The 72,089-nt window shown below is 39.8% G+C and overlaps 1 protein-coding gene across 3 annotated transcripts; it reads left to right on the forward strand.

Moving 5' to 3' along the window:
* Window positions 1-294: 294 nt before the first annotated feature.
* fndc1 (fibronectin type III domain containing 1) lies at window positions 295-53,879 on the forward strand. 3 transcript variants are annotated; one of them, XM_072684128.1, is made up of 24 exons: window positions 296-767; window positions 16,518-16,712; window positions 16,888-16,974; window positions 18,384-18,446; window positions 23,293-23,478; window positions 24,117-24,212; window positions 24,448-24,568; window positions 24,762-24,949; window positions 27,192-27,299; window positions 27,686-27,874; window positions 28,606-30,237; window positions 30,334-30,435; window positions 30,560-30,675; window positions 30,848-30,959; window positions 31,070-31,438; window positions 33,217-33,294; window positions 36,304-36,480; window positions 42,786-43,022; window positions 45,817-45,925; window positions 50,326-50,405; window positions 50,502-50,531; window positions 52,268-52,429; window positions 52,555-52,677; window positions 53,143-53,879. In XM_072684128.1, the coding sequence occupies exons 1-24, from the start codon at window positions 695-697 to the stop codon at window positions 53,256-53,258; spliced, it is 4,749 nt and encodes a 1,582-aa protein (XP_072540229.1). In that variant the 5' UTR covers window positions 296-694; the 3' UTR covers window positions 53,259-53,879. The 3 variants fall into 3 exon arrangements, with proteins under 3 accessions (XP_072540220.1, XP_072540229.1, XP_072540239.1); XM_072684119.1 differs by having other exon boundaries at window positions 295-767; window positions 28,606-30,435; XM_072684138.1 differs by lacking the exon at window positions 33,217-33,294 and having other exon boundaries at window positions 297-767.
* Window positions 53,880-72,089: the final 18,210 nt, after the last annotated feature.

Below are 72,089 nucleotides of genomic sequence, written 5' to 3' on the forward strand. Positions count from 1 at the left end.
TAGATATGAAGTTATGAGGTATAATATAGGTTACTATAAGGACCAGACCCCGAGACCACTGCTTTTCCTGTATCAGTGTCTGCAGAAGGGGAGCTTACACTAGGCACAGGACAAAGATGAAAGCATGAAGCCAACTAGGCTAAAAGCTAATGCCATCCTTTTACCATACCTTCTCTCCATAGTCCAGTCCAAACTGACTACCACACTGGTAGTAATACACATCAGAAGAAAAAGTACAAAAATAGAGGATTTTAAATATGAAATGCAGGCTGTGGCACTTTTCAAGTTCAAAGCAGTGGGTGTTCACGTCTTCAACTCCACCACATCATCATCATCATCATCATCAGAAGATATAGAGCACAGACTGGGGAGGGAACAGACTCCATCAGCAGCGCTGAGGAGTCCAGAGGAGCCTCCGGGGACTGCACACGTTAGGAAACGTGTGGAAAGACACTGTCTGCGGGATCTTATGACTCGTATGACTCGTATGACTCTTGACTCTATGAATCTTTCACTCTTCTCATTCTACTTTGGACTTCTGCTTAACTCTGGACTACCCCCAGCAAAAGATAGCAAGAGAGCCCGTTAGAGGGAGCCATAGCGCCGGAGCCCACGCGGCACCGAGTTCACCGCCTCCTCCTCCTGCTCTCCACCGCGTGTGTAACGGCCGCGCGCCGCTGCTCCCTCATTAGCCATGGGTCCCGCCGCAGCACGCGCTCTCCTTTCGCTCCTGCTCACGCTCTGCGCCCTCAGCCCGCCGCTCACAGGTAGGAGCCGCATGCACACACACCTGCACACACACACGCGCGCTCGCCACTCAGCTTTAAAGGCACTTAAGCAACGAAGGAAATGATGATGATGATGATAATGATAATAATAATAATAATAATAATAATAATAATAATAATAATAATTGTGTTATTATCTGTAAATTATTTGTGAGCTGCAAAGCTGGCACTGGTACTGAGGTTTATTCAGTACAATTTTAAAAATGAAGATGCTGGTAATGGTTCAATAAGTGATGCCATTGAAGAACCACTTTTGGTTCCATAAAGAACCATGTGGGTCATAGAGATGTGTGAGTCTGAAGAACCTGCTCTTGATGTAGGTTCTTTAAATTGGTTCTTTAAGGAACCAAAATTGGTTCTTCTATGGCATCGCTCTAACAACCTTTTGTAGCACCTGTATTTATTAGAGTGTAGGCTGACTGAAGAGCTGTCACAAAGTACTGTATCAAACTAGACAGCTGTTTTTGTTTACCAGTACAAGCTAAATATTTTTTTCTTACCAGGAATCAAAAACCTCTCTCCAAGGAAATCAGAATCAGATCACATCAGATTGTTGACATGCAATGAATTCTGTCTGTTGGTGTCTCTTTAGTATATACTGACAATGTACGTAGGCTCATGATTTACTTACAATACACTAAATACAATATACACAGTATATGGGCGATAAGCAGACTATATAAGGACAATAATATACAGACAGTGTACATTATTTACATACACATAGAGGGGACAAGCAATATACACAAAGATTGTGGTGAACAGTGTTGTGGGTGTGAAGGAGGTTGATTTTATTTAAGTCATATGTGTCAGCTGCAGATGAATAAAATGTGTTTGTACTTTTGTGTATCATATGTATATATGTATATGTTTATGCATAACTTTTATGTCGATGTCCAATGAAAAAGTTGTATCTCTAAAATGACTTTACAGGAGAAGGAAAAAACCTTTCTATCTTTGAATGGAAGTCAATGTAAAAAATAATGTTATTAATGTATTTTTATGAGTTGTTTTGGAGCATTTCTATTGGTTCATTCATCCAGAATTATTTACACAGGGTACAGAGCAGCACCAGGGTCCAAACATCGGAGAAATCTAAAAATGAGATGTTTTTCATTAGACAGCAGTGTGTGCTTTTAGGTATGTACACTTTTATCCACTTTGCCAAAGTAGGTAAACCAAAAGACAGCCATTGATAATACATCTACTGATGAGCAGCCGAAACGTTTCAGTGAATCGAAGGCACCATAATCATGATGTGAAATCCAGCAGCAACTTGTGCTTTTTACTATTAAATGTGTCATTGCTTTTCGGATATTATGGAATATGGCCTGAGGTCATGAGTGCAATCCAAGCCGCTTCACTCTGCACAAGGATAAAAATTAGCTCATAAATCGTATGGTTAAAATAATCCGCACACATGCCAGGGGTGTGATCTAATGCGTTTAAGGTAACACATCCTCAGCGCGGCCCGAGAGTGCTGAGAAAAGGAGGAACAGGAGGAAAGTAGTGTCTGAGGAGTTTGTTTTTTATAGTGCCACATGCTGGACTTCTTCGGTGTTAAATTAGGCCTAACTCAGTGTTCATTCGTGCCGGGTTCGACTCAAATAAAGCCTATAGGTGTTAATTCATCACTGTGTGTGTTCATTCAGTGGCCTCTTAGCTAGTTCCACTAAGAAGCAGTGTTCTGGTTTGTCTGGTCTACAGTTGCAATGCACATGTTGCAGGCATGCACTTTCAATTATGCAGCAGAGGCTGGCTGTGTTGTACACAGTACAACACCCACAGCAACACGCGAATATGATGCCGTCCATGTGTTCACTTGTAGTGGCATTGATCAGATTTAAGAGCTGCCAGAGTCTGGGCCCAGTTTCCCAGAAACGCCTTGGTGTTAGGATCTTCCTAACTGGTAGAGAGAGAGTGTTCAGTGTGGTTCTCGCTCAACCCTTTAAGAATTATCTGTTTTTATCTATCTGTTTTTGGGAAACCCTGATGTTCTCAATGTTTCTAAACTGAGCTACAGTTTATTTATATCAGAAAGAACACAAGTTGCTGAGAGCTGAATCAGGTTCTACCTGATTCAGTGTCAGGAACATAAATTCCACCCTCATATTGTTGCTGTCAAAAAGCTCAAATCTGTAATTTTACAGGACTGGGAAAAAAACGTTTCTATGGAAGTCTGTTTAAAAAAAACAGACATTTTGAACCATTTTTATTGGTCTGTTCATCCTACAACGTGAACACAGTGTGAATGGAGTTTTCAAATCATGCAAAAAGTAAAAAAAAAGAAAGAAGTCTTAGCCCATTCATGTCCAACTACACTAAATTTGGCTAATAAGGAAAATGCTACAGGCCTTGTTCTGATTGGTCAACAGTACTGTGATCAAAGTTAAGCCCATTTCCATTTTGCATTGTGACCAAAAGCTTGTATTTGATATGATAAATATACATTTAAGTGATTAAAACTCTCTTTTTTAGTCATATGTTTTGATCGATTTAAAGACATTCTTCAGATTTTTTAGCTCAGGCTTGGAAGCAAAGTGACTTTCACATTTTAGATATGGACATTAATGGGTTAATGCTGAAGCAAAATGCTTCACCAAAACTCCAGGCATGGTTTAAGCCTAGTCTTGGGCTAAATTGCAGTGCCAGTGGTGAATCCCCATTGGACATTCTTTTTAAGTCTAGGCCTAGGCTAAATCTCAGCCTGGAAACCTGCCCACAGAGTTTTCGTTTCCATGCTCAGCTAAAGGAACCATGGTAAAGGAGCAGTCTGCTCTACATCACTAATGGAAAATGCTCTCAGACTGAGAGGTTTGCGCCAAAAAAGCAGAAAAATAACCAGTGACCTCACTGCATACTCAGCTAGCGGACTGAGGCTCTCGGTGAGCAGCACGGAGAGAGCCTTCACAAGCTGTGCAGCAGGATCTCAGTACCACAAGCATGATGGTTGTGGAGAGCAGGTCTTCAGGTTGGAATGGCCACATAAATGGTGTGTACAATGAACATGACGGGTTGTTAGCAGTTAGTGCTGCAATCAGCACGTGTCTCAACACATTACAGCAGTCCTGAACAAACCAGAGTCTCCAGCTTTTATGGGCCATCCGGGAGCTTACAAGCAGATGTTTTGGACATTGCTTCACCCTTAGGTCGTGAAATCAATTTTGTCCAGACTCCCCCCCCCTCGCTTTTGCTTACTCTGTCTCTCTTTCTCTCTTGCGTTCTCTCTCTCTCTCTCGCTCTCTCTCTCTTTTTCTCCTACTCTTTTCACTCTCCTGTTTTCATCTGTCCATCCTTTCCTCTCTCTTTGCACTCCGCTCCTATTCTCTCATCCTTGCAGAGGAATTTTGGAAGTGGCCAGATCCCACCGAGCACAGTTAGCTGCCACGTTACAATAGAGCTCTCTCTCTCTCTCTCTCTCTCTCTCTCTCTCTCTCAAGCTGCTGCCTTTTCCTCTCTTTTTCTCATTCGTCTTCACTCTGTTTTGGAAATAGCTCTTTATATGAGGTCACTCAGTGCAGCCTGGGACTGCCGTCAGCAGCTGTGTGTTATAGTCCTTTGCTTTCAGCCTCTTCTGTATCCTCCGCAGTGCCTTGCTCATTTCTCCTCCTTCTCTCTGCTCTGTGCTGCTGTGAACTACACTCCTAAAACTGTACTTTAAGGTTATCTGACTTTTATTAGAACCACAAAAGAAACATTTGAAGGCCTAAATTATTCTTTGCCTGTTAAATGGTTGTCCATTTACAGGGAAAACCTCTTAAAGATTGTTCTATAGTAAACCTTTAGTAAATTGCTCTATATAGCACCAAAAAAGGGCTCCACCCTTGTTAGTTAAAGCTGAAGAACCCTTTTTCATACGATATAGAATGCTTATTGCTTTCTCCTGGTGTTCTCCTGGTGTTCTGTAGCACTATATGAGCTGGACTGGTTTGACCCGAGGAGGTTCTGTAATGTAATTTGTCAGATTAAAAGGCCATGGCCCGGATGAATACGTCAGCATTATGCCACAGGCACAACCAAGCAGCCTTGTCACCCACCTTAAACTATAACAAAAGACCATTCACTCCACAGCCATTACATAACATTGCAATTTCAGACTGGATTAAAATCATAGATGCCATCAGCACCATTACAATTAAATTATCATACTTTCCTCTCCATATAAATCAAATGCAGCTGGAATAAAACTTCACTTCCTGCACACACAAAAGTACTACACTTCTCCTCACCTTCCCCTGCCTTCTTTCCTCACTCTATAAAAAAGATCAATCTACAATGTTCATTCTACGGACAAAAAATGAAGGCTATAGTGGAGAGCACTGGTGCAACTTCAGGTGGGATGAGATGAAGAGGGAAATGACCTTCCGACTGACTTTATGTTTATGCAGATTATTATCACATTCTTCATTATTGACCTATTTTACTAAAATATTTCAATTACCATTCAGATTAGACAAGACATTCAGTGACTGATAAAGGACAAAAGTAATTAGGCAATAAAATGATCTCTACACTGAATATGTATCAGAAAATGCATGATATTATTACTTCTAATAATAACAGATAATACTAATACTACTTATAATAGATATATTACTATAAACAGATAATGCATTAGATATCAACAGAAAATGGTCATTCTTACTTACGTAGTTTTACCCATTAACTGTTGTATGTAGACCTTTGCCTAGTGATGTTGGCCATCCCCTTGCTCACCCTCAAATAAATCTACCCTGGCTAACTAGTGAGGACAACTATGAAGTCTTATAGGCCTTGAATTTGGCATGCCACATTCATAAAATAAGAGCAGAAATGAAGTTGTTGCCTGATATGGCCTGATATTAGTTTTGTTGAACCAGATGTACAGTAAGATGTACAATAAAATCCCATTTTAAGCTCTCATTTGAGTGTCATTTGCTAGAACGTACATTTAGTAATATGTTTTACTATGGAGTTGTCAACTTTGTCCTCATAGAAATTTCAGTACGGCATGCTTTTTGCATTACAGGGCTCTGAGCGTTTAGGTGCTCAACATACTTCGCGCTCAAGGATGAGTTCAAATCCCAGGGCACTCTGCAGTGTGGCTGAAAAGCTTTTCACCACCATGTAACTCTCATTCCAAAACTCTCAGCAGTGCCCAATTACACCTCCCCAGTCTTCCTGACAGATAAAAGGTGTATTGGAAAGAATGAGGCTCAAGGGCTTTTTTTCCATAACGTCGTACCTTAACACACGTCAGCTGCTGGGTATTTTGGCGGGAACTGTGCAGTATGTCAGGTACGAGGGTTGCCAGAATACAGAGACTCAGTACATGTAAACAAAAAAAGAGAGAGAGAGAGACTGACAGCGAGAGAGATACAGAGAGGTATGAGGAGAAACAAGAAGAAAGCACCAGCTGAGGGACAGATGTAGTCTATGACTTTAACTGACGAAACTTCATCAGTACCACAATGTAACAGGAGATTTTAGGGCTGTGACTGAATTGGCTCCCTATTTATGTTTTAGGGCACTAATAAGTATGTCGGGCCGAGTGTCCGAATCATAAAGTGGAATTTGAGGGCAATACAATTTCCCACAATGCACTCGTAATTTGTAGTAAACATTGTAGCTCACTACATGAGGGGTATGTGGACCAAAATGCATAGTGAGTGGCATTGACCTTTGCTCATATAAGCAAGTGATAGTTACAAGCAATCACTCATCATGAATTTTTTATAAATATTTTGCAATGTAGTTTGTTAATGGGAAGCTTATGTGTCTAAGCAGCGTAATGGTCAAAGATTGTTCCAGGAACAGCACAAGGCTTTTACTGATTCAGAATTCTGTGTGTGTGTGGGCATGTAAACACAGCTAAGCCACTCACGTGTTTGTTTATGTGACCGGTGCTGATGCGTGTTGACAATGAGGAAGTGTCCGAATTCACTTACTTCCACTACTTAGTAAACTAAATACTCCCTCTCCATATAGTGCAGTACTAGTGAGGGAGTAGGGATGCATTTTAGGCACAGCCATTATGTGTTTAATACAATTCTGTCTGTTTTTTTTTTTCAGTGTGCAATAGCAGTTATTATTTATAACTGTTTATTACTGTTATTTGCTGCTCCACAGCTCAATTCAGGGGGAGGGGGGGTTAAGTGTAGGCAGAAGAACATGCCTGAAGCTCCTCCTGCTCCCAACTTAATGTCCTATAAATTCCCATATCTTCCTTCTGTGTCCCATAACAAAGATTCTGCGCCAGCTGTGAGACATCAGTTTTGCCCGCTTTGTATGCAGCTGAGCTCTCCTGCTTCCTTGCTTTGTCTGCCTCCTCTTCTCCTCTCCACATGGGCTCTCCTGAACTCTCCTGACCATCTGCCTGCCTGATCAGTGAAACTATTCCACCTGACATCCAACTCAAGGTTCTTTCTCTTCAGGACTCTGAATTCTTCCACCTGTGATCTCTGACCAGTTTAAAGACCAAGATAAGCAATAATTGCACCAGCATTGGTTACTGCATGATAAAGTGCTGGGACAGTACAGTACACCGCCTTCCCTCTTATGGACACTGCCACTGTAGGGGCTTGGCTGATCTCTGACTTTCTGTGAGCTGTCAAGCTTGCTCTTTCATCCCTTTACTTACATGGACCTTGGGAATTGTGTCTCAGTATGTCTTGGTCAATAATACTTGAAAAGAGATTCTTTTCACCAGGAAAGCTGAGCAGCTATTCATAGTAAACAAGGCCAAGCACCTCTTGCTGCATGATGAGCCTTCTTCAGCTTTCTTCTGCCCATCATAACAATCACCAATTCCCACAAGAAGTATGTGTGGCATCCCATTCTATTCTATTTAGTGCTTTTTCTATGGAGATTATGCAAGCAGTGTGTGCACTGCCTTTTTCAGCAACTACTGCACCTTAAAGCAGCTGAATAAACTAATTAGAAGGGGCGACTGGACAGTTTTGGACATATGATGTAGCTCATGAAGGCTTTGGTCATCAGTCTGTTAGGGAACATACATAATGCACTTAGCAAATAGGTGCCCACTGTGTGTAGGCTGTATGTAGGCTTTGTGTCTGTGTGTGTGTGTGGGTTAAGGGTTGTGTGTAAATGTTTCACATGCTTTAGTGACACTTTGTACTGTGGAGACAGCAGGTGCTTGCCCTGCAGCTCTTTCCATGAGTTCTTATTAAATGAATGCATGAATATGGCTGACACTGGGATAGCAGACACAAGCTAAAATCCACACAGCCTTCCACTGGTCAAGTCTACAGACTATGATCTCACACAAAATAGTTTGATAGACTAAGTGTGTGCAAACAGACTTCATTTCATAAATTCAGATCTTTTCATACTGTCGCATATTTTTAAATACCTGAATTGTGTTCTACCTTTATTATGAATGACTCAGTTAAAATGGCCCAAAATGTCTTCCATTACAAGTAAGGAATGATTTTCTCATTCTGTAAAATTACTATTTTGATTATGTAAAAATAAAAAGTACTTAAAGTACTTAATCTTATGAGGTCTAGTAAAGTCGAACATGACCTCTTTGTCTCCACTCTCAGAAACATGGATCACCCAGGTAGAGAAGAAGGTATGAGGGTGTGGAGTGTTTAACTGGACCAGACTTGCCCAGCAAGATGGTCCATTTGAGTAAGGCAAGGCTTATGCAGACAGCATATCATGTCATCATCTGTCCAACATACATCACCACTCTTTTTTCAAAACCTTTTATTGTCACACACAATCCTTATATCTTCTTTTTTGAATGGAAGGACCAATAGAAATGATCCCACATGACCTGATATAAAAATCTGTGACTTACCTTTAATGTAGTATAGATTAAATGTTTTAAATATATACATAAAACATAAATTCTTTTCTCTGGAACACATGAACACATGTCTTAATTCATGATGTTTTGTGTTGGGTTGAAAATACTTTAAAATGTGCATGGCAAGGGGGTCCACGAGATCAGAGTTAGGGCCTTTGATTATAATAGAGAACAAGGGGCTGTGTAAATGACAGTGTTCAACATTTAGACTGATAGTATTTGTTCCTGTTAGGGCTGCACAATATATTGCGTCAGCATTGTCATTGCACTGACAGAAAATTCCAACATCACAAAATGTGTAAAATCTGCTACATTTTACACATTTTGCTCCAATCCTGGATACACAGAGTGCATTATTAAAGACATTGGTTGTTGGATCACTGGCTTCTGATGAGTTCTGGTGAAATCTGGTGAAAATTCTTGTAGTTTGTATTATTACAGAATTTATTGCAGAAAAGAAAAATACATTGTGATGTCAGTTTTTATTTCCAATATAGTACAGTCCTAGTTCAGTTGTTTTTACTTGCCATGTCATTTCCCCTTATTTTGTGCAGTATATAATCTCATTAATACTTTAACATGTGAGGATGAGGCATAGTACAGGTCAAAAAGTCTGTAGCCCCGTTCTCATCCAGCATTCCTTCTGAATTAATGAAAAGTATTAGTGCTGCTTTTGTACTGCTTTCTCTGCAGTATCATCAGCTTCAACTCTTCCTAAAAGCTTATCACTAGATGTTGGAACATTGTTGTGAGGATTTGGATGGAGATTATAGAAGCTGTGTTTGTCTCTGTATCAGCAATGGAAGCAGTTTTACAGCATCTAAGTTGACTAATTACAACACACAATACTGATTTTGCTACTGTGTGTTCAGAAATGAAAATGCGTGTTTGTCTATATCTGAGATATTTGAGTCATTAGCTCTTAAGGGCTTTATCTAACATACTCGAGTTAGGCCAACACAGTATAGAACGGTCCTGAAGCTGCATAAACAGAAAGGACAGGGGACATTACACAAAGTGGACTGAAGTGACATACTAGGTGCACATTGTGTTTGTTCTACACTGTAATACACTAAAACTGTTGCATACATAATGGAAATGCAATTAACTGCACTTTCAAGCCTCTTTCTAAATGTGTTCCAGAATTTTGGAAATTATGCAGCTAGAGGCTGTGCTGATCTCCATAAACTGTTTATTTTAGATGGAAAGACTGAACTCTTGTTTGGTTTTAGATGAGCTTGATCTAATCAAAATATGGACCCACCCATGGGTCATAAATCTAAAGACAGGGCAGATCATAGACTGTTTGGAATGCACATGCAAATGTGTGTGTTATTAGAAACAGGACTGACATGTGTGACAAGTTCTCTGACAGTGTTCAAAACATCTGAGGGAGCTGTATTATGAAGCAGTGATCAGAAATGACCATGTGTTTGTTTGTGGTACATGCAGAGTTAGTTCACAAGACGAACACAGTAGCTGTTCAGTTGTACTGCCATTCAAAGGTTTGGAATCACTTATGGTATTAATATGGTTTCATATAGGGATATTATATAAACTGGTTACTACATTTAGGGCTGAGCAATTAACTGAAACTTAATCTAAACTGACATTCAGAGCCCGTCATTAATCTAAGCTGACATTCAGGGCCCGTCAAATCTTTTTTTTTTTTTGCCCATTATGATTATTAAAAGTAAAAGATCCTTTCAGGAATATTTGCAGGTTCTTCAATTTGAAACCTCTTAAGGTGCTTTGAAGAACCTTCAAGGAACCTTTTTCTTAAAGGTTCCTTAAAGCATCTTCAGATATTTCTCCTCAATTTTAAATGGAACCAGCAAAAGTTCCTCAAGGATCTTATACTTTTAACAGTGAACTTTACTGATTGTGTGTGTTCATGTAATGTCCCCCTAAAAACATACTATCGCATGTGTAGTGACGTGACTCCGCCCTGCCCAGTCTACAACATAGGGGAGAACTCAAACACTGAGCCAACTAAGCAATTCGAGCAGCTTATATAATCATTCATTGATTGCAATGGAGGCAAAATGTTCAACAAATTGTGATACTCATTTGAGGCCATATCACCCAGCACTTAGTGATGGTATTTCTTTATAAATATTTACATTTACTGATCACCCCTAACATTAAAACCTCTAAAACTGTGTAGGTTTCCATCTGCTGCCAAAATAGCTCTGATCCATCCATTAAGAAATGTCTCCACAAGATGAAGGTGTCCTGTAATATCTGGCATCAAGATGTTAGCAGCAGGTCCCTGTCCAAATGTACTGTCTGCATCATTGACCATGTCACCAGTTCACTGGTTGTCCTTCCTTGGACCACTTTTAGTAGGTACTATACACTGCATACTGGGAACACCCCACAAGACCTGTTGTTTTGGAGATGCTTTGTCAGCTGACCTTCACAATCTAGCTCTTGTCAAAGTTGCTCAGAATCACTGGGCAGAAATACCCCTGTCTTTTTTGCTATACAAATCTAGATATTTCAAATACTTTTGAATGGCAATTTCAAACGGTGTATATATGGTGCAAATACAATGGTAGTGTATACTAAAAAATAACTGAAAACTGTGTGTGTGTGTGGGTGTGGATGTGTGCGAATCCATATTTGTGTGTGAGAGAGAAAGATGCTGGTGGCCAAGCTCATGTTGTTGTACAGTGAGCAGATGCAGTGATGAAAGGAATTTTCAGTCCACCCTCAAAATCAAACGCAGTTTTGACAAACAAAAATCAGCACGTAACACTTTCAGACATGAGTGCCTCACTGACTTCATGAAGAAGACACATCTTCACAGACCAAAGCTAACTGGATTTATGCATCTGCATTACTTCAGTGCTTGGCTCCCATCAGATTATTCCTTGGCGAGTTGTCCTGACTTTTCTGTGCTGAAATTATGAAAAACTGAACTGTAAAATGCAAAGTTTAGTTACTTGAATTATTTAGGTAACACTGTACAGTTGCTATAGCAGCACAATTTAGAGACTTACAAAACAGAAGTACTTTAAAATGTATTAAAAGGTGATGATAAACATAACTAATCTTCCAAGTGGTACAACACTGGACAGTCATAGGACTCAAAGGAGCTTTTATTACTAATTCAAACCAGTGAAATATATGTAGAAGATAATATTTTTTTAAATGCTATATATATATATATATATATATATATATATATATATATATATATATATATATATATATATATATATACATATATGTCTGTGATATATGTTATGTATCTGTATAAGACACTGTATAAGAACCTCAAAACAGTCTATTAGTCTACCCCATCTCCTTAATGCCCCATTACTCCACCACCATCTCATCAATGCCCATTACTCCTCCCCTATCTCCTCATAGCCCCATTACTCCACTCAATCTCCTCAGCACCCTGTTACTCCACCCACATCTCCATCTGTTTGGCTAGAACAGCAAAGCAGAAGTCAGGGAGCACCCCATATTGCTGTGTACAAAAACATGCTGGTAATGAAAGATGGATCTAAAAGGGAAAAAAATAATAATTCCAGAGCTGTTGTGTCCACTGCTCTTTTTAAGGTTAGCGTCCAATGTCAAGTTTTCTCAGATTTCCAAATAAGGCCTGTGTTGAGGATCGAGATGATCAATTGCATTTGAATGTACAATGTAATTAGAGCTCTGTGATGAAGAGATTCATTTAGTTATGTAAATAGTAATAATTCTAAGTCATGAGACGAAATTAAAAAAAAGTGAGTCAAATCACATAGTTATAAAAGATACTTAAGTAAATTCAACTGAACATACATTACTTAATTAACTCTCACTGGCACATTTTAGAAATAAGGTTTGAACTATACATATACATATACTAGACAGCTCATTGTTGTACTTGTAAATTAAAGTGTTTTTTATTAAGCACCTCTATATTATAGGTGACATAAAGTATATATATATATATATATATATATATATAACAAAAAATATAAAAGTTAATAAAGTGACTATACAATGTTGGGCAAATGAAAAATGGCTAGGTCCCTGCCCTGTGGTCCATGAGTTTTTACCTACGCAATTTAACTCAAGTTTAATTAAAGTGTTAAATTAATCAACATAAATCTGTGCATAGATGTTGGAGCGTTGTTGTGGCGATTTGATTGCATTCCACAACAAGAGCCTTAGTAAGGTCAGGATGTTGGATGATTACCACCCCACCTCATCCCCAACTCCCCAACTCAGTATACCCACTCAATACCCAAAAGTATTAGATTGGGCACCATCATTCCAAAGAATACAGTTCCACAAGCTTCATACCCCTCAGCCCATGTCTGGCATTAGTTCACGGTGCCAATAGGTTTATGTTCATCTGCTTCAGAGACTCCTATTCTATTGGCAGTACATCTTTACAAGGACTAGACAAGCTGTGTGTGCACAGTTATGTCAGCAATGAGTGGGACTTGAAGTACCTGAATGCATTCATTGGAAAGGGTGTCCACAAATATTTGGACATATAGTGTAAAAAAAAATGTTCAGTTAGTTACACCAAGACTATCAAAATGCTACAGCACAATGGCAGTATGACAAAACTGACTAAATTTTATCTCTTTACTTCATCTCTCATTAAGGCTAAAACGGAATAGCGGCGCAGTGGTATGCTGTGGTCACTCCGAGTCTAACAAAATGGTGCTTTTTGTTGTTGCAGCTTTACCCTAACTTAAAATCAACATTACAACAACCTGTAGTCATGTCTGCCACTGATAGACACTGCAGTCCATAACTCAACTCTCAGATGGATTACAGAAAAAGCTATGTGTACATGCTACCTGGAGGAGAATCCCCTTAATGTCAAATGACAAGGCAGCCATAAGAACAAGGGAACAAGGATAAACCTGTCCTAGGTCATCGAAGAGGCAAAGCATGCCTTTGCACAAAAAATCCATGGCCACTTCCAGGACACTGCTGACACAGGGCACATGTAGCAGGGCATTCAGCCCATCACCAATTACAAAACACCTGCCTGACAGTGATGCCTCCTTTCTAGTCGCACTGAATGACTTTTACACCTATCTTAACCCCTTAACGCAGAAAGGCTTTTTATGCACTAAGACATATTATTCAGTAAATACAGAGACCTCTGGTGGTATTAGAAGTTTCTGCCTGCGGGTGGTCCATAGGCTTTTTAAGGCTTTAAAGCACATTGAGAAAGATTATCCCTTCTCCCAGTGACTAGGTGCTCTGCATGATTACAACTGACATGAGTGAGTCCTCAGGGGATGTGCAAACCAGTTGGCGTATGTTCTCACTGACATCTTCAACGTCTCACTGAGCAGCAACGACCATCCCAGCACGCTTCAAGCTCACCACAATCTTCCCTATGCCAAATAAGTCTCCAATGTTCTGCATTAGTTACTGTCTTCCTGTTGCACTCACACCCATTACTCCTAGATGAACATCAACAGCTCTGCTCTGGTGATTGTTAAGAAAAGTTCCTTTGTGTTTACATTTCATAGTCAACTTAATGTGGTCCCTCAACACCAGCTCTGTAGCCAAGTAAGCCCAACAGTGTCTCTACTTCCTGTGGATACTGACAAAAGCTCATTTCCCGCATCTCATCCTGACCATGTTATACAGAGAGAACATCTTGAGCAGCTGCCTTACTGCCTGGTTTGGAAATTGCTATGTCTCTAACCGCTAGACCCTACGGAAGATCATGAAGACAGCTGAGATCATCAGGCTCTGTCTCCCTTCCATCATGCACATTTACACCACACATTACATCCGCAAAGCCACCAGCATTGTAAATGATCCCACACATCCCATTTTTTTCCTTGCAAATAGTACCGGAGCATCCAGGCCATCACTACCAGATTCTGCAACAGATTATTTTCCTAGGCTCCACAACTGTAAGAGACTGAACTCTACCTCCCTGTAAGCTTTCTTAGGTAGTGTTTGCTGTTAAAAGCTGTACTTACCTTTTTTTTACCTCATGTCTTCTACAAGCTGACTGCTAAATATATGCTACTATATGTGTCATAGTACGTTAAATATCTCAGGAACTAAAGTGGAACAAAGGATATTACTGTAAATTTTCTTTATCTCCTTACTGCCCGTCTAATTACACCCGTCCACCCGGCCTGATACAACTGATGCACACACAGATATTCCCCACATGGTTCTGCTGTGACTTCTTTCTAAAGGCAGCATCTATTGCATCCAGCAATAGTGTTGTCATGAGCTCTGTGATCACATCCATGATCACCTTTATTTTCATATTTTAAGATCCCCTCAACTAGACTAAGGAATAGGTAGCAAGGTGAGAGGTCATTACTTATAAGATTTTTGTACAGTGAATACAAACATTGTTCCACACTAGTACTCGTCCCATTACTTGGTCAGGTGTTCCTGTCCAGCATCTTGACTTTCTCAATGAAAACCGCAATTCCTAAAAGCTAAATTTAACATTTCTATAAATCTTCCAGGTGTGATTCGTTTGTCTAAAACTTAAGCAAAATCTGATCTATGTTATTATTATGTACATATACAGTTGCAGTGAAAATGATTTAACCTCCATTGCAAATTAGGTTTATTAGCAACATTTAATGGCATATACATGTACATACAGCAACTTTTAGCCGTTTGCACTAAACCAATCAAAGACCAATTTAAATATCTCAACATCGCTAATGTAACAAGTGCTTTCTCCAAAATCAACACTAAATACTAAATACTTTTAATGACTACTGCTGTCTCAATATTATTCAACCTTTTCATTACAGGCATCTTTTGTACTTAGCACTCTTCTGCTGTTATGACCTGCAGTAAGTGTGTTTCATAGCCAGACACCAGCTTCTGGCAGGTTTCCTGATGAATCTTAGCCCATTCCTCGTGGGCATTGGCCTCCAGTTCACTAATATTACTGTAACATCAAGGTTGACAGGTCCAATAATGCCCAAGCTTCAGCTTCCTCACAGAAGGCATGACATTTTCTCTTAGGATTTCCTGATACTTGAATCCATCTTGCCCTCCACACACTGCAGGTTTCTAGTGCCAGAGGTAGCAAAGCATTACAGAGCCACCGCCATTCTTCACTGTAGGCAAAGTGTTCTTTTCAGCATATGCTTCATTCTGCCTCTTCCAGACATACCGCTGATCCATAGGTCCAATAAGTGCTAGCTTTGTTTCATCGCTCCACAGAACAGAATCCCAAAAAATCTGTGGAACGATGAAACAAAACTGGGAACTTCTTGGCAGAAAACAGAACTTCTTGGGCCTATGGATCAGCGTTATGTCTGAAGGAGGTAGAATGAAGCATATGCTGAAAAGAACACCCTGCCTACAGTGAAGAATGGCGGTGGCTCTGTTTTGTGATGTGATTGTTGAGCAATGGTTATTGTGGTATTGTGTTAAAATTGGAGAAAGCACTTGTTCTATTAGCTGTGTTGAGCTGTTTAAACTGTTCTTTTTTGTAGCTGAAAGTTTGTATTCTGTATCAAGGCAATGAGAAACACACGCTTTGAGTGAAAGTGATGTGGATGTGGAGTTTTTCACACATTGTTACAGTTAACCCTTATGCTGTCTTAAGGTTTAAAAAAGAACGTCGACTATGTTTACCAATACAGAAGAAATCCTAATTGATCTTTTTTTAGCTTGAAATTTAGTGACTTTTCCAATAGTGATCCCAACATTAGATAAAGTAAAACATATCGTTGGTTCTTACTTGACATGACAACTGTACACCACCAGGGTACATAGATTGCTTGGGGTAATTTTTGACCCGTCGGACAAGAGGAGTATACAAAATGTTCATTTGTTCAAGGGTTCATTTGAGGTTTATACCAAATACCAAACCAATAATTCTTGTCCAGTCTGGCAGAACTTGTGTTAGTGAACAAACTTTGCAGCTGATGTATTCTGCTCTCTCTCAGCCTTTAAACCACTGCGTCCACGCAATGTGAAGCTAATGTCGGTGGACAAGGGCTTAAAGTTGACATGGGAGCCACCTAATGAGCTGGATGGTCGGCCAGTGGACCGCTACAATATCGGCTATGGCAAGTCTATGAAATCTCTCCGCTTCATCACGGTGGACAAGGACCGCCGCTCCGTGGTACTAGAGGACGTAGGTAAGCATATCTCTTAGCATATCTCTCACCACCAATTCTGCAGACCAGTGGACATTCAATACAAAACAATTACAGACTCTAATTGCTTGATTACTTCAAGCTGAGAGTGAACAGAGGAGCATGCAGTAGTGTCTAATGTGCACGGTGTGTGTTTGTGCGCGCGCGTGTGTGCTAGAGCCTGGAGTCCTGCACTTTCTCAAGATAAGTGCTGAGAATGAGGAGGGACTGAGTAAACCAGTCTACAGGGCAGAAACTCCAGGAGGTATGCACTAGCTATTGTGTGTGTATGTACATGAGTGTGTGTATGTGTGTCTTTGTGCATGTATGTACATGCACGAGTGAGTATGAGATTTTTTTTATTATTACTTATTTGTTATAACTGCTGTGTTTGGTCCTGGTTTTATCTTTATCTTTTTTTCACATACTAAATTGGCTGTGTTAAGAATTTAGCCTCAAAACTGGCCTTTTTGCAAGCGTATGGTCAATGTATAGCAAATCAGCAACGGCTCTCCACACTCAAGTGTCTTAGCAACAGGAATAATGTTTCAGTACCACAGTGTACCTCAACCACTTCAACAGATGGGTCCTAACAAAGCTGGAAGTTATTTCTGATGTTTTACAAGGAATATATTTATAACTTTATGGCCTGACTGCCTATTCCTAATCTCAGCATGTAAAACCACACTAGATAGCTAACAATGTGACATGCGCTCAAGCACTGCACATTGTTTAACCAGTTCCATCTGCTTTTATAATTTCTCCATTCTCATCCGTTGTTGGCAACCCCTGGAAATGCACACCACCATAAAGAGCCTGTAGCCAAGCCTTGCTTTCATATCCACCCAAAGCCCCCTCCACAAACCAAGAGTTTGTGTTGTGGCAGCCTGACACTCGTTCAACGCACGCCACATAAATCTCCAGAATATTTCCTCTTCTGCCTTTGACAAACATCCGCGTACATCGTTGCATTTGCAGTGTGCTCGTATAACAGCAGTTATAGTAAGTAAATACTGTTATATAATGAAATATCATGAAATAATGTTGTGTGTTTAAAAAATATGATGTAAATCATTTTAAGTACTATATATGAATATATTATGGTTTGAAATGAAAATGTCCCGTTCTGTTAGCTCCACTAACCATATAGTAGTTCTTTGTAGTTCTATAATTACAGACTGTAGTCCATCTGTTTCTCTGTATATTGCGCTATCCTGCTTTCACCCTGTTCTTCAATGCTCAGGACCTCACAGGCCTACCACAGAGCAGCTAGTGTTTGAGTGGTGGGTCATTCTCAGCACTTCAGCGACATTGACAGTCATGGTGGTGGCATTTTAGTGTGTGTTGCACTGCAATTACACACTCCTACCTAGCTGGTCCACCTTGTAGATGTAAAGTCAGAGACAGAAGCTCATCCGTTGCTGCACAGCTTGCGTTGGTCATTGAGCATTGAAGAACAGGGTGAAAGGAGAATAACAACGTATTCAAGCTACAAAAGCCTCCTATATGGTAAGTGGAGCTGATAGAATGGGCCAGGTTCGTTCCAACCCAGCTAGATAGACAGAAGGACAGACAGATAGATCATTGGTTCAAAGTCACTCACCATTCTCCCCAACGGGAACCGCCTGAAATGGGATGATGCTTAAAAAAAATTGGTCCTGTTCTTTTCGATAGGAGGGGAGTGGGTAAAACTAGATGGCTTTGCTGTTGAATCTTCCGTCAATAGCTCCTCACCAGGTAAGCTCTACATTTATTTTACGCAATTGACAAGTATTTTAGGTCTGTTTGATTAGATACATCAGTATGAATGGGTATTGGGTATCTTTTGATGTCTTTTAACATTTCTTTGTAAGCAAGCAACCAAATATGAACACTAAAAGCGAAGGGGAAAAACATATGAAGCATGTGAAAGGTAATGTTTGGGTAAGGGTGTCTTCCTTGGTAAGATAATGCCTTCCTTGATTACCATTACAGATTTAGCACAGATGGAGATGGTAAAAGTGTGTCTATTCACTGTTTGTTTAGTCTGCTACTAACATAACGTCACACTGTGCTGTACTGCCTCCCTTGTTTATGGTGGCATTGCGTCGCATTTATTCTTGAGAATGTGCACAACTTACGATCCATACAATGCTGGATGCACAGGGCATATGTAACTATATCACAGCCCCAAAGTTGCATCAAGGCACGGGAGAGGCTAGTGAAGAACTCACAAAGCAGCAGGGTTAATCTTCCACACTGATCAGCTTGGTTTACCTGTTTGAGCTCTTAGGGTGGAGCAAGAAATATTTAGTGGAAAGGATTTCCCTCTTACGACTGGGAGTTGTATTTGGATGCAGTAGCTCCAATCGCCGGATTTCCAGGGAAGACAGTGGCAGTCTTAACAGTTGCAAATTTGTTAAATCATTTTATTAATCCAGCAAGCATGCATGCAGCCAAACTATGTGCATGTTACCTCTCCAAGGGGATTGAGAAGGAATCTGTTGATGTCAACCAAATGAGAAGTGCTCCCAGGAGTAAATGAGGCAAAAGAGAAACAAAATGAATAGCTGTAGCAGTCCTACTGGCTGTCCCTCAGATTTAGTCACTGCTTTCATCAGTCTTCACATACCTTTATAATTACTTTGGAGGGTTGTAGATACCATTGTTTACATTTGCACACATCATATTACTACTCCCATTATTGGGATATTAAGTGCACTCCCAGTACACCCCGCATTATCCCCTTATAACAGAATTCATATTTCTGATACAGTTAGACTGCAGTCTTTACCTGGCATAGGGCTGGCAGTGCATTCACTTTTCCATTATATTGACTCATAATTGCTGACTTTGCTGTAGTAATTTCCACAACATTGCTCTAATATGATGTATTAATACATTTTTCTGCTTTGTTATATCAGCTGTTGGTGTAAAGAAACCACGGTCTCCAGGGTATTGTTGAATGTATTTTATTGTCTTGTTTTTGCTTCTTTTTTGCACACCAACTGTATCACCAAAGGTTTTTCAGGAAAGCATCAATATGGTTATTATAGGTAGATGTCATTACCTAAGATATTTTCATGTATATGTGACAACATTTGTTGTGAAAAAAAATATATATTTTTTTTTTTTTAATTAAACTGAGCAGATTTCTAGATTTTAAATGCAATACCAGGAATAGAATATAGCTATTTCAGCGCAGCAGTCCAAATCTAAACATGCTGATATTTATTTACCTTCTTCCACAGTACCCTGGAATGGCCATTAAGCCTGCAGATCAATTATCAACTGTTTGAATACATTTGAGTATATAGTTACAGTGCATGCGAGTTACAGTGCATGCATTGAACCATGTGTTCATCCTGCATAGTAAAATACACTATGTGGACAAAAGTATTGGGACACCTACACATTACATCTACAGAAGCTTTTATAATGTCCCATTCTAAACCCATTGCCATTAATATGAAGAATGAAACTCTGCAGTTATTGAGTCAGGTGATACTTTGGTGTCTTCTATGCACTATGCTCCTTAGCACTATGTGACTTCACTCTGTAATTTTACGTGGTCTGCTACTTTGTGGCTGAGTTGCTGTGGTTCCTAAACACTTTTTAGCAAATACCACTAACAGCTAATGGTGGGATATCTAAAAAGGAAGACATTTTATCAACAGATTTGTTGCAATGGTGGCATCCTATTACATACAGAAGCACACTGGAATACAGTGAGCTCTTCAGAACGACCCATTCTTCCATTAATGTGTGTAAAGGCAGACTGCATGGCTAGGTGCTTGATTTTATACACCTGTGGCAATGGGACTGAATTAAACACCTGAATTCAATGCTTAGGATGTGTGTCCCAATACTTTGTCCATATAGTGTATGTAAGAGTGTAGAGGTAGATGCACTATAGTGTAGAGTGTAGAGAGATTTCTTACTGATGTTGAAGGCTTTCTGTCTTGTTGGATGCACTGTGTTTTTCCCTCAGTGAGTGTATGAGCTCATTCAGAGTGCAGATACTTTTTAAAGGTGTGTGCAATCATATACTGTATGGACTAGGGAGTGATAAATGGTGCCATGTTTACATAGTATGTCAGATGATTCTGAAACATCATGGAAACGTGTGGCTTCTTGGGAACATTTTTTTTTAGCTTTTTTGAAACTTAATCTGTGCGTCAAGTTTCATCATGCGTAAGTGCTTGTGTAACAGCATTCAAATGTGACACACAGGATTAAACAATGGGCTTTTGCTGTAAGACCAGGTGTGAACGCATGCAGAGAGCCAGGCCACGTAGAAACCCAGCTGAGTACGCACATAGCTGGACTAAATCAGCTGTGCTGGCCGCTGGAGCTGGCCATTCCACCCTGAACCTGCCAAAAGGGAAGACGGAGTGCAGGGAGACACATACCACAAAGACCCAGAGAGAGAGAGAGGGAGAGAAAGAAGGAGACAGGGGGAAATAATGAAGCAGATGGAGAGAGAGAAAGAGCGAGTGAGAGAGAGAGATGCACTGCCTGTTGCTCAAAGGCCAGTGATATGTGAGCCTGATTCAGCTGTGTTGGCTAGACTCTTTGAAAGGGAAGTAGGGGTACAGTACGTGTCTGTTTGTGTGCATAAGGGGAAAGGAGTAGCTGTTACTGTCATTTAAGTGTGTTTCATGACCAGACTGCTCTCATTCACTGCTTTACCATTCATTTCTTTGGTGGCTTTGCTGTACCCAGAGCAGTCGAGCCAGAGTGAGCACGTTGAAGCACTGCCTCTTAGAATGTGCGAGAGTGGAAAAAGCAGCTTGAGTTACACCAACGCTCTCTGGCCAGGGTGAAGAGATGATTCCTGCTCGCTTTCTCACCCTCTTTCACTCTCTCTTTTTCCTTCTTCCTTCGCTCACTTCTTTTCTTCTTTTCCAAGAACTCATTCACCCCTGTAGAAACCAACAGCAATACATACATGTCTCTTCAGCTTAAGCATATACACTATATGGACAAAAGTATTAAGACACATTCACTGTTACTTCTGCAATAAAGGGTATATAAAAGGAGTTAATCCTGCTTTTGTTGGAGTAACTGTCTCCACTGTCCAGGGAATAAGGCTTTCTACTAGATTTTGGAAGAACATTGCTGTGAGGAGTTGATTGCATTCAGCACCAAAAACTTAGTGAGGTCAGGTTGTTGGATAAACACCACCCCACCTCACCCCCACCTCCCCAGCTTATCCCAAAAGTATTGGATGGCGCACCACCATCATTCCAGAGAACATGGTTCCACTGCTCCACAGCTCAGTGCTGGGGGGCTTTATACCTCGCTAGCCCATGCCTGGCAATAGACATGGTGCCAATAGGTTCATGTTTATCTGCTCCATGTTTGAGTCCTGTTCCATTGGCAGTACTTCTCTAAAGGTACTGGAGAATCTGTGTGTGTGTGTGTGTGTGTGTGCATTTGCACACCTGAGTCAGCAGTAGGTGCAACTTAAATCAGCTTAGACTGGAGATGGAAGGATCGCACTGCTGGGTATCGGTATCGGCTGCAGCTCCTTATTCAACTGCTAGATAGCAATATGCACCTCATGCACAGCTGCAGAAACCCATTAAATACAGTGTTGAATCCGCCACAACCCTACACACACTGATTTGAATGAACTGAATTGGGGGTATTAGAAAAGATATCACAAGCTCTTGGCACTCAGGACTGGATATGTGCACCATTGCTATACACCACACAGATACAAAATCCTTCTTTGGCAATCCAAGTGATTAGCCTGGTGTTGCTGTAAGAAACTCTGATTAGTCTTCGTTTGAATTCCGTGATGGTGGCAGTTGACCTGCCATACTCAGCCCTGAAGACAAAGTGACATTATGTCCAACGAGGAAGTCAAACTAGAGTCAGTCATCTGAGAATGATTACAGAGGGAGAAAGGAGGATGGGGCCTTGCGGGGGAATGTTTCTCATTACACTCTCAGTAATATTAACTAGCATGGCAATAAGAAGAGGAAGAAGAGATGGAGGGGGAGACAGAGGAATGGGGATAAAAATGAGCGTGAGACAGTTTTAAAAGAGAGAGAAAGAGGAAGACTGTCTGGCTGTGTGATATGCTGGCCAAGTCCAGTCAGATGGGGAATTGCATTTGAAAAACAGGGATAAAGAAGTGAGAGAGCAGATGACTGGAAGACTGTGTGGTCCTCGATGGCTTTAAACTCAGATAAACAAATCTCCACAGGGTTACTAAATCTCTAACACATGCTACATGTCTTCTTTCTCTCTCAATCACTCTCCATCCTGAGAAAGTCATGCCTTAGGTCTAACATCACAATGAGGTGGTTTTGGCTTTGCTAGAATGGCTAATCAACATTTTTTCAGGACTATTCAGGCTTCGTAAAGCTATGTGAAAAATCATTTCCAGAAGAGTCGTAGAAAGTCTCATTATGGTCTTAAAATGTAATAATGAATAGCATGATGTCAACCAGTTGCCTTTAACCAGTTTCCTGAGTGAGATATGACAGAGCATGAAAAAAACTATTTTCTGCTAACCCATCCCTGAAGTGGATTTTAAATAAACCATAATAATGACCTCCAACACCAGTAACAGCTGTGTTTCTTTCATCAGGGAGAAGGATGTCAGAGATATCCACTCAAACGAACCAGAGGCCAGCAGTGCAGCAGAGAGCACCACAGTCCTCTTCAGGCCATGAGGCTCCAAACAGAGGTGGATATCTCCCCATCCGTCCACAATCCAAACACAGACTGGACCTCAGTCAGCCCCAGGCTGACCAACGCAACAAGCCCAAACTCGGTGAGAACATGAGCATGTGCCTTCTAAAAACAGCAAATATGACGTCTGATTCTGTAGATCACCTGAAACCTTTCCACCTGAAAAGTTTAATACACTGTAAATAAAGATTTCTTTAACTTGAAACTTATGACATTTGAAACATATATGGTGTGGATAACAGTACAGAATGCTCATGATTTCAGGAGTTTTACAATATAAATAATAAATAAATAAATATACAGTACACAAGCATTCACCTCATAATCAAGAAATTGATTTGGTTTGATTTGATATGATTCATCAAGGGATGCTATACTGATATTTTTAATCATAATAAAGTGTAGAGTTAGTAGCTAAATGTCGATTGGGTTATGTTTTGAAGCAAGCCAAATTATTTGCAAGATAAATGGAGTTACTTAAAATAAAAAATTGAACATTGAACAAGTGAATAAAAATATATAATTAAAAGATATGTGCAAGAAATAATTCTAAAATTAATTCTAAAATCTAAAATTACACCTTTAAGATGCTGACTGTTTACAGTTTACAGGAATTCAGTAGCTTACATGCTTTTAAGAGTGATTTGGTACATTTGTATTGTTAGTGTATTAAAATGATAATGATACGTGGCCATATCTGGTATCCCCTTCTGCTCGTAGCATCTGAGTCCGTCTATGTGGTATCACTGCAGGCACAGAACGGCCTACGGAGGATTCCACAAGGCAACAAGGCCGCCATAACCAAAATCCATCCAGGTTTGGAACAATTCATACTATCACCACGCAAAACTGTTCATTCACCTCATTCAGCGCTCATAAACATCACGTTAAGAGTCACTTTATGATCATTCTATAATCACAAGATTATCTCTTCACTTTGAAGGTTTTAGAGAAGAGCTGAAAAGGCCCTTAAATTCAGGGCTAAATTCAAGGAAATCCATAATTTCAATCATTCCCCTAACCATAAATCCAAACCAATCCCATTTATCAGAACCTGAGGAGGTGGAAGACGCAAAGGATGTGACCGTAAGAGTTCTGTCTCCACAATCTGTTGTCATCACATGGGTGGACCCACTTGTGGAGAAGCGGAAGAGCATTCCTGAAGGCTCCAGGTGAGATATGGTTGACCAGAATCATTTACAATAGGTCATTTGTGTTAGTTTTGCAGTTTTTATCGGTTTGTTCGTCAGTCTTAATGCAAACGTTTGCTGAATGAATGAATGTAAATGGTTTGACATGTATTTGTATGATGGAGGAATACAGGGAGCTACAGTTTTAGCACTAAATGTATTTGTTTTTGTGCAGGCATTACACAGTGAGATACAGAGAGAAAGGAGAATCTGCTCGGTGGGAATATAAGGAGACCACCCAGAGGCGAATGATCATTGAATCGCTTTCTGCAGATGGAATGTATGAGTTCGCTATTCGAATCTCCCAGGGAGAGCAGCAAGGAAAGTGGACTGCATCTGTATTTCAGAGGACTCCTGAAGCAGGTAGATTTGAATCAGGGATCATGGTGGTCCCTTATTCAGGGTCAAATATTTCAAATAAAAAGTAATGAGTTGAAAGTAGTTTGGAAAATATACTACACACTGTGATAATGGCAAATGAACATGATGAATAAAGTAATTTGTAATTCCATATAAACTTGTTCTGATCATTTTTGATGGGCATTCTTTAAAAAGCAATGCCTAATAAAAAAAAGTGCTGTGATAGAATCTGTCAATGTGCACTTTGAAACCAATGCATTTTTTATGTCAAAATTGCTAAATAACGTGACAAAATCATTGAAGTCAAGTATAGCACACATATACACACTTTTATACACATACAGTGGGGAAAAAAGTATTTAGTCAGTCACCAATTGTGCAAGTTCTCCCACTTAAAAAGATGAAAGAGGCCTGTAATTGACATCATAGGTAGACCACAACTATGAGAGACAAAATGAGAAACAAAAATTCAGAAAAATCACATTGTCTGATTTTTAAAGAATTTATTTGCAAATAATGGTGGAAAATAAGTATTTGGTCAATAACAAAAGTTCATCTCAATACTTTGTTATATATCCTTTGTTGGCAATGACAGAGGTCAAACATTTTCTGTAAGCCTTCACAACGTTGGCACACACCGTTGCTGGTATGTTGGCCCAGTCCCCCATGCAGATCTCCTCTAGAGCAGTGATGTTTTGGGGCTGTCGGTGGGCAACACGGATTTTCAACTCCCTCCAAAGGTATTCTATGGGGTTAAGATCTGGAGACTGGCTAGGCCACTCCAGGACCTTGAAATGCTTCTTACGAAGCCACTCCTTTGTTGCCCTGGCAGTGTGCTTGGGATCATTGTCATGCTGAAAGACCCAGCCACGTTTCATCTTCAGTGCCCTTGCTGATGGAAGGAAGTTTGCACTCAGAATCTCACAATACATGGCCCCATTCATTCTTTCATGTACACGGACCAGTCGTCCTAGTCCCTTTGCAGAGAAACAGCCCCAAAGCATGATGTTGCCACCCCCATGCTTCACAGTTGGTATGGTGTTCTTTGAATGCAACTCAGCATTCACTCTCCTCCAAACACAACAAGTTGTGTTTGTAGCAAACAGTTCTACTTTGGTTTCATCTGACCATAAGACATTCTCCCAATACTCTTCCGGAACATCCAAATGCTCTCTAGCAAACTTCAGACGCGCCCGGATATGTACTGGCTTAAGCAGGGGAACACGTCTGGCACTGCAAGATCTGAGTCCTTGGCGGCGTAGTGTGTTACTGACGGTAGTCTTTGTAACGTTGGTCCCAGCATCTGCAGGTCATTCACTAGGTCCCCCCGTGTGGTTCTGGGATTTTTGCTCACCGTTCTTGTGATCATTTTGACCCCATGGGCTGAGATTTTGCGTGGAGCCCCTGATTCCTGAGGGAGATTAGCAGTGGTCTTGTAGGTCTCCCATTTTCCCAGTAGATTTCTTCACACTAAGCTGCTTGCCTATTGCAGATTCAATCTTCCCAGCCTGGTGCAGGTCTACAATTTTGTTTCTGGCGTCCTTCGACAGCTCTTTGGTCTTCACCATAGTGGAGTTTGGAGTGTGACTGTTTGAGGTTGTGGGCAGGTGTCTTTTGGACTGTTAACGAGTTCAAACAGGTGTCATTAATACAGGTAATGAGTGGAGGACAGAGAAGCCTCTTAAAGACGAAGTTACAGGTCTGTGACAGCCAGAAATCTTGCTTGTTTGTAGGTGACCAAATACTTATTTTCCACCATTATTTGCAAATAAATTCTTTAAAAATCTGATTTTTAAATCAATGTGATTTTCAGAATTTTTTTTCTCATTTTGTCTCTCATAGTTGAGGTCTACCAATGATGTCAATTACAGGCCTCTCTCATCTTTTTAAGTGGGAGAACTTGCACAATTGGTGACTGACTAAATACTTTTCCCCCACTGTATGCTTGCTTTTGCAAGTCTTGCCTTAGAGTTTTGTAATTAATGCAGTATGTCATAACTGCCGCTATGTAACGGTTCATTGAGGTGTCACCGTTTACTGCCTGCTTGCCTGTTTGGAAGGCTAACGATGACTTCATTACTCAATTTCCTGGAAAACCTATAGCTGCGTTTTGTTTCCATCTAAAAAATCTTCTGGTTCAAAACACATTAAATGCCCAGAGCCCAGGCTCTATAATGCTGCATGCACCTCCTTCTGTTTGGCAACGTACATTGTCAATCCTGACCCTCTCCTCTATAATGTGCAGTTCCCTCTGGACCTCCTGAGAACTTCCAGGTGAAACCACTTAGAGGGAAAGGCACTGCTGTCACAGCAACATGGGATCAGCCTGAAGAGCCCAATGGTAAAATAAGAGGTGAGACTTCATATTTATCCCTGTTTTTTTTACTGTTAACACATTGTCACTACCTACAATAGTCTGTGAAGAATATAGGTAGCACTCTTCTGAAACACAGCTAACTGGTGTAGTTTAATTGCACTTCTGGGGTGAATAAAAGTCTAAGAGATTGGATCTTCACCAAATTATAGATACAAATAAATCACTTTTTTCTGCTTCTACACACTAGACACCTTGTATTAGCCAAAGCACTATTGGCAAGAACTTCGTATTCTGCTTTCCAGTCTGGTTTGTTTTCCTTGGCATACCTTTTTGTGGTCTAGGCTTGAATGTGGAAATTTTACTGCAGTAGGTCCTGTCCAAATTAAATTGACCAGACACACTGATGTCTGATTTTCTTCCAGAGTATATTCTCTCCTATGCTCCAGCCATGAGACCCTTCGGAGCAAAGTCAGTCACATACCAGGGCACTACCAACTCTGCAACCATAGATGGACTGATTCCAGGGGATCGCTATATCTTTAAAATTCGAGCAGTCAACAGGAAAGGACAAGGACCACAGTCTAAAGCCTTCAGTGTTGCAATGCCTGGCAGTAAGTCTCAAAAGTTACGTTTTTCCAATAAAGCAGTGTTATGTCCAATAAAGCAGTGTCTTGCTCCTAAAGTTTGGATGAGTAATTTGTTTTTAAGCCAACACTGAAGGACATGCTTTACTGGACAAGCTGCAGAATCATCACTGACAGTGAAAGAAGCATGTGGACTGAGGTGGTAGAGTATTTATAATTTGTACAGTGTTATGCAATACTCATGAACATTGCCCTGCTGCATTCTCTAGTGACATAGTGCAGTTAGCAGCATGTTGAGCTCAGAGAAGCATTTAGAGAGACACTATTCTCCTTATTTCAAGACAGTGGAGCATTAACATGATCTTGGAACTGTACTGTTGGAATAGTATTTTCAGGTAACAGTGCTACAGAATGTTGCTTTAGATGATGCCAAGAACTAAATATTTAATATTTAAGTGAACTGTACATACTGAGAAATTAAACTTCTGAAATGTTGGTTCTGATTGAAACATGTTTTGCTGCTGCTTTCTTTGTTACCTGTCTTTTGCTGCATTTTCAGTAGACATTTACATTAGGATTTCTAGCAATGTGTTGATTGTAGATTTTCATGAGTGAATAGCTTGTAAGTTCCAGACTGGATCCAGACAACCAAAAAAATATATTTTATTTAATTGAAGTGATAATTCATACATTTGTTGTTATGCCGAGTGTGATGATTACGTCCTTAACTTAAACCCAGCATCCTTTCTTTGTTGCAGCTGGCACCTCTGTTTCAAGACCTCTCACTCACTCCAGGCCAACACACGCTAATGTGGAAAAAATAGAAGAGCCTGATACCCAAACCACTACTGCTCCACCTACAACCAAGAAAACGCGCCCCCTCTCACAGACACGATCTTATCATAGCATTTTCTCTATGAGGAGCTCTGTCAGAAATTCAGGTTCCAGTTCAAGGACATCTTCTAGGTTGCCCCAGTCTGGAAGCATCAAAAAGGAATTGGATGAGGAAGAAACAAAGACAGAAACACCAAAAAAAGATGGACATAGAAATGAAGCTGTTGAGGATACTCAGCCAGAAATTACCAACAATGTACCGTCAAAAACTGAGGAGGAAAAAAACAAGCAATTTTCACCCGAAGCCAAAGAATCTAGTTCCGTTGTCAAAACCCCACAGACGCCGCCGCCAAAAACACCCCCATCCGACTCTCTTTCTAAAAAAACAGACCACCATCCCCATCGCCAGTCTTTTAACTCTCGGATAAGAAGACCACTCTTAGGCAACAGAATTGGTGTTACAGAACATAAATCATCCAGCCCATCTCCTCAAGAACCCAGGTCTGGAACAGACAAAGAGTCTTCATCATCCTCCTCATCAACATCTTCCACTGACTTCTCTTCTTCCTCCTCATCATCAACATCATTGTCAGCCTCTTTACCATCGACAACAAGTCATGGGAGTAATACAGGATCAGGATCAACTAGAGGTCAGAGACATCAGATAGGCCAGCAGAAACCAGGTTCACCCTCTTCTACTTCTACATCACAATCCACAACTGCAACAGGATCCCGGACTTCTGGTAAAAGTGATACCCACTCCATAAACAGCCAGGATACAAAAGAAGGCAAAGAAACATCTCATCAAAATAAAGCAGTAGAGACAAAAAATAAAGAATCGTCACCATCACCTTCACCTTATCAACCTGTTCAACGTTCCACAACAAATTCCTTCTCACACACAGAAAATACTCCACAAGAAATGGAAAACACAAATAATGAGGACAAACATGAAGTTCAGCCTTCTTCTAGAACAAATGTAGGACGAGGTGCTTTTCAAATGAATAGACATTTCAGAAAAACAGGTAGTAGAAGGCAAGAAGTCAGAACTGCTTCTTCTGTAGGTGCAGGGAGTCCAGTTCTGGGAGGAATTCCAACCCATTCAAGTGTTTCAGGAGCACAGGATAGCAGTCCTAAAAAAAAATCACCCCCTACAACTAACCCCTCAAAGCATGGCGTGGATCTAACCCCTGCAAAGCCCACTGTGATCGCTAGACAGAGAGTTTTAACCAGTGAACCGACAACCTCAAATGATCCCATTCACAATGAGCATTCAAAGACTAGCAATGACCATGAAGATGATTACCTTAATAAAGAAACTAGTAATAAAAATGCCGCCTTGGATGTTAAGGAGATTCAGCATCCTCTACAGACCTCTAAGGATCGTTCTCAGCCTGCAGCCACTGTTCCCCGCAGAACAGTTTTGAGTTCTAATGTAAATGCTCGTTTTCCTGTTGTAGGGCCACAGGTCTCTGGTAGGTTGGGCACCCCTGCTAAAAACAACTCCTCTTCTTCATCCAGTTCAACTTCTTTATCCTCTTCTGCCTCGCAGACAGGTATTAGCAGCAATGATAGATTAACCAGTCACATTCCCTTGAGGAAATCACCCTCAATTGAATACTCAAATGGCAATTTGACTGGTTCCTTCTCAGCTCCAGCTCGTAATCCAGTGGTGGGATCAAGATTACGCTATACAAGCAGATCTAAACCTATTTCACAAGGGAAAATTCCACTCAGCAGTTTCAAACCTAAAGGTAAACTTGACATTCTCCAAGTACTGCCTGTCTCTGAAAGCATGCAGTATTTTTTGGTGTTCACATGTTAATAATGAACAAATAAAGATGCAGTATCTCATCTGTTCTCTTCTCTGCAACATAGGAAAAAATGGACGGCCAAATCATACATTTACAAATGGCAAAATGTCTTCTACATCACATGATAATACAAAAGCCAGTGGAATCAAATATATCACTGGCCCTGATGGAACCAGATTGGTGTGTTCACTTAGCTAAGTGCTAATGTTTTATGAAGCTTGCTCTGCCAAAAGACAGCATGACCAAGTCGAAACATTGTTAAAAGATATCTGTATGATGTGTGGTGTATGTTCCTGCCATATGTATTGTTTAATCTTTCTCATGTATTTACAGTGAATGTACCCTCCCTTAGGTTGTAGATCTGGATAAGAAGGTCTTAATGAATGAAGATGGGAAGGTTTTGCAGGATTCTATGGGCCGACCCAGGAAAGTAGTTCTTGGAGAAGACGGGAAAACTGTTTTCGGTATGATTCCTTATGATGCGTAGTCCTGTTTTTACCATCCTGTCCTTTGTTAAAAGGGGCTGAAAGTTTGCAATATGAATCAAGCCACTTTTAATGTTGTTATCCAATAGACGAGCAGGGCACTCCGTTAGTAAACCAGGAGGGCGTGGCTCTGTTTGGTCATGGAAGGGACGGTCGGCCTGTGGTTAACCCTAAAGAGAAGTACCTAACTGTGGGAGGGAAACCAGTAGTGGGCCTGGATCGTCCTAAACCCAGTACAACAACTGCAACCACGACAACCACAACTACCACCACGACAGCCACAACTACAACCCCAACTACGACAACTACTCCTGAACCCACCACAACTGAGATGACAACTCTTGAGCCCACAACCACAGAAGCCTTTCCTACCTGCCCCCCTGGGACATTTTCAAGGCTGGATAAGGATGGTTTCCCTATAATGGATAATGATGGCATACTGGACTGCTACTCAGATGGTGAGTTGTGGAACTTTTTTAACATACAAGAAACACAAGTGGTCGACAAAAAGTGCTCAGTGGTTTAAGATGGAGCTTTACTTGCATATGCAAAGGGCTTTTTTAAGTCATGCCTTGAAAACTTGTTTTACTGTTTAACCTCAAATGTCCTGGGAATGTATTGCAAATGTAGCAGCACAATAATCTCAAGGGTTAAGATCATATTAAAGTGGGTTTGGCTCACCATTAGTACCATATAATTTACTGTTGTGTAACATGATTTATCATTGGAATCTAGTTAGCATCCACAGTTTCCGATCCTCTGTAATTTAGAAGCTAAATCAAATATGTATTTAAACAGGGAAACTAAACCTCTTCCTGTCATTCTTGAGTAGCCACTTGCTGTAGTTAAGAAGACCTCTAATTTCCTGTAGACCCTGTTTACAGCAGATATGCCAGAAGAACTTATGGTGTAGTGGGTAATCCAAATGGTGATCCAAAGGAAGCCAAACACCAAAGAACAGTCTGTACAAAATATAGACTTTTGACAAACTGTTGATATTCTGTCACAAGTACATGCCCCTAACAAAAGGAAGAAACCTTTTATAGACTAAACAAACTTACAAATTTAATGTACATTATGTTTCCAAAGGCTTGTAGACACATTTGTAGTTCTGGGTCATAAACCCATCCCAGACGAACTGGCTGGAGCTCCATCACTCTCAAGGACACAGTCTCACTGTTCTAGAGCCTAATGCCAGAGGGGGCTTTATACTTATCTAGTCAAAACTTGACACTGGGCATGGTCATCTTATGCTCTATGTAGCTTCTCTACGAGGATTATACATGCTGTGGTTTGAAACCTATTGCTGACCTGTATCAGCAATAGGTGCATCTTAAAGTAGTTGGATTCACTGATTTGCAGTGGTCAGTTTACCAGACAGAGATTGATCTTAGTCTGAGACTACGCTTAATCTCTTCCCTAGATCATCACCTTCACTGTGTGTAACCATGCCACAATAACATTCCTTACCAGCTGATCACTAAATACATCTCTGAAATTAATTAGGAGACCAGACTGCCAATTAGGCAGCCATTTTATTTCAGGCATTTCATCAAACAAAGCTGCTAGTACTATGTTGTTTAAATTTTAACAATAACTCTGCATTATTATTATTATTATTATTATTATTATTATTATTATTTCCTTGCATTATTTGAGCAGTTTCTGCAAATAATTGCTCTAAATAGCAATATTTTTATTTGGAATTTAGAGGAAATGTTGTCCATGTTTATGAAATACAATGCAAATGTTAATTTGCCTAAACACATTGCCTATAAATAGTAAAACCAGAGAAACTGATCATGTAGGGTGGTCTCTTAATTTTTTTCGGGGCTGTGTAGATGTCCATATGTTCCCTGTCCAGCCGGTTTTGAAGACCAAAGGGTCTCACTTAATGTGTGGAATTGCTGATTTACTGTTACATTGCGTTGTTGGGTGTGATATATAGAGAACCTGTCAGTAGGTATTATGTTAGAGCGTACAGGTTTCTTTTAATGGTTCTGTATCTCACCCAGCTTCTTTTACAATTAGTATTCTCTGATGCTGAGATGTTAACCAATGCTATTCCTCAAACTGCAGTGGAAGTGCTTACACTTCATGGCTCCTCTGATGTTTAATGAGATGAAGCTAGTATGCTGTGCATTTTGGGGAGTGTTTTGAGCTGCTTGGTAACATATGGTGATGAGTGTGCTGTGCATTCGAGAACCTGCTCCAGTATCTCCTGCCTCACCTACAGAAGCTGGCTCAGGGATTGGACTAGACTCCATGGTTACGATCACCATGGCACCCAGCGATGCTTTTGCTATAGAGGAAGGTATTGGCTGAGTCTGGCTTTTATTGGCTGCTGAGCTTTGTTGAGTGTTTGTCCATTCTTTGCTCTTTTTATTGTGTGTTGTCTGTACAGTGACTCTAGGCCATACTCTGTTTCTTGTATCTTTTGCTTGTTTACTGCTGCGGTTTGGATCACGCCTTCCTTCATTTTCTTTTCCAAAGCAAACTCACTCTGTGTGCTGCATGACTAACTGAAGGAGAATGTCCCAGCTGCCTGGTGCTTAGTGCGAGTCGCCATGGATGATTTTTTGGGGCCGACTTGCTGCATCTAGTGAATGGACCTTGTTGTGTAATTTGATATGTCATTTTATTCGTTTTGTTACGTTCTGCTCCATCATGTATGTATGCTTTAACATCATAGCCACAGTATGGTTGCATTCAAATACTGCTCTTTGTTGGGATCCCTTTGCATGTTTTTCCAAACAACTGCTGTATTGGTTTGATTGGATGAATTAAATGTACCACAGACATGCTGTTGATGGTATCATTGTTCTAAAGGTTGATTATGTGCTGTAACTTCATCTGCTTTGAAATGGGATATATGCAAATAGTAATAACATTGCAACTATGATTAATAATAATAATACTAAAAATAATAATTAATATAATTATTTTACTGCAGTACATAGAACTAACATCACATACAGTTGTATAATATGTGTTTGCACAGCTGGGCAAATGACACATTTTGTAGATTTTTGAAGTGAGAATAAATAAACTCAACCTCCGCAACAAACTATTAATTTAAGAAATTTGCAAGTCCTAAAGCCCATTTTTAAAATATTTGATGATTGAAAAAAGTGGCATGTGCAGTGTCCAACAGTGAGTTCTTAGTAACACCCCCTTTCAGGGCTGCAATATATTGGGATTTTTTAATGCAATATATTTTATTTTTATATTATATGTATATGTATATGTATATTTTATTAAAACATACAGGATTTTTTTTTACCAGAAGCCATCAAATGTCATTATTTCTATTTATTTATTTATTTATCAACATTTTATTTCCAATTTTACCCCATTTACTGCGAGGCCAATTACCTAATCCCTGTTCATGTGAACACTCTCCCCTATCCCTAGCAATGCCCCCAACACTAGGAGACCTCCTAGTGCCACCACCTCTTTTCACATTTCAGCTGATGCAGCTGTAACAGCTAACAGACGCCTAACTGACAACCGGCACACATGTGGGAAGGAAGTGCCATGTGCCCACCCCTGAGAGAGCAAGACCAGTTGTGCTCTCTCGCACTCTGGCTGCTGATGGCAAACAGCATGACCCAGGATTCAAACCATTGATCCTCAGATCACAGTGACAGTGCCTTTGTCTACCTGAGCCCCCAACATGTCTTCATACTAATAATGCACTCTGGGTAAAATAAATGGTTTATCTGCATCTAGTAGGTTTGTCATGGAAAATAACTGTGCAAATCTTCTTTTTGCAGCAAAAAAGTTGCAGGTAATTTACATTAAATCAAACCTGTCATTCTAAAAAAGCACATCCTGTGAGACAACTATAGCAAATGTGCACATCATGATGACAATGCTGAAACCATTTATTGTGCAGCCCTACCCCCTTTGGCAGATATCACAGCTAGGAGTATCTGTTCTGGTTTTAGAGGTGTGATGTAATGAAGTAGAACTACTTTACTAATGTACTTAAATAGTAAAATGCTGTATCTGTTCTCTACAGGAGGATTATTTTTATACTCTCAGTTCCACTTTTACTATATATTTTGGATGAGTTTAATACTTTTAGTTTAATACTTCTTTAAAATACTTTGGTATTTTAAAAATGGTACGAATCATTTCAAACCCATATTATCACCGGCAGAGCGGTAAATAGCGCTGTCACTGTTTTTGATGAAGCCGCCTCAACATTGAGCAAAACAAGCGATTAAGCCGTGAGCGCACATGCTGCCGTTCTCCCTTCACTCCACTGCTTCCATTCCAAGATGGAAGATCCACCAGAAGAAACGTCATCTTCACCACCTTCAAATACTTGTATGTGGCCTAATGGCCTGAGATCTAAGTGTAGTTTTGTTTGCAGAGAGTGAAGCTCAGTGTTTTAAAGTGCTCTTCACACTGGTTTTTACACATGAAACACTTGTATGTGGCAAGTTGCTGTCAGTTCTGTTCAGCCTTTCTTTTGGGCGAGTTTGTTCAGAGAGTTAATTGGAGACTGCATGTACCTGCACTCTGTCCTGTACATTCCTGTCCTTGTACTACAGCCAAAGGAATTGTGATAGTCCTTAAGTCTCATCATTTGAACTAATATAAACAATGATATTCAAACATTTGACTGCTTTCTGTAATAACTACAGAACACAATACTGTAAATGTACTTTTACTTTAGTAGTACATTTTAGAATAAACTACAAAACATGTTGAATACGTTAGGATTTCTACTTAAGTATGGGGCTTAAAGAGCACTTCTACTTCTACTCACATCATTTTTGAAAGAGCACTTGTTCTTATACTCAAGTCTGGGTCTGTAGTACTTTATACATGTATGCTGGTTTTAGGAATTATTTAGGAATGCTTGTAATTCTGTGATCCTTGGGCCAAATGATTGTTTTAGCTTCATATATGTGTCACATTTGCTTTAATATTTTACTGATATTTAGTGGAATTCATTTATCTACTGGTATGGTGTTTCCTGTACCACTGGCCGCCACAAAACCCCAAAGCATAATTGATACACCCCATTCATAGCAGTTGGCAAGGTGTTCTTATATGTTGATCTTTTTTTTTCTTATTGTGTATTTTTAAGATAATCAAATATAAAGTAACTACTTAGGCTAAATTTGCTGCTCAGGTTCTGTCTGATTCTTTTCACCTCAAAAATATGTAACATAATTATACACATTTGCCCAGTATGTCCAAACTTTTGAATACAAGTGCATTTAAAATGTGTGTAATAGAAGTCAGATGAGCAGATAATGACCCAAAGTTTTATGCCGTCATTTAGAAATGTTCTTTTACCCTACAGATGAGTTTTGGATGGAGACCACGGTGTTCCCCTCCACAACTGAGCTGCCCACTACCACCACTACCACCACCACCACCACCACCACCACCACCACTCAGCCCCCCACTCCTGAGACACGGCAGCTTAACAACACCCCTTCTTCAGAGTTTGATGTGACCGGCAAGAAACGATTCACAGGTAACCTATTCATGTGTGTGAATCTTAAACAATGTTTCCATTGAATTTGTAGGTTTGAAAAAGCATTTAACAGTTTAAATTAAATTAAAGCCCAGCCTTTCATTGGTATGGCATCCTGTCAGCAATTCGTCCATTGTCTCAGATAGCGTTGCATCTTGGTCTACAGCAGGAGGCCATTTGAGGAGGCCGTTGACTTTACAGTCTCTGAGGGCTCAGGTTGTTTCATGTGGGCAGCTTCTGTAGGAAATATCTCAGAATGCCTGAGTGAAGGCATTTAAACATAACATTATAAATAATCTGAGAGTCTGTGGGATGTGGCTCCCTGCCCAGAGAGAGAGAGAGCGAGAGAGAGAGAGTAATGGCAGAGCTTTGAGTATTCTGTTCCAGGTAAAACAGAAAATGTGCATGGAAGTGAGCTCCACTCAACACAATGAACGATAACCAAAACTTTGGGTTCAGCCCAATGCTGCAGTGTTCGGAGGGCCTCTTACCTGACCCTACATTTTATTTTGGCTTCTTATAAAGGCACATAATAAGTAAAATGAAACTGAAAAGCACATTGGAATTACTACCTGGAGAATTTCAGATATCCTCATTGCAACTTGGGAGAGTTTTTTTGCCCCATCATGGTAATGTATCAGATGCTTTGGGTCAAAGATAAGGTGGACAGATGTGGTCGCCAAGGTTTTCCTAGAAATCCGTTTATTTAAAAAACTAATAGCCTGATTCAAGCAGCAGGCTAATAACTTGTCATAGATAGTATTTGTTTACTTAGGATCAGCTTTTTTCACATGGCCTTCACATCTGGATAGATCAGTGGTTATGGGGCTCACTCATTGAAATCTTTATTCCTGAGTCAATACAGCTAATCAAGGCCTTCTGGGAGCTGGATTGGGTATGATACAGCTACAATTAAGCTTGGAAGAGAATCAGTGGCTACCTGCATAGTTTCAAGTACACAATACGGACCACTTTATCAACAATTCCAAATGACAATGCCAATGAAGTTATTAATTAGTCAGTTAATTAAGGGAATGTGATTCTGGCTTTGTAGCGTTATTCTGTTTTCTATTGCTGATTGTTTCTGAGCCAGGGCTTTGTATAAACAGTCTGGTGCAGCTGTTGAGTGCATCTCACAGATGCTTGTGTCGGCCTGGGGAGAGGTAGCCTGAGGCGACTGTAAACATCATCCCACCCCTCACTTTCTCGTATGCACAGCCTGTGGAGATACAGTACGCTGTTACCATAACAGCACTGTGTCTGCTCTTCTCATCTACCGTTGCTCTGGTCATGCTTCTGATCTAAAGTCCAGATTAAGGCATGTGAAAAGAGGCAGAGTGAATTCACTGCTCAATGCCCATACCCCCCCACGCACATTCTGAAGTTGCATAAGCTACAGTTGCAGTTTGGAAATGAGCTGACGACAAGTTAACTGCAGGAGTGAGACAGAATTGACAACATGGCCAGTAAATAAAGAGTTCAAAGGACAAGAGTTACTATTTTACACAGGAACACTTCAGTTCCTCACTCTCGTAGGTGCATGACATGCATCTTCCATTCACAGTAGGTGCTGAATTGTTTATAGCAGTGTGATGAAATGAGAAGGCATATCACTGTCTTAAGTATTTCACCCCTGAAGGACTCTGAAAACTTTAAAGCCATTAAATAACTTTATTTTATATAAATTGTAATAAAGGTAAAAACATATGTTAAACAAAAGAGGATAAAACAAGTGTACACTTACCTTGTTCCTAGGAATGACAGTGTGATCCATCTTGCACTTTTACTGCAACCCTAATGTCCCATGTTAAGCTCAAAGTGAGGGGAAGCCTAGCATGGAGGTACTTGTATAATTAAGCTAGCTGAGAATATGCTTATTAGTAACAAGTTTGGAGTTTGGTTGGTGTGGCGCAACAGATAACATCACTACCTGCCAGTGAGCTACCCCACCATGCGGGAGACTGGGGTTCAATTCCCGGTCTGGGTCACTATGCTGAGCTACACCAATAAGACTCCTTGGGCAAGACTCCTAACACTACATTGGCCCACATCTGTAATACGAGTAACCTGGGTCTCTCCCCAAATAGAGATGGGAGACTGGTCTTCTGTGACTGGAAATAACTGCCCAGCAGTGTTGTAAAGATGGTAGGCAGGTGAACAGACTTTCTGCAAAGGACATGTCTTTATTTTAAAAATTAATTGTGATTATTTTATTACAGACAGGCAACACGTTTAACAGGCCAGGGATATCAGTTTGATTTGGGGGGGGTCAGTATACCAGAGTATAGCAGAGAATTTTAAGTGACTGCTAGACATTGACACTTAGCTGAGCCATTAAGAGTCACAAGTTTCTGACTGTTTTCATCTCATTTGAGATTGCTTTAATTATTTGAAATCTGCACTAAAACTTAAGTGGATGACAGTGGATGGCAGTCTTTTTATTGTGGACGCCAGTCTCCATTCCTGCTTTTACCACACATACAAGCATGCTAAAAAACATAGTAATACAGTAATTCTACATAGTAAAACATAAAGTACAGTAAATACTATTGTTTTGTCCACTACTGTATAGTTCAGAATGTTATGTGATTAAATATGCAATGTAATCATATATTCAATCACACAATTTGTTACACATTTATATCTGCAGTCAGTTTATTTTCTACATGTAATTGTATAGCCTAGAAAGAACTGTGCATTTCTCTTACATTTTTTCTAATCCACAGAATAGACTTTCCATGAAATTCTGTAGATATTAAAATATTACTTATATTCTTCTATTCATAAACACAAATGTCAGAATTCCTATGCTTGTTTCTGTGAGCAATGAGAAATAAGTCATATTGAATTACAGCAGGACTGTCATTATTAGTTACGTCTGGAGGTTAAAGGGGTAACCACATTGTGTATAGCTTTCAACCTTGTCAAAAACAGTGGTCATGCTGACCTGGGGACCCTGTTTTCTAATCGATTGCCAGAATTCTGGGAGCTCACACCATCTCGCAGCTCCGCTAATGTGCTTTACTTGGCAGAACCGTAACATCAACTGAGTAACATAACAAGCCAACTGCTCATTGTTTTATGAAGTAGACCCTCAATGGCTCTGAGACTTGCGAGGATGATGTATTCATGCTGCGCCATTAGGTGGTGGGATCTGATGAGCTGGAGGAACAAGCACAGATGTCAACACCACAGACACCAGAGGAGCCAGTAGCACCACAATAGAACTGCTTTTAGTAACAGTACAGTCTGAGAGTTCAGCTTTCCAGTGAAATCTACAGGAACCTGAACACTGTTGAACTTATAATTCAAGAGAGCAGTTATATAACAGGGAGCAACATGGACTAGTAAAGTCAGCATGGTTTTAGTGGACTGAATTAAAAGATGCACTGAACTTACTTGAAATTACTTTACATTTGCAATATGAACAATTTACAACTAGCACCAATTAAGGGGCTACTAATTCAGATAACAGATTATGTTGGCTAATATAAGTTTAGATTGTATATTTGCATATTCTGAATGTATAGTCTCCAGATATACAAGTATATCTGATAAGTCTGATTAGTAGTGTGTAGAAATTACATAATACACACCACATCTATACTATTTAAATCACCCTCTTGCGGTCTGTAATGTAGCATTACATGGAAGCATGTAAATAACTCTAGGCTACAGCGTCCATACAGGGCAGGGTTAATTGTAAACTGATGAAAATGTTCTTAAGTTTTCATGCACAGATTAATCATTTGTTGTACCAGTTGCACTCATGTTGCTTTTGGCAGAGATGTGTATGTAACTTTTTTTAAACTGTAAAAAAATAAATACATAAATAAAAGTGGGATTAGTTTTATAAAGGGATGTGCAGTAATTTTACCAAAGGATGTCTGTAATGTTAATGACTGATTCACACAGGATTGGAAATCTCAGTATAAATGACAGAGATAGGTGTGGCCCCTAGTTTTACCACAGACTTATACGACCAGCCTCATTTGTGCCCAGTGTTGCAGGTTTTACTTACTTTTCGTGACACAACTAAATGTCTGTTTGAGAGCCTCGTACTTGAGAGAATCCAAGAAATACTCATTTTACACAGGAGGTGACGGAATATTTACCAACATGCCAAATTGCAAGGGATTATTATAACCTGAAGTTATTTTTACGGGTGATTTTATAGCAGGTTAAAGACACGGGAATCTTTACTGTGCATGAATGAGCAGTTCGTAAAAATGATGGACACAGAGGATTTGGACAAAACTAAAATCACCAAGATACACCAGTAACAAATACATTACCCCACCTCCACATCTAAAAACTAATCCTATCCAGATAGGGCTTAGTCTACAGCCAGTAAAAACACCATACTGAGCAAGAACTACCTTGGAGACCCAGTAGCCCCACAGTGTCACAGTAACATGTTTTAAAGGCCCTAGAATTACCTCCAGTAGTACCAGTAACAAGGTGCAACTACGTGTGCACTCAGACTACGCGTCAATAAATCCTGACACTCCAGAGAGTCGGAGCTGCACTGCACATCTGAAAGGCATTACTGTGAAGAAATTCAAATAAAAAAAGAAAAAAAGAAATAAAACAACATAAAGTAAAAGTGCTGATATCAGCACGGAGTTGCTTCCTTCTAGCTGGGGCCTAAGAGATCCCCTGAGCGTTGAGGAGTTTAATAGTCTGGGTTCTTTTCAACTCCCTAGATCTCTAACACATCTGCTATAATTCATAGCACCGCAGTTGTGTCTGTTCTCTGCCATCCCTATTTGGACACGATAACAGCGGCAAAATCTGTGTGTGTTTGAGTATGATTAAAAACATAGCTTTCTCTTATCTTTCCTTATCTCACACCGAACAGAAGCTTTTAATTCCTAGCTCATAACTCAGCACAGTGTTTCTGTGAGTCTTAGCGTGTGAGCTTCTCTGCGGCTGCAGACGTTTGGTGGTTAGGAAATCAGGTGAACAACAACATCTCTAGGAGTTTGTGATTAGCTCCAGGTGCGTGTCTTGTGGCCCAATCAACTAGGGACTTCTAAAGTGTTTCCAGCTGTCAGACAACAAAAATAATAGACCCGCAATGAGCCAGCAGACAGAGTACACCAGACCACATTAGACTGCCAATGAATAAGACTGCAGGCTTGTTATACAATCTACCACATAAACAAACAATATTTGCATTTAAGCCCCACAATAAAGACAGAGAACATCTTCAGCTAGACTAAACCAGACATCTAAAACATACAACACACACTACTACAGTGGCGTGGAAGTCACTAAACACATCAGCCAAAAAGATTAATTACAAATCACATTTTTTTTAGCATCAATAATTCAGAAAATGTATACAGTCAAGTTCATATGGATTTGGACAGTTTCATAAGTTGCTTCATTACAGTTTATTTGAAATTAAACATTCAATATGGGATTGGCGCATAGAGCAGCTTTCATTCAATGAGGTTAACACAATATTGCATTAACCATTTATTACAGCCATTTCTACAGCCTTAAAAGTAGTTGGACAAAATGACTTTATTGTAAGTGTATGAAGAATCACATCACAAAATGCTAGATTTCCTCTGTTGAGATACTTTGCCATGGATACACTACTGCCCCTTTTAGTTGCTGCTTGTTTGTGGGTCTTTCTGTCTTTAGTTTTGCCATCAGTAAGTGCAAATCTGTTTAGTTGGATTGAGGACAGGTGACTAACTTTGGCCAATCGCATTAGAATTCGTCCTGCTACTTCCACAAATCAGTAAACACCAGAGACCCAGTTCCATCGGCAGCCATACATGGCTATGCCATAACAGTGCCTCCACCATGTTTAACAGATAGTAATATGCTTTGGGCCATGATCAGCTACACATTCTTTGAAACCTACAGTGTTAAGTCATTCTCTCAAAGCTGGAATGATGAACGGAAACACCTGTGAATGTTTTCAGATCTGAAGCGAGAAGTGAAGCTTGATTTTCTCCTCTCTTAAATATGAAAGCTTTAAGTGCTGTTTATCTAGTGTCCACCGTTTTGGTCTACCAGGTCTTGTGCAGTTGTTAGAAGTTAACATTACTCTTTTGATCTTTTGAGATGTTTATTTTTTTCCCACTTATTCCCATTTACTGTTTACCTTCCTTGTGCAAGTGAATAAAATTCACTTTCCTCAGAAATACCTCTTGAAAAATTAATAACATGATTAAATATATAAATTAAATTTGGGTCTGCGACATTTGCACAATGCAGCTAACAAGGTAAATGTAAGTTTTGATTTCAGGTTGATTTTTAGCCCCTGTTCCTCTCCTTTTTTTCAGCTCCTTATGTGAACTATATCCAGAAGGACCCTGGTGCTCCGTGCTCCCTGACAGAAGCTCTGGAGTACCTGCAGGTGGATGTCCTGGCTGATCTTATTGAGAAAGACAATATAGTAGCCAAACAAAAACAACCACCCAAGCACAAACCCCATAACATCACAGTGGTCGCCATGGAAGGCTGTCATTCATTTGTCATTTTGGACTGGGCCCGCCCGCTGAAGGATGACATGGTGTCAGGTAAGAACTTATATAGTGGTACTATATAAACTACTTTTGCCTCATTCATCCTGAAGTATCGTCACCTCTTGTTGAAATCTCTGTTACCGTGAATTGTTAAGCGAGTAGAAGATGAACTAATCTCCAAAAGAGAGACTTTTACCACTTTATGATTAGTGTACCACCATCGTTTTGTTTTATGTGTAAAGCAGTACCATGCAAAAGTTTGGACACTCCAAGAGATTTCAGCTCTATTTTACCAAGGTCTCGGTTGCAAGGTCTATGGCTTGTTCACAACCGTCGTTAGGAAAGGCCAGGTAATGCAAAATTCAAAACTTTATAAATACTCTTGACTTCTCAAACCTTGTCCCAGCAACCAGCAGCTATGGGCTCCTCTAAGTAACTGCCAGTTAACTGGAATGGTGAAGATCAACTTGAGGTTCACAAAGACCAGAGAAAAAGTTGTTTTGTTTTGTTTGTGTACCCTTCTACAATGAAGCAGGACCTGCACAAAATATGTCATGAGAAAACTTTTTTTTTGCATTCTCACTACAAAATGCAGCGGTTTTTAAAGGCGCATCTAAACAATTAGGCTACAATAAGCCAACTTAGGCTTAGAGAAAAATTTCTTAAAAGAACACCTCTCCAACTGTTAAGCACAGGAGTGAATTAAATCAAGAATGTATTCAGTTAAATACCAGCAAACTCTGGAGGCAGACATCACACCATCTTAAAAAAAAAGGCTGAAGATCTGAAAAGAGGATGGCTTCTACAGCAGGATAATGATCCTAATCTTAAAAATCCATAACGATCTATCCCAAGAAGCACAAACTAAAGGTTTTGCCATGGCCATTACACTCCATTGACCTAAACATCATCAAACATCTGTGGATAGACTTTTAAAAGAGACGACTGCTTGCAAGCCGCTGCATGGGTTCTTTTGGGCTGATTAGGTTTCTTCAAAAGTCCACTCAGAACTGTTATTCACAGTTATTTGACTGGCAGGGCTTTCTCTTGTGGTTCATTGTGAGTCCAAGTTCACTCTTTAGCCAAAGCAAAATGTCAAACTTGTCTAACTGGGTGACAGATTGTAAGACCGAGAGAGACAATAATTCACAGCAAGATCTAAAGTGGAGTCTCCAAGGATATTGGATTACCTTATTCATAATTAATCTTAAAGTGTCTTTGTGTGTTTTCCTTGGCCAATAAACAAAAAGGTAGATGCAAAGGAAAGTGAGTGAAATTGCATGATGTCTAAAACAGATAGTAGTTGTTTTCCTCTAACTTTCCACTCTTATTCCCACGTCACACCATTCCTTTCTCTCTTTCTCCTTTTTCCCCAAATATAGTCCTTTTTCCACACCCCAAACTCTCTGTGCTTTCTTACTCCTGCTACCTTACATAAACACTCATACACACCAGCAATCAGATAGGTCGGAGGCTACATCTTAAGGAATATGAGGTTTGGCCATAGCTTCAACCTGATGGTGAGAAATGTAGAATGCTTGTTTTCCAAGTTTTCCATATTATAATATGCAACTTCAGTTTTGCTGAGAAACACATGCTGAGAAGTTCAAAAAAAGAAATAAATGTCAGCGGTAACGGCACCATGCCATGCAAAATGTGCAGCACAGAAATAAAGTCCTATCCATAAAGGATCTCAGCATACCACTCTCTCTTAACCAGGTATTTTTACTCGTATCTTTGGTAATACCCAGTTGCAAAACACATTAATGAAGCAATGTATGTCGCTACCGATCATTCAGTAGCTCAAAGAAAAGGGCAAAGAAAACCTCTCTCTGAAAATCTCTGCAACAGAGCTACAGATTTCAATAAAAGAAAGAAGAAAAAACATGCAAAAAAAGAATATATAGTTTTTGTTCAGGGGGGCAATTATAATGGCAAGGTTAAGAATAAAAAGTAAAAGTGAAGAATCCAGATATACAGGAAGTCCCTGCGCTGAACAAACTACATTTTTGTTAGGTTGATCTTTCATTTTTCATAACAGAGCAGAAAAAGTTTCTCCTTGACCTGTAACTGTTGTGTCTGGTTGACTGATACATTTGAAGACATTCCAAAATAGTGAGCTTTAAATTCTCTTAATGAGCTCTCAAGAAAGCCAAGTTTGTCTAAACCGCAGCTGTGTTCTTTACCATGATGCTCAGTCCAAAAATTTCAAAATATGCCTTTGATATGTAGTGGTGCGTAGGTGTGCAAGTAGGTGACTTGTGTGAGCAGCCACATTTGATAACATTATATTAAAGATAATGGAAACCAAATGGGCTTATTGGCACAGATCACCACCAGATCTATTGTGAAATTAAGAGCAAACATGTTTTATGGTCAGAAATAATATTTTTTTGTGGAATGGTGATCTGTCATGAATCATTACAGACACAGGCAAATCAGTGATAGTGCCACCTACAGTGCGACCTGTTAAGCATCTTTGCTCTTAACCTCATGCGAAATCTGGCCGTGCATTCTACGTTTTTTTTTTTCTGTAATCAAAGATATCAATAGGATATTTCTTCCCTGTTACTACTAATGTTGACCATGAAGTATACAAGCTGTGTATATGTGAACAACTGAAACTTGTGTCAGGAATTAATGGAAATACTTTTGGATATTTCCCTGATTGAAGATGAGGCCTAATAATGTACAGTATAAGAAGCCATTTTAGTCTGCAATTAACTGGACTATAAGTCCTAGTCAAGTATAGTATGATGGTGTTCTAGAATATAATGTCAATAATAATCAAAACTGTATTACTATTATTTATTGTGACTACAACTGCTACTAATTGCTTTCACTGCAGGCTACATGGTGCACAGTGCCTCCTATGACGATGTCCTCAACAACAGATGGTCATCTCGATTGTCATCTGGCACTCACCTACCTGTGGAGAACCTCAAGCCCAACTCCAGGTGAGATACATTAGTTTTGAAAATGTATGCCAGGCTTTTTTATTAAGGAACCCAGGCTTCACTTCTGTAAATCTTTTAAGACATTTCCAGCAATCTTTGAAGACATTTCATACTTGCACTAGTTTTTGGCACATTTAGGTGTTCAGTAAAGTAATGCACAATGTACTGGTGCCAACATGGTTTATGTTTATGTTGTTTAGCAACCACAAATTGCATACCAGATAAACAAAAAGGCCTGAAAACATCATTAAGACAATTCAAACGGTAAATTCAGTGCTTTTCAATGTAGTGTGTCATTTTTTACTTTCAGGATAGACCATTCAGGCCACATGAGTCAAAAGAGACAAACATCAAAAGACTTTTTAATTGCAGCATATGTAGTATTCAATAAATGGAATGATCAGCATACAGTGTGAAAACAAACATTAACACTGGGGTTAACCTCCATTAAGTAATTTAATTAACACAGCAAGTGCACTGGCTAAACTCTGCAAAGAGAAAGTTAATAATCAAGAGAAAATACACCACCTTTGGCAAGTATTACAGCATATAATCAATCTTTGCAGCCAGCTAAGAGTCTTTCAAATCCTGCTTGGGGGATTCGGTTAGTCGTTTTGTTGCATGAGATTATTGGGCTGTCTTGTATACACTGCCCTTTTGACATCTATCCACATTTTCAATGCTGTTTAGGTCAGCAAACTGTGAGGGCCATTGCAAACCCTTCAGCTTGCCCCTCTTGAGGTAGTCTATTGTGGACTGCGGTGTGTTTAGAATCATTATCCTGCTGTAGGAGCCATCCTCTTTTCATCTTCAGCTTTTTTACAGTGGTATATATATATTGTGCTGCCATTTGTTAATTAAGGAGGATCAACGGCTACTGAAAAATCATCTATCTACAGTCTCCTCCCGCTTTGTGGGCATCAGTGCTAGGCAGCTGCTTAGAGGAGCCCATGGCTGCTGATTGTTGGGACAAGGTTTGAGAAGTCCTAGTATATCTAAAGTTTCAAAATTTGCATTACATGGGCTTTCCTAACAAGCCATAGCCCTAACAAGATAACTAAGGCCTGAGACATTAAGTTATCACAGATATCTCACAAAAACTTTGACCAGGTACGTCCAAACACTTGCACTACAGTAATAATTCCAGATTGGATGGACAACACATGGGAGCAGATTTCACAACTTCTGAGAGCTCACAGATCAGACTCATATCAGCAATCTGATGGCACAACCTGAACATTCAAACACTGTCCTGCATCAGGCCTCAAACTAAACATCATGACTTATCCCAGCCATGTGGTTTGTAGCACTAACACATTTTCCTTAAAATAATAATCAGATAATCATAAGAATATTTCAATGAGGGGAAAAATGACCTGGTAATAACCTCCTGATGTGTTTGTGGTGGAATAAGCTCATGTGTCAAGACTGCTTGGACATAGAGATAAGGCACAGTCGGACTGAAATCAGAGAAAAGCTCAGTTTACTGGATAGTAAATTTAAATCCTGATTACAACAAAATGAAAAACTCAATGCAGAGAATGTTCATGTGTACAAGAAGCGTGTCAACAAGCTGGCTGGAGAACTGGTATTAGGTTGCTTCTCATATGCAGACAGTTCACATTTACAGAACACATGTTTTTCAGATGTGTGTTGGTTATTAGGTCTCAGCCCTGTGCACTGATGGTGGTGTACATTAACCATTCTCAGAACAATAGCTGTAATTCATAAAAGCCTTTCTGAGGCTTAAGTAGCATGAATCATTTTCTAAAGTATGTAATATATAAAACTCCACTCATCTTTCAATACTCCCTCAGCTTCTCTCTTCTCATCTCTCTACATCTATCCACTAAAGAGACACTATTAAGTTCAACTCTCAGCAAATCAAATGGGGAAAGAAAACTAGCATTTTATGTTGCAGAAAGTGGCTAATGTTTATCATATGTCCCAATGACTAAGCCTCAGCAGCCTCAGCAGCGTTACAGCAGGCTTGAAATTGGCTCATTCGGATCGAGCTCTACTCACACTCACTCCCTTAGCTGTGTTATGACTCGTGTCTCTACTGTGATACCCACAATTGCACTCAAAATACAGCTTACTGCTTCCAAGCGACCACAATGCACTGCCGTCAAAACTCCCAAGGTTCCCAAGGTTACCCACACCAGCTCTTTGTAGTCACAGTTATACTTCATCTGAAATATGTTTATGGGCTGTCCGGACATTTCCCACAGATGTGGAGCAGCATGGAGGCTACCAGATCTGACCGGACAGGCCCCAGTCATTCAGCCTGAATGCATATGTGCAACAGTCCTTCATATGCACATGCTTACTGGTTCCTCATGCACTCAAAACGCAATGTAGTCTGCTCTCAATCTTACAGCTGATTGATAGAGTCTGGTAGACTAGATCCATGCTGACTCGTTCCTCCAAGGTTCCTCCAATTTTGTTTTCGGGATATGTGTTGAAAAGTTCATGCAACAGTTGCAAATCAGTGCCTGTAGCAAACTAAATTTCACTTGCATTGCATAACGGAACGCCTCCTGCAATTCACTTGAAACTTGTTTGACTCTCTGCAGCCAAAGCTGGAATGAGCATTGCTTAGGGTTGCATTTAGCATGATTATATTTTTGTGTTCCGAGAACATAATTGGGTCCCAATTACATTAGTGTTCCCTTGTCAACTTTAATTTGAATCATGTTACACAGGTAGGAGAGTGTAGTGTAAGCAGGCTAGGGAATAGAACCCTAGTTTACCGCTGGAATAGCAGTGTTGTTACCCACTGCGCTTCACCAATCTACTGTGCTATTGTACACCATCACAAGACCGAGACAGTCAATAAACATATTGAAAGGCATGTATCATCACTGTCACCCAAAACATACAACCTAATACTGAGTAAGTCCCCCTGGTGCTGCGACAACCGATCTGACTATTTCTCACAAGACCTCTGAAGGCGTCCTGTGGCATCTCTCACCAATACATTAGCAGGTCCATTAAGTCCTGTACGTTTTGAGGTGGGGCCTACATTGATTCCGTTAGTGAGCACTAGGTGCCCATGACCTTGTCGCCGGTTCATCAGTTGCCCTTTCTTGTAGCACTTTTGGGAGGTACTGATCACTACACACTGGGAAAACCCCACAAGACCTGCCTGATGTTCTGGAGATGCTGTGACCCAGTCGTCCAGCCATCACAATCTAGCTCTTGTTAAAGTGGCTCAGATTCATTTTCCTTGCTTTGAACACATCACCTTCAAGAACTGACTGTTCACTTACTGCCTAATCTATCTACCCCTTGAGAGATGTCACTGTAGATGAAGATACCTAATGTGCTTCGCTTCACTTGTCCAGTTCTTTGCTCATTTGTGGATCATGTATGGTACTCTTTCCTGAGTGCGCAGCACAGAATCTGATATAGTTTCGGTTTAAATGTGCAGTTTAAAAAAGTGAATTGAGTATACCAAAATGAAAAGAAGCTCACTCAAGATAGTTAATAAAGACATTGTCTAAATGTCCCAGAAAGATCCTTTTTTATATTTTAAATAATCAGTTTGATGTAATATAATGTTGGAATCAAATGCATTTTCCTTTGCTTGATTTCCCGGCCTGTGCCAGAACCTCCTTGCCCTTGATCTCTTTCAGCACTGAAATAAGGACTTTAGTTGAGACAGACGCTTTAATACAAATGCCAGATGCAGGCTTTATCATAAAGCGCTCACTTAATTCCTCTTAGATTTGTTGTCTAGGGGATAAAGGAAAAGGAAACACACCCATTTCCCCCACTCTCGCCGTGACAGTCTGACTGGGATCGGCTTCAGAATTCTTTCTCTATTTTGGTCAGAGTTTCCACGTGGCTTCTCTAATTTGATCCAGCCATGCTGATTTTATGTCATTAAATGGGGCTCAAATAAAAACAAGCGAAGCGCAAAAGTACTGATCGTTGCTCCTCACACACACTGCAGTGAAAAGGGCTGATCTCTCTCACCGGGTGGATTTTCTGGGTGTGTGCACTTTGTCAGGTTTCTCTTATTTAATTTGCTTTTGTGTTTTAAACCTCACCACACTTCTCTTTTCCAGTTTCTTTCTTTTATTTTCTTATCCTTCTGTGATCGATCAAATGAGAATAAACTGCCAGTGAAGCCAAGACTGAAGGTTTATATTGGTCTTACTGACATTTGTCATAAAATACAAGACTACAGGTATAAAGTTCTTCTCTTGAGTCATTTTTTTTTTTCCTTTTCCACATTTATTTCACGTCTCTTATTTTTGCTCATTGTCATTCTCTCGCTGCATAAGTCCTCTTCCTCCTTTTGCATTACTCATTAGCTTAAGTGTGTGTGTGAGTGTATCATGCATTCGGTTTAGTAATGATTAATGAAATACCTTCCTTTTTTATTCCTCCAGGTACTACTTCAGAGTTCAAGCTAAGAACATTTTTGGTCTAGGGCCGATCAGCGAGACGTTAACATACGTTACAGAATCAGGTCAGAATCTCTCTGGAGATGTTTGTTTATTTCTTGGAAATTGAAAATGAGTGAATCCATTCTCTAAATCAAAATGTCCTCTTGTCCTCTTTACAGATGACCCCCTTCTCATAGAGAGACCTCCAGGTAAGAGACATGCATTGCACACAAAGCACACTCTGATTCCTCAGAGTGAAACCATAGAACCACTTTTAGTTCTATACTGTCCACATAAATGAAAATTCCACAACTGAAGAATTAGGCCTTGTAACTCAGCTAAAAAAGGTTTATTCATGTTCCAACACTGATTTCAAGAAAGCATGTATTTAACTACCCAAAAGATTATGTTTACCCATTTTTAGCTTGCTTTTTTGAAAATGGCTGCATTTGCCTCAATCCTGTTACAAATCTTCAGGATTTCTGGAAATGTCTGAATATAAATGCATGGTAAATGGTCATTGTGTAAGTTTGTATCTGTATCTGATTCTTGCTGCCACAGCAAGTAATCTCAGTCGAGGAGCCATATGGGAAAACATAATGGGGTGTTATGGTTTGGTACGCAGCAGCATTCTGAATTCTTTGTTGAAGACAAATAGCATATGAGGGGAGAAGAGAACCATGGGAGAACAGCGCTGCCGTTGCCTAAGTCCAAAAGTGTTAAAATAAGCATCTGGTGGTTCACAGTGTCAAAGGGCAATGAGGACAATTCTCTTGATCTGTGTGAAGACTCGGCTGGTTGATATGGTTACTTTCAGCATGGGAACATACATGTCAGCACAGCGTGTACCATGATTCTGGACATATATATATTTTTTTTATATATATTTTTATTTCATTATAATAACCAAAAATAAGAATTTCTTAAAGAAAATCTTACTGTAAAGACTTTACCTGATCAAGGTTGACCTTTGAGAGTTTGTGAACGCTTTTTTCAGTATTTTCATTTAAATTTGATCTGAAACGTGATTAGCTCTAAAGAGTTTGGCCTCCACCAATGCACTGTGAGGCAGATGTTATATAACCTGTTCTAAAGAGATGTCAGCCAGCAAAAATCACTTCAAGGACACAGAAAGGTCAATCCAAAATAAAACGTTATGGTTAAATGACAATCTTTATGTTTGGCAAAAACCAAGCACTGCATTTCCAAATAAGAATCTGTGAAGCGTGGGTTTGGAAGTATCATGGTTTGGGGCTGTTTGCTGCCTTTAAACCAGGGCAGTGTACCATTATTAATGTATGTATGAATTCTGAATTGTCAAATTCTACAAGAGAATGCCATCTTAAATGTACGTGGGTCACACAGCAAGACAGTGACCCTTAGCATACATGTAAGTCTACAAAGAAATTGTTTATTTACAAGAAACTTAATGTTTTGGAATGGCCAAATTCACCCCCCTAACCTAATAGGAATGTTGTGAAAGGACCTAAAAAAGCAACGGGTCAAAATTCCTTTTACCAAACAATGCCTCACAAACTTACAAACTCAGTTGAGGATACTGTTCACTTTCACTTACTGAAGACAAAACTGAAGACAGAAAGACTGAAGTTAGCAGCAGTAAAGGGCTGGCAAAGCATCTCATTGGATGTCCATGGATTCTGTGAAGGATTAGCTTTCATGTATTAAAACTACTACTTATATTTATAATTATATTGGTTTTGTCCAGTTTCTTGAAAAAATGGGACTATGTAAAAAATGACATTCCTAAATGCAATATAAAAGCTGAAAGCAGAAAGTCTACACTTCAGTCATATCTTGATTGCTTAATTTCAAATCCAGGTGGTGTACAGAGGCAAAACTATAAAAAAAATGGACACTGTCCAAATATGAAAAATAAGCATTCCAAGTATACATTTTAAAACATACTTTTCCATTTCTTCCGTAGGTGGTGAACCTATTTGGATTCCATTCACCTTTAGGTACAACCCCGCCCATAGCTCCTGTAAAGGAAGTCAGTTTGTCAAGCGCACTTGGTACAGGAAGTTTGTGGGCGTGGTTCTCTGCAATTCACTGCGCTACAAGATCTTCATGGGAAATGGTCTAAAAGGTATCGTCCCATTTCAGCATTTTCCCATTGTCAGTTCTGTTCTTGTTTTTCTGATTTTGCCTGTCAGCTTAGTGTAAATGTAGAAGGTGAGGTTCAAAGGGTGCTAACTCTTCTTACAATTTCAGAACCATTCTACAGCATTGGTGATTCATTTGGCCATGGAGAGGATCACTGTCAATTTGTAGATTCCTATCTAGAAGGAAGGACAGGGCCACACAACCTCTCCCTCTACCTGCCCACAGCTCAAGGTACTATTACCATAGCACACTCTCAAAATACACTGCATTTCACTTTGTTACATATTTTTGCGATATTAATGTAATATAACTCTGAAAGTGAATGTGTATGAGAATTTCCCATGACATCCTTTATTTCACATATTTAAACATATGAACATTTGATTTTCATTTGAACAATATTCGGAGATGAAGGCGATCTAACTAAAGGCATAAACTGAAGAAATGCCTAAACACCATTTATAAAATTTATAGAATAACAGAAATGCAGTTTCCTATGAGGAAAAAGTCAGGACATGATCATGGTTAACTACTGTTTTATTGTGTTTATACCTTTTTGTGATCATCTAAATGTTCATGCATAAACAATGTGCACATTTCAATTCTTAGATTTTCTTTATGATACCACCTACTGTCTCCATTTCCCATTAATGCAGTCAAACAGCATTTTACATAGCTCCTTTTTGTGGTTTTCAGGTTACTATCGCTCATATAGGCAGGAGCCCGTCAATTTTGGGCCCATTGGCAGACGCACGCAAAATCCTTTCGTGGGCTGGTACGAGTGTGGTGTCCCAATCCCTGGCAAGTGGTAACGGAAGGCTTTCTGAAAGCCAGACACCACTGGCATCTACATTCCATCACCCTTCCCTCTCTGTTTGCCAATTCCACAAATGAACTTTTGCTCACCATGGTAACTGAACCCAAAACATCATACTGTTTCTGACAAAGAGAATATAATACTTCAAATAACATGTTTCTATATAATTATTCAAATATCAAGCACTCTTTTTCAAAGCAGTCTGTATATGAGGAAATTCAAGCATGTGTGCTCAAATTATTATTACCAGTTCAGGGACATAGTTTCCTCGGTAATTCCCAGTGATTGAGAATGGCTTCTGAAGTTGTTTCTGTCTGGAATAATTTATCTTAGTATGACGCAGTAAGTAGCTTTAATAGGACCTGTTATACAAAACACAAGCCTGACTAAGCAATGACTACGGATTGCTGAAGCCTTACAGATACAGTGAATTATGCATTAATGATGTTACAAATGTTCCATGATTGATGTTTCTTTGTAGTTTTTTAATAACTTTGCTAGTTTTGTACTCATTTTTGTATCTTACAACGGTTGGCTTGGAAGTATTGCCCATATTAGGGCAGATAAAAAGTTATTTCCATTTGCTCAGGAAAGGTTGGAAACTGAATAAAGGTGCTGTGGAAAACATTGAATCCACTTTTGCTTTATGCTAGGGTGCGGATATTACAGCGTTAGCATGTTGCCAACATGGGAGAAGCCGTAACATGCTAAAGATGGTTGAATTGTAAAACGCTAACCCAGGCTTCTCTGACAGCCAACTACCAAACACATTTCATATGAATAGTTCAAAAAATTCCAGGCATCCTCATCTGAAGTGAAGCGAAAAAAACATTCTTGGAAACTTTGGACATGGGTCTGGTCCCTGAAGCAGTGAAGACAAACATGAAGGTTCTTTTCTGTTCCAAAGTGCTGGGCAGCCAAATGGCCCGCTATCTGACCAGTGGCAGGCCAGAAATAAGCAACTGAGAAGAAAATGGAAAAATACTAGAGTACTTATTTCTTCTTCCACCAACAAAACCAAATGAGCTATCTAAATGAATTTTCTTTAAATCAGTCAGATGATTCTGATGAGTAAATCCTCTGTTAAAACACATCAGTGTATCTGCTTTAAAAACACTAAATGCAATGTTAAGAATTTGAGTCATCACATTCAAGCCTTCCAATGCTTAATGTAGGTAATTAATTCAATATTCAGTATATAAGCCTTTTAATGTCTGCACATTAGGTACATCAGTGTTTTGCACTACTGAAAGTACCAAAAACCCCCAGAAAATATACCAAATGATGAGTGTGATTTTATAGGGGCCTTCATTTTTTTAAGTTAAAATTTCATAGGAGAGCAGTAAGAGAATAAAACCCATTAATCCTCCCTAGTGCACAGATGTGTCCTGTGCACATAGATCATTTGACAGGTCTGCGCTAGCAGGGAGCATTCTTCAATACAAAAGGTCTCTCAAATAAGTCTCAGTGCCAGGCAAGGCCTTGAAAACCAGCAAAAGAATTTTAATTGGAAGTATTGGAATTGGAATGTAGTTTTTAAAAAAGAAATGGTCATATGAGCTTCTAGTCAGGATTGTTGTTCCACTCTTGTCTATAACGTGAGTTTTTATAGGGATTTAGTTGGCAGACCAGAGAGAAGAGAATTTCCGTAGTCCAGACTAGAAGTAGCAATAGTTTGGGTTAATGTTTCAGCATTGCTACTACTGAATGTCAGTCCCACCCCAGAGATATTTTGCAGAGGTCTCATACATTGTATTTCTGTATTTTGTGTAACATTGGTCAAAAAGTCATCACGCTTTATGCTCAGGTTTGTTATGATGGAACAGAATAGAATTACTTATCTGTAATTTAAAGAAGAAGGAATTTCTCAATCTATTCTCTGGTTCATATGGGAAGGTAATACGACTGTCTGTGGCTTATCCAGATTCATCCATTTCCATGACTGGTCCATTTTTGTTTAATGTGTATCTGCATAAATATGAACCTGAATGTCTTCTTTTTATCTAATTATCCGTCAAAGGGGAAGTGTGTATATGAAAAACAAAATAGGATCAAGTACAGATCCTTAAGGGGGCCCTACAGTTGACTCTTAAATTCTACAGTTTTTTTATTCCAGAAAATAAAAACTAATTTCCCTCAGTTGGAGTGACGAGAGGAAAGCCCATTCAGGACAGTTAAACTGCAGTATAGTCTCAAAGTGTGTAGAACAATGAGATGTTTAACAGCAGTAATGGCTGGAGAGAATTAAAATTGAGACCCTGGCTTGGCTACCATTACCGTGTAACACACTACCCAGTGTAGAACAAACATGTCTTATCTGTCAGACCAGATACTCTTAGTTGGAAAATTAAAAACACATTCATGTTTTACTTGGCATTTTGGAATTACTTACCCAGCATTCCTTTCAAAAGGGGAATGCCTGGGTTAGCTAGGTGGGTCATCTCTCGTTTAGACAGCCATTGTTTTCCAGAGTTTGGTGATTGTTATTTTTCAAAGACAGACAATAACAAGGCTGAGCACGTTCTGCGCTTATTTCAACTCCAAAATAAACACATGCTACAGACACTTTCCGATTTTGCTCATGCTTTGTTTAAAGTTTGTCTGGTGCCAAATTCATATTATCAAGGACAGTAAAGGGTTGGATTAGGGAGTTAGAATGGTAAATGACTTTTATTACAGTTATTTATGCTCTTGGTAGCCTTAACACTACATAAAATCAATCCATCTCAGTGGTTTTCTTGAACACAAAACATTATTGTTTGTGTCTGTGAAAGAGAACAATAGGTGTATGCATTCCTGCGCACATCCTAACTCTTTACCCAACCCCAATCCCTGTGTTGTTTAATTCTGAAAAACTAGAGTGAATTCTAAACCATAACGCTCCAAAGGACAAATAAGAACCAACAAAATACGACGGAAACTGCTGGATCAATGAGAGGGCCACAAACTGATTCTCACAAGGGTTGCAATTTGCAAACGCACCCTACAAGCATGATAGGTTCTGTTACTGTTTAACTCCGAGGCAGTCATGAGAGAATGTTTATCTCCAGCTGAGGAGTACACAGTTTGTTCAGCTTTGGAGCTGTCAGTTAGTCTGAATAGCGCTCTAATTATTCCCAAATTTGGGATGTCGTTTCAAATCTCCTGTATGCAGTGCACACATGATCACCTAAGCAAGGGCCAGTTACTTTAATGGCATCAAACTAGGTATCCATTTCTGTGGAACTCCCTTTTTGGTATCCAACAGCACTATGTCTTTCTAAAATCAAGGGTATTAAAAAGTTCATGGTGTTCCCCTTTACTGCAGTAACAGCCGCTACTTTTCTGGGAAGGCTTTATGATACATCTTGAGACATTACTGTGAGAACATGGCTGTATCCAATCACAAGAGCATTAGTGAGGTCAGGTACTGATAATGGATTGGTTCTGGAGCACAGACATCAGTCCCTCAGGTGGCTGCCTACTTTTGGTTAGTGTAAAGGCACCCCTGAAAAGGTAGCCAGGCATGTTCATGGATTTGTATGTACCACTTAAGCCAGGTATTACGATTCCACCTTTGGAACGTGGAACCATGGGATCATTCCGTTCCACACTGGGGGAAGAAAAATAAATAAATAAATAAAAATAATAATGCAAAGCAGGACACAACCATGCTTCCCTGCTCTGTGTCTAAACACACTTGTTTCACTTTTCTATCTAACTTGTTTTGAACTTCCCTGGCCAATAATCAAAAGCACAGGGAGTGGCACCCAACCTCTAGCCTAAGAAACAAAAGTATGGGCTCTCCTTTATGCCAGTCTTACACCATACGACATTTCACCATCACTATTTTTCAGTGTCAGACTAAAAAAATGTGAGTCGCAGCGCTCTCCAGTCATATCTATCGGTTGGTGTGAGGGGGTCTGGATAGATGCCTTAACATTACTTAAGTTCACTCTTTTTCTTATATAGCAGCATTTATTAAACTCCTCCCCCAGCAACTTCAGTCTTATTGATCAATGGTCCTCATGTGATTTATGTGGCTTAGCCAGTTTACCTGTGGAGGGAGAGCCAAAGAAAGAGAAAGACAGACACAGAAATGCAGAACATACATGCTCATACATTTACATTTACATTTAAGGCATTTAGCAGATGCTCGTATCCAGAGCGACTTCTAAAAGTGCTTTTCTGTTTACCCAAGAAAAACCTCAGCTAGTTTGAATAGTAAAAAAAACAGCGAGCAACTCTGTCGTTCGGACACCCAGAGGAAGTTTGTTCCACCACTTTTGTACCAGGACAGAAAAACATGGATTTTGAGGGAAGGAGGGTCGAGCCGAGCCGTACTTGAAGCTCGAAGGGCTCTTGGTGCAGATCGGCTTTTGACCATTGCCATCAAGTACTGAGGGGTTGGTCCAGAGTTGGCTTTGTAGACCAGCATCAGGGTTTTTAATCTGATGCGGGAAGCAGCTACAGGAAGCCAGTGAAGAAAATGGAGCAGTAAAGTTACATGGCTTAGCTTAGAAACGTTGAAGACGACCCATGCCGCTGCATTCTGGATAAGTTGTAGGGGCCTGATAAGTTGGATAAGTTGTCTGGTGCTCAGAGAGAGACCAGCCAGAAGAGAGTTGCAGTAGTCAAGTCTGGAAGTGACGAGAGACTGAACAAGCACCTGGGCGGCCTCTCTGGAGAGGAATGGTCGAATTCTCCGGATGTTGTACAGGAGAAATCTGCATGACCGAGTTACGTTTGCAACATGGCTTGAGAACGATAATTGATCATCCATGACTACACCAAGGCTTCGAGCTTCTGTAGAAGGAGTGACCAGTGAGTTCTCAAAGGTGATGGCAAGATCGTTTTTAGGTCCAGCAGTTTCCGGGATGTACAGCAGCTCCGTCTTGATGGGGTTGAGTTTGAGGTGGTGAGCCGCCATCCAGGAAGAGACGTCGGCGAGGCATGCTGAGATGCGGGCAGAAACCTGTGTGTCAGACGGTGGGAAAGAAAGGATGAGTTGACTGTCATCGGTGTAACAGTGGTAAGGAAATCAATGAGAGGATATCACTTTACCAAAAGAGAGCTAGTATAGAGTAAGAAAAGAAGAGGACCAAGCACCGAGCCTTGTGGAACGCCAGTGGAGAGACTACAAGGAGCGGATGTACCCCCCTAGGTACGTACATAACACTATGTGACTTATTGAAACAGAATGTATATGTCTGGCCTCAAAAATATTGATCTGGCCAAACATCTAAGGCATCCTCATCTGAAGCAGAGCAAATTATATTATGGGAAACATGGTGTTCTCTAAAGAAATGTCAAACATAAAGTTTTTTTTCAGTCCTTAAGCACTGGGCAGCCAAGTGGCTTCCTACCTGAGCAGTGGCTGACCAGAACTGACAAAAGAAAATTAAACAGGCTAGGCTTTTGATTTTTTTAATTTATCATGGGATGACTAAAGGGTTTGCTCATTTAGCATTCAGAAGACTTTTGTTTTCTACACTGTAAACATAATGCCAATAGATGCCAAAGGGTAAACAAGGATGACCTAATTTCCATATATGAAATTAGGGGATATCATTATGTGTAATTGCAAGCATATTAAAAGTGCAGCCAGCCATCATGAACTGAAGAAGGCTCTTAACTGTTTTCCACATGCTACTTGTGTGTCTATTGAAAGTAGGTCATGCGCCACTTGGGCTGGAAAATGTTACCATTCATTCTGTGAGGATTAAATCATAGAAAGAAAGTTTCAGGTCAAAACTGAGAGAGAAAAGCCAAGTGAGCAAGGGTAAGAGAGAGTGAAAGACATTGAGAGAGAGAGGGTCTTACCTGTTATTGTTATAAATGCAGAATATTGCAAATGTCCAGTGACCAAGCATTATTCACATTGTATTCACAATATTGGCCAATGGCAATATCCACAAATTTTGTGTGTACGATTTTGAACGTAGACGACGCTGACAGTTTAGCAATAGTCTAACAACACCTAAACATTGCTCCTCCTAAATAAAAATATACAACACGTCATCAGACATCACTCAAAGCTAAACCTCTGTCTGATTGCATTTATTTTTTAAAGCAGGTATCTGCCAGTATCGATATGATTCTGATATCACAATGCATGGGCCCCAACTTGAGTTTAAAAAAGTGTTTTTTATACTAGTCTAATAACACATTATTGTGGAAAATGTTGACCTAAAAATGGGGATTACGTGTTATATATATATATATGGATGTCTGAAGTCCTATAGTAGTGTCAGAAGTTAGGGAAAGAGAGCTACAGGTTTTCAGATATTAAGAATATATATATATATATATATATATATATATATATATATATATATATATATATACAGTCATGCCCGAAAGTATTCATACCCCTGGCAAAGTTTGACTTAAATTTACTTTTATTTAACCAGAAGTTATATTTTTGCCTTGAAACGACACAGGCATCTCCCAGGAGATAACACGATGATGTACAAGAGGCATCATTGTGGGAAAAAGTATTTCTCAGCTTTTATACACATTTGAACAAAAAGTGGCATGTCCAAAATTATTCATACCCTTTGAAAACTGTCACAGTATATGGGAAAATCCAAAGTTCTATACCATTCCAAATAGTCCAAGCTGTTTTAAAGCATCCTAATTACCCTGATTCATTGGGAACAGCTGTTTTAATCAACTCAACAGGAGAAAAACAGCAGCTCTCTGCAGTTGGTTTGTGGACAGTCATGGCTAAGACAAAGGAACTCACTAAGGACCTGCGGCTGTGCATTGTGGCCGCTCACAAGTCAGGAAAGGGCTATAAAGCCATATCAAAATGTTTTCAAGTTCCAGTGGCTACAGTGCAAAGTATTATTAAAAAATACAAGAAGTTCCGCACTGTGGAAAATCTCAGAAGATGTGGTCGGAAGCCAAAAGTGACACCTGTGCTGGCCAGGAGAATAGTGAGAGAGGTGAAGAAAAATCCAAGGATCACCACCAAGGCCATCCTGGTGAATCTGGACTCTGCTGGTGGCGACATCTCAAGGCAGACAGTTCAACGGACACTGCACACTGCTGGGTTCCACGGACGCAGGCCAAGGAGGACACCACTTCTCCAGAAAAGGCACACAAAAGCCCGCTTGACCTTTGCAAATGCTCATCTGGACAAAGAAGAAGACTTCTGGTGTTCTGTTTTATGGTCAGATGAAACAAAAATTGAATTGTTTGGCCACAATGATGTGTGCACCATTTGGCATAAAAAAGGAGAAGCCTTCAACCCTAAGAACACCATCCCAACTGTCAAACATGGCGGTGGGAACCTAATGTTTTGGGGGTGTTTTTCAGCCAATGGACCAGGGAACTTGATCGCAGTAAATGGCACCATGAAAAAAGAGCAATACATCAAGATTCTCAACAACAACATCAGGCAGTCTGCAGAGAAACTTGGCCTTGGGAACCGGTGGACATTTCAGCACGACAACGACCCAAAACACACAGCCAAAGTGGTGAAGAAATGGTTAGCAGACAAAAACATTAATGTTTTGCAGTGGCCCAGCCAGAGTCCTGACTTGAATCCAATTGAGAATCTGTGGAGGGAGCTAAAGATCAGGGTGATGGCAAGGATACCCTCGAACCTCAAAGAGTTGGAGCTCATCACTAAAGATGAATGGGCAAAAATACCAGTGGAGACATGCAAAAAGCTGGTCAGCAATTACAGGAAGCGTTTGATTGCTGTAATAGCCAATAAAGGCTTTTCTATTAATTATTGAGAAGGGTATGAATAATTTTGGACATGCCACTTTTTGTTCAAATGTGTATAAAAGCTGAGAAATATTTTTTCCCACAATGATGCCTCTTGTACATCATCGTGTTATCTCCTGGGAGATGCCTGTGTCATTTCCAGGCAAAAATAATGAAAAAAATAAAATAATTTCTGGTTAAATAAAAGTAAATTTAAGTCAAACTTTGACAGGGGTATGAATACTTTCGGGCATGACTGTATATATATATATATATATATATATATGAAAACCTGTAGCTCTCTTTCCCTAACTTCTGACACTACTATAGGACTTCAGACATCCATCTTCAGGGAAAAACAGCTCTTTCTCCACAGTTCACATAAACCCCATCTAGGACTCATTATGTGGTGACGCCACAGTTCATTCCAGTCAACTTTAATTAGTTTCTGCTATTGACAAAGTGCTCATAAACTACCAGAGATAAAGACGTGATCGGCCTGCACTACTGTTGTTACTTGTAAATACAGCAGATCATACAGTGGGAGAATGAAGAGCATGACTAAATTCTTTTTATACTGTCTGCAATCAAATTGTCAAACACTTGACAATGTCAAACACCTTGGTACAATTAGAAAGTACCCCAAAAATAACACAACCCGCAAATTAATCATTTCCACCCGTGGTGGCATTTTCTACTGCAATTTGGTGGGTGAACCACAAATCTGGCAAGCCCTCAGGGGAAAGAAACAGACGTGTTTCTGGTTGCCATAACAATGCTGCTGCCCTTCTGTTTTTACACTCCTGAAAGCGCTTTCACTATCACAGCTGTTTCAGATTGTTTGAGCAGTGTGGCTACCATTGCTTTTCTTGAGTTTGGCATTACCCTCTCATCTTTACTTTTGGAAGACAGGGTAGATTCAATAAAAATAAAATAAATAAATAAGCGCTGCTTTTATTGGCTGGCTTATAGCTGAACAATAGCTCACACAGAAACATCATATAATAGTTTTTAACACTGTAACAAATATGTATTTTGTAATTATTCTCATCTTACTGGATAGTGTTACTTTTTCCTTGGTGTCCTCTAGACATGGTGAGATGTTTGCAAACTGTAGAGATTGTATCCGGGTTTGCTTCAGGCCTAGCACCTGCTCACATTCCAGGTTTTGGCCTTTTTGAGTCTTACCATTAAAAAAATATGCCTTTTAACCCCTTAAAAAGCCTGTGGCCACCGGTGGGCAGAGAAAACTATTACAAACTTCTATTACCAAAGAATAACCCCGCCAGTTTGTACAGAAGTCCCTGTAGTTACTGAATAATACACCTTAGTGTGGAATAAGCCTTGGAGTTTAGCTCCAGTTTGTTTTTAGAGGGTGTGAACATTGCAGTGTAGAGTTGGTAAAAACTGGTCAGCTAGTCTTTGCTGTTAACCTAACACAGATCTCCATTTGCTTTCCTAACTTTTGCTTTGTCATTTGCCTCTTCTGCAGACAGTTGCACAGAAAAAGCTTTAGTTGTACTAAGGGGGGGATGTGCGTATACTTTGGGGGCTTAAAGCAACACTATGAATTGCTTTTTTCTTGCTCCCAGGAAGTGGAGTTTGAGCCATAAGGACATGTTTTTCTGGACAAGCTGAGAGAACCATCACTGAAAGTGAAAGAGGCATGTGGACTCAATTGGTGAGTAATATTACAAGATGACTCAAACACAGTTTCTCACAAGCTGTGTCCTTCCTGCTTCACCAAAGTGGCAGTTAAGCATCACAAAGATTTTGAAGCTGTTATTAAGATAAAAATGCTACATAATCTTGCAAGTTCCGAACTCTCATTATTCAACTAAACCAAGGTAAATGCATTTTCCTTGCAAAAAATATTACATTGTGAACCTATGTGCTGCCACTGCTAATTAAACACAAGTTGAAGAGAAGTGGCTCACAACGCATAAAAGAATGGTGTACAAAACAGCCCCTTCTAACACTGGAAAAACTCATAAATATCCTATGTTTGGCCAGAGCATCAGCCAGAGGAAACTAGCCTTCAACATAGATCTAGGGCCAGCTTCCCACAGCCAACCTTATCTTAATCACTAAAACAGCAGATCTGCAGAAAACTAGGCTTAACTTAGCTTGTATGCATAACATCAGCATAGTCGCAACAAGAGACCACATCAGTAAAAAAGAAAGCAATCCCTGCAATAAAATGCCAGACTACATTCAACTACATTTAAAGATTCTTGTCAACATATTGATAGCTTTGTACTTTTTTCTGCAGATTAATGTGTCACCCAGAGGCTCTGTTTTGGATTGGACATTCAGTTCCTCTGGCCACTATGAATGGTTGGAGACAAACTGTGTTTCAGTAGGTTTCTCTTAAAAATACACAGCACATAAAGAGTCATATCACAGTTATTGTGTGTCACGCAACTGAAACATGAGACCATTTGCAAAAGTATAAGTTAAATCCTATTGTGACAGAAATATGTGGTTTATGAACTTCGGTACCTCATTACAGCTAAATATGTGTGCTATTAGAATGAGTAATTTCGGCCTCTCCTGGACTCTATTTATGAGTGTGTCTGTGTAAAATCATCATTCCATGCCAGAGAACATGTCGTGCTGACATTTTAGCAGACTTTATGGCAAAATCCAGTCATCCATTGACAATCTGAAAACAAAGCTTTACCATACAGGAACAACTGACTACTTGATAAATCACAAGTCACACCATGATCCACCATCTAGTATTTATTAACAGTAAAATTGAACATGTGGCAGTAGCATTGGATACAGCACCATCTAGTTGACTTCAAAAGCATATTCAAATATTCAGAATACTGTCCTGTAAATATACGAGTCTGGAGAGTGCATGGCACAACCTAACAAGATGTAAGACAGCTTTTTAAGCAGTTAAGTTCAAGTAAAATGTGGCTTTGGTCATCTTTGCATATTCTTATAGAGTCATTATCATCTGTGCTTTTTTACTTTTACATTGACATTTAAGGCGTTTAGCAGACACTCTTTTCCAGAGTGACTTACAAAAGTGCTTCACTGTTTACTTAGAAAACACCCTTAGCTAGTTTCTATAAACTAGGATCCAAAAGATCCCTCTAAGCTTAGATACTACTAAATACAACAATCAGTACAGAGAACCAAATACTCAGCACTACACTTCGCCCAAGTACTCTTGGAAGAGGTGGGCCTTCAGTCGACGTTTGAAGACACTGCCTTTCAGACTGCCGTTCAGGTGAAGTAAAAAGGATGGTGGGTCAAGCCGGGCCATACTTGAAGCTCAATGGACACTTGGTACTGATCGGCTTTTGAGCACTGCCAATGGAGGGGCTGGTCCATTCTTGGCTTTGTAGGCCAGCATTTACAGCAGTCAGGCATATATATCTCTAGATTCATTCTGTTTTTGTATGTTAATATCTCCCAGTGAGAGCTAGCCAGTACAGCCTTCACCCAGTGGAGTTAGTTTTAACCCAGTATTGCAACTGAGGCCCCCAAAGAAGACATACTACAGACTTCATGTAAATAAATATTTACATGATTCTTGCTGTTCTACTTATGACAGCTATGCTTTTTCAAATGTATTGTAATGTTTTATACATTTGGTTGGAAATCTAGTCTGGTTCAAACAATGACCATTTTACCTGCCTTTACTAGCGGATGTCACAACCAGCCCCTAAGTCTGTTACAATTAACTCTTTCAGTGGGGTAAGTCGTACTGCAGGCACTAATTTTCACTAATATTATAAAAAGGAAATGTGAAATGTGAATCTATTTGATTGGTTTGAGTGAGTTTGCCATTTGATTCTTATTTTGTACTGGTATCCCTCCTGCTGTACAACTGATTAGTATTTATAAACAACCTCTGTGAAGTCACACACATGCGTTTATAGCTATAGGCGGTACCATGCTATCTTTAGCGCAAGGCAATGCCAAATCTATGAAAAGCATTACCAGGCTAAAGTTATGGCCTGGTGTTATGCTGTGTGCGCACTGTGCTGTGAGGATAGTTAGTACACACAAGAGAGCATACAAGGGTGCTAAATCAAAACATAGACGACAACTGGCCTTGGCTAAGCTGCTGCTCCAGAGCTCTGGAGGTAAACAAGGAAAGTCCTGTTATACTATTAATCAATTTCATTGGTCTGAACATGATCGCTGGCCTTTCAGACATAATTTTTTTATGTTTGTCAACCATGATGCTAATTTTGGCAACATGTAACCATATCATCAGTAGACATCTTTAACCCCTTGAACTTCATGTTTATTATTCAGTAATTAATCCTTATTCAGAAACTGTTGTAAATTATTTGGTAACTGTTTGTTTTACCATATCTTTTGGAGTCCCAAATGGTTCTATTTTGGGTCCTATGAAGCTTCTGTAAATTATCACAGTAATGTGGTTATGAAAGTGACGAAGTATAAGCTTTTGCCCACACTCTAAGGCATGAAGTGGTTTATGGAATATAAAAGCACTGCATTGTCTATTTCTATTATTAAACTGATGACACAAAATCCATGCATGTGAAATGTAAAAATAAGCAAACGCTAAGAGTAAAAGGATGAAACATTTTAATGCGAAAAGGTTTTCACTGTTAAGTTTCAGAGAAAAGCAGGAGGTGGAAAAGCATTTAAGGGTGATGTGATGTTAGGCCTATTCTGGAGGAGAATGCCTACTGAGAGGAGTAGAACTGAGAGTGTTTTGATCACGTCACTGATAGTCAGAGCTGACACATTCTGATACTGAAAAAGTATGATTTGCAGCTGCTCACTGTTAATACCATTTTCAACTCCATTGCCAACTCCAACTACCATTGCCAGTGTTCCTGTTGCCAAGCCGAGCAAGAGCAACAGAAACACTGGCAGGGCTTTAGAGAGGCTGTAGGGAAACTGAAGGTTTAAGCAGAGACAATCTGCAATGTGGAGGTTCAGCAGGTTGTATGTGAGACAGAGTTTAATCGACAAATCCACTCTAATCCTACAAATACTCTGAAAATAATGTTACAGACAGAGATATTCTAATATTGTTAACAGTCTTCAGATCTGACCATAAATTTTAATTCTGTTGCAAGAGTTTGGGTGATAGGTGGGCTAAACTATTGAAAGGCCAGTGCTTAAACTCTCCTGTAGTAACATTCTGTACACTCCTCTTGTCCTGATGGTCAAAAATGACCCACAGATAGTCCATGTATGGTGGTGTTGTACAGCTTCCATGGAGGTATGAACAAAGGCGATGTTTCACTGTCAATGTTGGGCTCACTGTAGGTCATTCAATTTCATGATTAAAAAAAAAATAATAATTGAGAGGTGTTTCTCTCCTGGTAAATATAGTAGGGGGTCACTTCTGACCCTCAAGACAATAAGGTTTAAGGCATTGTAATATACTAAGGAAAACAAGCAAACATTTGGAATTGTAGACCTCCTAAGACATCAGTAAAAGCACACATTCTCCTTTCACAAAGAGCTGACAGCACAAATCTGTGATATACTGCAAGCCGCATGCCAAGTCTCAACATTACAGACAGAGGAACTTCAGGTGGAGATATGACAGGGCCCTTACGGGAGATTCAGACCTTGAGCGTGATACAAAGAATAAATTTGAATTAAAACTGTTGACATCAAGGCCCTTCTCCAGAGAGAAACATCCAAAGAAGGCTGAGGATTTCACAGACCCAGCATGATAATGGCATGGCATGCAGACAGGCTTGGCTAGCAATGAGATAGCATAGTGTCTACAAGAGGAGGCAAATGTTTGATCAGCTTTTTCACAGCTGGAACAAAAACATGGAAAAACAACAAAAACATGTGGATTTTTTTATGTGCAAGTACTTATAATGGGCACTGAATTTGGTTTAGGTTATTTTTAAGGCATAAAAGGAAAACACTATGGCTGTATTATTGATTGCTATTGCTGTTCCTGCTCCTTGCTGATCAGCCTAATCAACACTTTACTTCCCTTCAACTCCATACTGCATAATGGCTGTTTAAGACACACATACACTCACGTGTCAATGACACATGAGCAGCAATGACATCATGGTCCTCATAGTGACATCATAGTGGGATTCTGTTTTCGTCATGGCAGTGGAACTTTTCAGTGGAGCTAAGCAGAGAATTCTGAACTGCAGTTACTCTTCTCTTAGCACTGCACTGACAGTTCTCTGATATTCAGCAGATTGTTTTTCTGAAATTAAGCAAAAAACGCTAGGTCGTTCCGAAAAAGGACTTCAGCAGTCTTGTGTTCATGACCTACCAGGTCTGGTTCCATTCGTGAGCAGAGATGAGCTGCCCATCCCCATGTCTGATGTGATGATGATGTGCTGGGGACACCAGACATAGGTTATAGAGACAACTGTATCCTCATGGTCTGGCAGAGGGAGATGTGGGTTTGGGTGACCACAGGGCCATCCCTCAGCCTCACATTAAGTCTCCCACTCTTACTCCTGTGGTAAAGCTGTGTAAATCGTCTGAAGTATTGGTCAAGATGTCCCAGATTTCCAAAGGCATCCACACATGCTTTCGGCTTCCAAACATACCTTTCCACTCTGTGAAAGATGTGCACCGTCTGATCTGAAAACCTCCAGCCTACTTAGGTGCTCTACCTCTATGCTGCTAAGAGATTTCATTTTGGGCCTGTGTAGCAGCTCTACATGCTCTTGGCTTTCAAACTCACCTTCCCACTCACCAAGCCATATACCTTCTGTTTTGAAGACTTCCAGCCTATTCTCTGCTATGTTCTAAATGCTGGGAGATCTCATTTTGGGCCTGGAAGCAGCTCTTCTTCTGTATAGTATACATGCTCTTGGCTTACAAACATGTCTTTCTACTCAATGCCCATGGAGATCTAAAAAGACAGCATGCAGGAGTGTAGCACTTGATCAGCATGCAGCACTTGATCAGCTTGATCCTGGCATAGATCATGTGACACTTACAGAGCTACACACTGGAATGGCTGGGTCCTCTGCATGACATTGCAAGGCCTTTCTTTAAGTGTTACTATGTTTACGCCGCACGTGGCCAACACTTCAACAGTCTTTTGACTCTGTAACATGCATATTAGTTTCATAGTAGTCCATAATTTATTATACAATTAATATGCCATGATACAGTGGTTGATTAAGCTTGAATTCTAATGAATTCTGATTTTAACTTTAATTCTTTTTATAATTTAAATAATATTATAATATAATTAATATAAAATCACTCCACTCTCCACTACATTACTTCTACTTACTTTATATTTCCATCTTTCTCGTATATAACACAAAAGTCCATGTATTACTTGAGTAATAGTGTCTACTACATCTTTTCCATATAAATAAAATATTACACCAACACAGTCTTACTTGTCAAGTCACTTTATTTTGTCAGAAACTGTTTTATATTTCATCCATATAAAAGCAATGTCAATTTGAATCAAGTCTCTTGAACCAAGCATTTTTTCAGCATAGGTCTTTCTTTAGTTATATATTTATCTCTTCTCTAACGCATTTGAAATGGAAAAATCATGCAGCTACCCAGAGAAATGAGTGATGTACAATGTTCCTTCAGTGTTTGTGCTTTTTCCCTCCAGCATTGTGGTTATTTCCCAGATTACTTTTCTCCAGAAGAGAATGAACTTGCCAAAACACTGGCTCACCTCAGCCACACGGAAAACCTGTCATAATTTACCAGAGGAGATGTAATCATGCAACATAAAAACTTAGTGTTCAGTCCAGGAGTCTGCAGTGCTCCAACCAATTTTGAACAAATACCGAATCTGTTTTCCAAGCTGCAGGAACAGTGCACAAAAGAAAACATTCAGACCGAAATGTGGGGACTTCGATGTTGGGACTTTATACTGTGCAAGATCTGTTACCGTGTCCCTATACAGATACTGATAATATTGATATTATGTGTGGTGTTACATAACCAGCCAACAGTTGCCTCACTAATATGGCTGCCAGACGCATGAATAAGAGAGGACTGCGCTACGCCCATCTGACAGATGGCTATTTATTACTGTGTGCTTAGGCGGGACAACATCTGCAAAATGTTCCTGTGAGACGTGGGACTATCGCATGCCCCAATAAGTGCATTTTCCACTGGAAGATCACATTGCTAATTTTTATACAATCACCTTTTTGCTTTTGAAGTGTTTTCAGGGGAGACAGGCAAGCTTCCTTTTACCCCTAAAACTTCAGGTTATTAAACCTCAGACTTTTTGCATTTTGCAACTACTAGAAATTATGCAATACTTACATACATATATACACACACACACACACACACACACACACACACACACATATATGCTTTACTATACTTCATATTAATATATATGAAGTATAGTATTAAAAAAAAAGAATATATATATATATACATATATACAGTGTAAATATACAGTGTATATATACAGTGGGGGAAAAAAGTATTTAGTCAGTCACCAATTGTGCAAGTTCTCCCACTTAAAAAGATGAGAGAGGCCTGTAATTGACATCATAGGTATACCTCAACTATGAGAGACAAAATGAGAAAACAAAATTGTAAGAATTTATTTGGAATGGTGGAAAATAAATATTTGGTCAATAACAAAAGTTTATCTCAATACTACAGTTATATATCCTTTGTTGGCAATGACAGAGGTCAAACGTTTTCTGTAAGTCTTCACAAGGTTGGCACACACCGTTGCTGGTATGTTGGCCCATTCTTCCATGCAGATCTCCTCTAGAGCAGTGATGTTTTGGGGCTGTCGGCGGGAAACACAGACTTTCAACTCCCTCCAAAGGTTTTCAATGGGGTTGAGATCTGGAGACTGGCTAGGCCACTCCAGGACCTTGAAATGCTTCTTACGAAGCCACTCCTTTGTTGCCCTGGCAGTGTGCTTGGGATCATTGTCATGCTGAAAGACCCAGCCACGTTTCATCTTCTGATGGAACTTGCTGATGGAAGGAGGTTTGCACTCAAAATCTCACAATACATGACACAATTCAGCATTCACTCTCCTCCAAACACAACGAGTTGTGTTTGTACCAAACAGTTCTACTTTGGTTTCATCTGACCATAAGACATTCTCCCAATACTCTTCCAGAACATCCAAAATGCTCTCTAGCAAACTTCAGACGCGCCCGGATATGTACTGGCTTAAGCAGGGGAACACGTCTGGCACTGCAAGATCTGAGTCCCTGGCGGTGTAGTGTGTTACTGACGGTAGCCTTTGTAACGTTGGTCCCAGCATCTGCAGGTCATTCACTAGGTCCCCCCGTGTGGTTCTGGGATTTTTGCTCACCGTTCTTGTGATCATTTTGACCCCATGGGCTGAGATCTTGCGTGGAGCCCCTGATCGAGGGAGATTAGCAGTGGTCTTGTAGGTCTCCCATTTTCTGATTATTGCTCCCACAGTAGATTTCTTCACACCAAGCTGCTTGCCTATTGCAGATTCAGTCTTCCCAGCCTAGTGCAGGTCTGTCCTTTGACAGCTCTTTGGTCTTCACCATAGTGGAGTTTGGAGTGTGACTGTTTGAGGTTGTGGGCAGGTGTCTTTTATACTGTTAACGAGTTCAAACAGGTGCCATTAATACAGGTAATGAGTGGAGAACAGAGAAGCCTCTTAAAGAAGAAGTTACAGGTCTGTGACAGCCAGAAATCTTGCTTGTTTGTAGGTGACCAAATACTTATTTTCCACCATTATTTGCAAATAAATTCTTTAAAAATCGACAATGTGACAATGAGACAATGTGATTTTCAGAATTTGTTTTTCTCATTTTGTCTCTCATAGTTGAGGTCTACCTATGATGTCAATTACAGGCCTCTCTCATTTTTTTAAGTGGGAGAACTTGCACAATTGGTGACTGACTAAATGATTTTCCCCCCACTGTATGTATATATATATATATGTGTGATTCTGTAGTATTATATATTGTATCTCACAATTTAAAATCAATTTATTTAAATAATATTTCATTCAAGCAATTTTTAATAATTTCTATTGGTCCATGCATCATGACATTCTGACACGATGGAACCCACTGTTGCAGAAAAGAAAAATCTTTTCAAAAGGTGACTTTACAGAAGAAGGAAAAAACCTTCAATTTCAATGGAATTTAGTGTAAAGAACAACTGCCAGATCATGTCAAAATATTTAGAAAAATATATATATAAATGTGGAGAAGTGTTGAGAACTGTCGTACTACAGACAGCTCTTTAAGACGTAATAGCTCCTACAAAAGTCTATTTCTGGCCTAAATGTGTTTCAACTACGCACTTCTCAGTACACTTACTCTATGTCTCTGCCATGACGGGCGGTGCTGTGCAGGCTGACATGAAGAGACCTCAGCACTAACCCAAAACACACGACACAAAGACCAGCGGGGCACTACTGCTACTTTATAGGCCCATAAAACGGATGTGCATAACTTCAACTAACTAACTGCTCTGGCTTTATTTCCACGCCGTGCTTTATTTTTCACAAAGCTCTCGTCCTGTCCAGGGCAAAACTTCAATTAACAATGAATGGAAAATAGGGGGAACTTCAGTGTGACTGAATGTCTGCAGAGCACAGGGGATTTTGAAAAAACTGTAACAATAAAAAAGTGTAATTTAAAAAAAGGGCGGGGGGGGGTTACACTACGCTTGTTTTCTCTCTCCTCACATGACATGATTTCAGCCATTCTCCCCATATTGAACAAATCCTTTCTGCTTCTCCATATTGTGTTGCTTTGATCAGCTGATCTAATGCTTGATCTAAACTCTCCCTAACACCTGCAACAAATCAGCTGTAAGGAAGTGATAGTCTCTTTCTGATGAGACCTAAGTCCTGCTCCAGCAAGTTTAACTGTGCAGTAGTTATCCTTAACAACCCCAATACTAAAACAGCTGTAACCCTGTTCTTTAAACGAATAGATGCGTAGGGTAAATCTCCCCCTAATGAGCATGGTGCATGTCCTTCACTGGAGACTGGGTGATTCATTCAACTTAAAACATAAAAAATGGCCTAATGATGACATAAGACAAGTGTGTGTACTTGTCAAATGCAATACCATGTGCAATCTAACCTTCTAATTAGTAAATCCAGCTGCTTTAGGTTACACCTATTGCTGACACAGGCATTTAGTTTCACACAATCTACATAGGGACATCATAA

The sequence above is a fragment of the Salminus brasiliensis genome, chromosome 1 (assembly GCF_030463535.1).
Source record: "Salminus brasiliensis chromosome 1, fSalBra1.hap2, whole genome shotgun sequence".
Classification (NCBI taxonomy): domain Eukaryota; kingdom Metazoa; phylum Chordata; class Actinopteri; order Characiformes; family Bryconidae; genus Salminus; species Salminus brasiliensis.

Excerpts from the sequence above, each read along its gene's own strand:
- fndc1 (XM_072684119.1), top strand. The coding sequence starts at position 695 with ATGGGTCCCGCCGCAGCACGCGCTCTCCTTTCGCTCCTGCTCACGCTC. Across the intron at positions 768-16,517 it reads CCTCAGCCCGCCGCTCACAG|CCTTTAAACCACTGCGTCCA; the intron begins GTAGGAGCCGCA and ends GCTCTCTCTCAG. Across the intron at positions 18,447-23,292 it reads CGTCAATAGCTCCTCACCAG|GGAGAAGGATGTCAGAGATA; the intron begins GTAAGCTCTACA and ends TTCTTTCATCAG.